This window comes from Helianthus annuus, chromosome 5, assembly GCF_002127325.2.
Source record: "Helianthus annuus cultivar XRQ/B chromosome 5, HanXRQr2.0-SUNRISE, whole genome shotgun sequence".
Taxonomy (NCBI): Eukaryota; Viridiplantae; Streptophyta; class Magnoliopsida; order Asterales; family Asteraceae; genus Helianthus; species Helianthus annuus.
The window spans coordinates 14226475-14297871 of record NC_035437.2 but is presented as its reverse complement, the minus strand read 5'-3'; the positions used below and the strand labels follow the sequence as shown (position 1 = coordinate 14297871).

General features: G+C 40.3%; 6 protein-coding genes across 7 annotated transcripts in view; 2 read left to right on the top strand and 4 right to left on the bottom strand.

The window, feature by feature from the left end:
- LOC110942724 (U-box domain-containing protein 9) overlaps positions 1-176 on the top strand; it is a gene marked incomplete at its 5' end in the record, with an annotated part of 633 nt that extends 457 nt beyond the window's left edge. Inside the window, one exon of the mRNA XM_022184490.2 lies at positions 1-176. This exon is cut by the window's left edge and continues 457 nt beyond it. Within this exon, the coding sequence (XP_022040182.2) occupies positions 1-176 (176 nt within the window).
- A 252-nt stretch (positions 177-428) lies between these two features.
- On the bottom strand, positions 429-1787 carry LOC110940040 (glutathione S-transferase T3-like). The gene is made up of 2 exons (XM_022181599.2): positions 1523-1787; positions 429-1177 (listed from the first exon to the last, which is right to left on the bottom strand). Exons 1-2 carry the CDS (start codon positions 1785-1787, stop codon positions 450-452), a joined length of 993 nt encoding a protein of 330 aa, XP_022037291.1. The 3' UTR covers positions 429-449.
- Positions 1788-30504: 28717 nt separating this feature from the next.
- LOC110940039 (probable GTP-binding protein OBGM, mitochondrial) lies at positions 30505-34859 on the bottom strand. Its single transcript, XM_022181598.2, has 6 exons — positions 34701-34859; positions 33654-33815; positions 33464-33572; positions 32809-32891; positions 32651-32713; positions 30505-31788 (listed from the first exon to the last, which is right to left on the bottom strand). The coding sequence occupies exons 2-6, from the start codon at positions 33783-33785 to the stop codon at positions 30676-30678; spliced, it is 1500 nt and encodes a 499-aa protein (XP_022037290.1). The 5' UTR covers positions 33786-33815; positions 34701-34859; the 3' UTR covers positions 30505-30675.
- Positions 34860-36168: 1309 nt separating this feature from the next.
- On the bottom strand, positions 36169-41759 carry LOC110940037 (factor of DNA methylation 4). Of its 2 annotated transcripts, none has more exons than XM_022181597.2 (7): positions 41509-41759; positions 39786-40673; positions 39534-39694; positions 38193-38261; positions 37822-38106; positions 37459-37671; positions 36169-36560 (listed from the first exon to the last, which is right to left on the bottom strand). In XM_022181597.2, exons 2-7 carry the CDS (start codon positions 40657-40659, stop codon positions 36327-36329), a joined length of 1836 nt encoding a protein of 611 aa, XP_022037289.1. In that variant the 5' UTR covers positions 40660-40673; positions 41509-41759; the 3' UTR covers positions 36169-36326. The 2 variants fall into 2 exon arrangements, with proteins under 2 accessions (XP_022037289.1, XP_022037288.1); XM_022181596.2 differs by having other exon boundaries at positions 39786-40676; positions 41509-41758.
- A 14309-nt stretch (positions 41760-56068) lies between these two features.
- Positions 56069-58960, bottom strand: LOC110942723. The gene is made up of 2 exons (XM_022184489.1): positions 56753-58960; positions 56069-56080 (listed from the first exon to the last, which is right to left on the bottom strand). The coding sequence occupies exons 1-2, from the start codon at positions 58958-58960 to the stop codon at positions 56069-56071; spliced, it is 2220 nt and encodes a 739-aa protein (XP_022040181.1).
- Positions 58961-69354: 10394 nt separating this feature from the next.
- LOC110940035 (fasciclin-like arabinogalactan protein 4) lies at positions 69355-70766 on the top strand. Its single transcript, XM_022181594.2, has one exon. It carries the CDS (start codon positions 69413-69415, stop codon positions 70667-70669), a length of 1257 nt encoding a protein of 418 aa, XP_022037286.1. The 5' UTR covers positions 69355-69412; the 3' UTR covers positions 70670-70766.
- The last annotated feature ends 631 nt before the right edge of the window (positions 70767-71397 follow it).

Sequence of the window (71397 nt, the reverse complement as noted above, 5' to 3'; positions counted from 1 at the left end):
AAGCTGTTGAGGAAATGGGAGATCTTGGGGTTGTTTCTTGTTTGCTGACTTTAATAAAAGAAACAAATTGTGCCCGAAATAAGAAGACTAGACTGAAAAAGAGGATGGAGAAGAATATGGTGGTGGAGGTAGTTGCAGGAGGTGATGCTGTTAGAGTCCTCTTAGGGCATGTGTAGTCATAAAGCCCTCAAAGGGGCGTTATGCGTCATTTGGCATGCCACATCATCCCGGGGCTTTATGGGGCTTTATGTAATTTGAGGCCGTAGTCATAAAGCCCCTGTGTAATCATTACTCTTTTTTCATTTTTTATTTTTTAATTCATTTTGTAAGTTTTTTAAAAATAAAATTCATTTCATTAAATAAAAAAAGTACAAAAAAATAAAAAAAAAAAACATGAAACTAGAAAAAAAACATTAAACGAGCATAAAAAAAAATTACACAATCAAAGATTATATTTTTTTTTCAATCCGCTCCTTTTGAGCCAACGCCATTTTCAAAGCTTTTCCCGTTAAGTGGTCATGCGGTTTGGAGTAGAAGTCAAAGTCGTGAGCCCATTGTCGATCCCGCATAATCTCCGTAACTTTTTCGTTCTCCTCCAAACGTTTGTTACCGAGTTCGTGTATGTCTTGAAGCCGCTTGTTTATCTCCGAAAATGCGTGACTCATATCCGTTCCCATAGACATCGACGAGGACTCGGGTTTTTTCGCCCGGCTTTTTCTTCCGGGCGGTCTTGGTAGCTCCTCCACCGGCTCGTCATCCGGAATATCCTCGTCCAAGCCGATGTTTCGAGCGTCGGAGGTTGGCGTTTCGGGTTCACCGGACTCGTTTGTTTTGGACCTCTTTGATGGCCGTGTATTTCCCGAACGACCACTAGGAGTAGTTACGACGGCCCATTTGGGGCTATGGCGAAGGATTTGCCAACACTTCATGTACGGGAAATGGCCATTAGCCTCCGTATACTCGACCAATGCCTCTTGCGTAATGTCTTCATCGCTACTTCCACTTTTCCATCCGGAATACAAGCGTTGGTACACGGTTTGAAAGTTTGTGCACCTCTTGTTTATATCGGTCCACTTCCCCGATATAGAGTCCGGTAGGCGGTATTCTCCCCTACCCATGAGCTCGAAAAAGAGTTCTCGTATTCGGTTCCAAAATACGGTTTTACTTTGATTGTTTGCTACACACAAAACAATATTAAATGTTAGCTCAAAATATAAAAAATAAAATCTGGAAATAATAAAAAACAGAAAAAAAATAAAAAACAGAAAGTAATTAAAAACAGAAAATAAAACTGGAAATAATAAAAAACAGAAAAAAAAACATAAAATAATAAACATAAAATAATAAAACAGAAAATAAATAACAGAAAATTATAAAACAGAAAATAAAAAAAAAACTGAAAATAAAAAAAACAGAAAAAAAATTTAAAAACAGAAAATAAATAACCGAAAATAAAAAAAAACAGAAAAAAAATATAAAAACAGAAAAAAAATATAAAAACAGAAAAAAAAAATAAACATACCTATGACCGGGTCCTCCGAAACATCGATGAAAGCGCGGGTTAACGCATACTCCTCTTCGGGCTCCCACGTTTGCACATTTTTTTTTCGTTCGGGTGTTGGTTTCAACTTTCTTTTTATGTGCCCGTTTTGCCTTTCCTTTTCCTTTTTGCGTCTCCGGTTGCGTATCCGGTACCTCGGGTTGCGTCTCCGGAACAACATCGGGTTCGTGTAGTGGGGAGCCGAACGCTTGAGCCGACCCAAACGCTTGAGACGACCCCATCCCATCCATGTTTTGACTTGGGTTCCACCCGTAGAGATTAGGGTCCCATGATAGCGGTTGGTTCAAAAGATTCATGAACCCGGGACTTTGTTGATTGTAGTCGAGAAAACCGGAGCCGAAAGGATTGGGTCTAGTGGGAACCGGTGCCACGGGACGAGTAGGATTGCCACTTTGGTTTGTGTCCGCACTAGATCGCGGAGGAATGAAGCCCCGGTTGAATGGATTCATTGTATAAAATATGAAGAATTGTAAAAAAATTTGGGAGAGATGAGAGTTTGAATGTGTGTGGTAAAAAAATAAAGAGATGAGATTGATTTTAAAGGAAAGTTGAAAAATAAATTGAATTTTTTTTTAATGAAATTGACCGTTACAAACGGTCAAAAAAATTCAAAACAATTTCCATAACGCCGCTAAGATCTTCGCGCTGGCCAAAAAAATTCGAACATGGCGCCGGGGGGGCGGTGTTCGCGGCGCTATACAGGCGCTATAGCCCCTTCTGGCGCCCCACTACGTATTGCCTTAGAGAGAGAGGTCGAAGAAGATGAGTAGTGGACCATTTTCTTTATATATATATGAGTAAATTGCTATTTTAGTCCCTGAGTTTTGTCCAAATTTGCTATTTTAGTCCAAATAGTTTTTTTTGCCTCTGCGTCCCTAACTTTTCCCTTTTGTTGCCATTTTGATCACATACACTAACTCCATCCAAAAACTCCATCTTTAACCAGGGGTATTTTGGGGATTTTCATTTTAAATGTTTTCAATTGCCATTTTGACCCAATTCCAAAAAATCAAAAAAATTCCAAAAAATTCTAAAAAATAATAAAAATTCTAAAAAATCATAAAAATTCAAAAAAATCATAAAAATTCTAAAAAATTCTAAAAAAATACAAAAAATCCATTTCGGCGCGAACCGTTTCGAACCTGAACCGTTTCGACCCGTACCGTTTCGACCCGAACCGTTTCGAGCCGAACCGTTTCAAGCTGAACCGTTTCGACGCGAACCGTTTCGACCCGTACCGTTTCGAGCTGAACCGTTTCACCGCGAACCGTTTCGAGCTGAACCGTTTCGAACTGAACCGTTTCGAGCCGAACCGTTTCGAGCCGAACCGTTTCGACGCGAACCGTTTCGACCCGTACCGGTTCAACTCGAAACGGTTCGGGTTCGAAATGGTTCGCGCCGAAAGGGTTCAGTTCGAAACGGTTCAGCTCGAAACGGTTCAGCTCGAAACGGTTCGCGTCGAAACGGTTCGGGTTCGAAACGGTTCGGCTCGAAACGGTTCAGTTCGAAACGGTTTGGCTCGAAACAGTTCAGTTCGAAATGATTCAGCTCGAAACGGTTCAGCTAGAAATGGTTCGGCTCGAAACGGTTCGGCTCGAAACGGTTCGGTTCGAAACGGTTCAGCTCGAAACGGTTCAGCTCGAAACGGTACGGGTCGAATCGGTTCGCGTCGAAACGGTACGGCTCGAAACGGTTCGGGTTCGAAACGGTTCGCGCCAAAACGGTTCAGTTCGAAACGGTTCAGCTCGAAACGGTTCAGTTCGAAACGGTTCAGCTCGAAACGGTACGGGTCGAAACGGTTCGCGTCGAAACGGTTCAGCTCGAAACGGTTCGGGTCGAAAAGGTACGAGTCGAAACGGTTCGCGTCGAAACGGCTCAGCTCGAAACGATTCGGGTCGAAACGGTACGCGTCGAAACGGTTTAGCTCGAAACGATTCGGATTCGAAACGGTTCGCGCCGAAACGGATTTTTTGTATTTTTTTAGAATTTTTTAGAATTTTTATGATTTTTTAGAATTTTTACTATTTTTTATAATTTTTTGAAATTTTTTGGAATTTTTTTGATTTTTTGGAATTGGATCAAAATGGCAATTGAAAACATTTAAAATGAAAATCCCTAAAATACCCCTGGTTAAAGATGGAGTTAGTGTATGTGATCAAAATGGCAACAAAAAGGAAAAGTCAGGGACCTAGAGGCAAAAAAAAACTATTTGAACTAAAATGGCAAATTTGGACAAAACTCAGGGACTAAAATGGCAATTTACTCTATATATATATATATATATATATATTTTTATTTTTTTAAATTGTTCAAGAGCAATATGGTCATTTTATACATAGTTAACTAAGAAATTTAACATAGGTTAGATCAGGGGACCAACCAAGTTCATTTTTGACAGCTTTTAGGACCACACGTGTAATTAGTAAACCACTACGACCAAGTATGAAATTTTTGCAAACCATATGGACCAACCAAGCATTTAACTCAATTCCAAATTACCAAACATTAACATTGAAGGTTGAAGATAAAAATTGCAAGCATGGTTGCAAAAGTCGTTAGGCGCTCCCTAGTCGGTCGACCGGGGAGCTGAGAGTACTCGGCTGTCACACCCCAACCGATGGCGGAATCATCGGGGTATGGCACTGAGCGAAACAGATTGTTCAGAAGTTTCCATAACAACTATTTATATAATCCAGTTAAAGATACGTCCTATACCGTATCCCGAATAAACAAACATGTCATTACAGATAATCATCCAAACAAGAAATTCCGTTCCGACAACTCAGATTCAAATATTATTACAGCAATTGTTTATCTGCTTCTAGACCCCTATTCTGTTGACTTTCTGGCTGTAATGCCAGAGGACAAGATCTACAGACAACTATGCCGCAGACACTTGTTCTTGGCAGACAACCATTTGTTGGGGGCTTCTAGAAACTTATTCTAGCCTCGCTTTCCTAGCAATTAAGCATCCTAAATACCTGTCACATACGTTAAAATATAGTCAATACATATAATGTAAAGGTGAGCATACAAGTTTGATATAGCATATAGAGTTTGAATAGTTTACGCATAACCAGCACGTACACAGAAGAAAACGAAGCATGTTAATTATCGACATGGACCTATTGATGTGTGTAAAATACAACATATAAATCACATCAATTAAGGCATAAAACTAACCCTTTTTAAGTACTAATGTTGGAAAAAGAGTGTTTTTGTCTTTCTTTTGTATTTTCAGGATGAAATGAGCTCAAATTCACAAAAGAAGCAAAAAGACAACTAATTCTAGCATAAATACAAGAAAAGGAATAAAAGTAGACTGCCCGGACCCTCAACGGCATCCTCCAAGGCAAAGAAGAGAAAGCAGAAGTCTGAACACGCCCCGTGCTCAGCCAGCACGGGGCCGTGCCCAGCCAGCACGGGGCCGTGCCCAAGAAGCAGCATAAAAGACAAACTTATAGAAGCTTCCATTGCCCACCACGGGGCCGTGTCCAGCGGGCACGGGGGCGTGGTGAAAGTACAGCAGGCGCATTAATTGTAATTGCGAATTACAATTAATGAGGAGAGAGAGTGTCAGACGGGCACGGGGGGGTGTCCAGCGGACACGGGGCCGTGCCCAGCCTTCTGTTCAGCCTATAAATAGGAGTGCTTGGTTTCATTCCATCTCATCCCTTGGCACACCACCTCTCTCACACTTCATCCACCACCCACCACCACCATAACACCATCATCCACCACCATCATCCATTGTCCATCGTAGAGTGTGTGAGTCGTCTCGGGATCCAAGATTGATCGTAAGAGTTCTTGACAATCAAGGCCATGTTTGCCTAAGTCTCTTACATCACTTGGTGAAGACAAGTGTTTAGTATAAAACTTTTTATTTTTAATCTTTTGCACTTTTTATTTGGTTTTGTATTAATGACTTTAATAACTAGTTGCTTATGTTGAAGGTGATCTTTCCTTATCGTTTGTCCGTGGTGTCTTGGCATTATTTTACTGTCTATATAAAATAAAAGATTTTCACCATTCATATCTCCACGGTCTATATGGAGGTATGTTGGCTACCTGGTCGGGGGTTAAGGGAACGGTTTGGTAAGGGTCTTGCCCTTGTTCAGCGTTTAGAGGTCCTGCTTGGGACCTGGGTCAAATTTAGTAGGATCTCCTTCAATGCCCATAGGTATTGGATGGCGGGGATCCAAACTCTTTGACCCCCTCATAAGTTAACTACTATTAATACTATAACCCGGCTATTTAGGACTGTATCCCTGCTGACTCAGACTACTTAGCCGAGGGTAACGTCACCGCCGAAAGCGGGGCCTACCACAATTTGCATTAATAACTTAATTCATTATCTTTCAATAATCCGACCCTTTAGGATTGTATCCTTGCTGACTCAAACTACTGGGTTGAGGGTAACGTCGCCTTCAAAAGAGGGGCCTACTACAATAACTAAGATAATCTCTTAAACAAGTGCAAAAGTGCGAAAATAATCAAAGGTTATACTAATACACGTGTCGGATCCAAGTGATTCATCTTGTCTATCTGTTTTTATTTTATTTTATTTTTCAGCATTTAGTTAGTTTTTATTTTCTTAGTTAAAAACATTTTTCTCACTTTTTGATTTGATTAGACGTTGAGGATAAACCAGTATTAAAAGCTCTTGTGTCCTTGGACGACCTCGGTATCTTACCAACACTATACTACGTCCACGATGGGTGCACTTGCCCATATGTGTGTTTAGTGTTAGTAAATATCGTGTTTTATAAATTTAAAACTTGGCTAAAAGTGTAAAAGGGGCTTAAATATACATCAAAAATATAACACACTTCACGCACATCAAGTTTTTGGCGCCGTTGCCGGGGACACAAGGATTTTAAGAAAGTTAGGAATCAACGGCCTAATCATATTTTTATTTTTCTTTTTAATTTTTAGGATTTTTCTTAGTTTTTCAGCTTCTGCAGAGCTCAGCACGGGGCCGTGCCTGCTGAACACGCCCCCGTGCTCAATCATTGGAACTGGCAATCCTGTTTTAAGTCAGACAGTAAGCTGAACACGGGGCCGTGTCCACTCAACACGCCCCCGTGCCCAAGATTCTCTTACTGAAAACAGAACCGTTAGATCCCGGCGGTTGGTAATTTCTGACACAAACATGGGTGATAGTAATTCTTTTTACTTTCGGCACTCTTATGGTATGTGGTGTCGATTATGTGGAGGCGAACATGAAGAATTAAAATGTTATTTTCTAAATTATAGGCCCCACTATATAGACCCACCGATTCCTTATAACCTTAAGAGGGGCGAAAGTAAAAATAAGCACTATCTCTCCCTCGAATGCGCCCAGCCAGATATTCTAGGGGAAATGCTCCTTGATGAGTTATTTCAACTAGAAGAACTAATTCTCAATTAGTCAAAAGAACTTAGGAAGGATTTTATTGATCCGCCCCAAGATGATGACCATGAGGAAATGTTGGAACCGCATTCCGACAACCTCGTTGCTCCCGAAAATACCTTCATACCTAGAAAAGACTTGGACGATAGTCGTCCCTGTGCCGATTGTGCCGTGAAGGACTCCCCATCGACTTCGTTCGATGCATACATAGACCTGAGCGATTCGGCATACACCTTCTTTAACGAGAGCCAGGAAAAGGGTTGGACTTGTCCATCTAGAATGAAAATAGGAATTACCCTCACCGATAACCTCTTGCGTTCTCGCCTTAGTATAGGACAATTAAGGTATCTTAGGCACTTTGGGGTTGTTCCAACAAATCAAGAACCACCCGATATAAATAAGCTCCTTAGGAGCAACAAACTCCATAAAACAGCCTCCCGACACGGGGCCGTGTCCGGTCAACACGACCCCGTGCTCACTCAGAAGATTCTCTGCTGATTTTGTCAGAATACGGACAAAATGTGTCAGGATTTTCTCTGCACACGGGGCCGTGCCCAGCGGACACGGGGCCGTGTCCAGTGTGCTGTCGTTTTCTTTAAATGCAGCCTGATTCCTGCTCATTTTTGACCAATTCACTAAACAGAGATTCCTGGGATCTTCACATATACCATCCTAGGTAAGTGCTAAAAGAAGGTTCCCAAGGACCATCTTGTCTTTTCCACTTTTGTTCATTTCTCCTTCTTTCAAAATTTTTCAAACATCTCCTCCATAGAAGCTTGGGAACCCCATGATTCCGATCTTCTATGTGAAGTTTGTAAGATTATTGGCTGTGGATTCTTGTTTAAAGTTAGTTCCATAACTTTGTTTTAAATTATCTAAGCTTAAACCACAGTTAAAAGATGTTAAAATAATTTAAAACCCAAGAATCGTTAGACAAAAATCCTGCAGACAACTGAACACGGGGCCGTGCTCAGTGAGCACGGGGCCGTGTTCGAGGTACTGTTCTGCAAAAGTTTAGTTATCTTCGGTTTCTTTCACAGAAAATGGCGAGCAGGAATAGCGGATCATCTTCACGAAATAACCGAAATGGAAGAAGGTCGTCCACAGCAGAAGATTCCCTAGTAAACTACGTTTACGCCTTGAGGGAAGCCATAAACGAAATGACGGGAGTAGAAGAAGCATTAGTGGACCGTATTAATCATCTGACGGTAGGATTGGAGGGCTGTCTTCGAGAAGTAAACCTCCTGCACCAGAGGTTAAACCTTCTCGCTTCCCCGCCTTTGGTTCCCGTGATAACCCAAAGAGCGTGGAATGTAGTGCCCGAGGTCATCATTCCGGCCGAATGGCACGCCATGCACCAAATGCCTCAACAAAGGGTGGTGCAAGGAGTCCCGGTGAGTGTTCCTCCTCAAGCTACTAAAGAGAATGAAGCTACCTTCTACCTCCCAAGGGAGATAGAAGAGTGGCTTTGAACAACAACCGAGGAGCCGTCGGCTAAAGGGTGTTACTACATCGGGAAGCTATTCCTGAAATTTTCCTAAATAAGTAGAACCTTTATGATAACCTCATGTATCCCCTAGTTATTTAGCTAACTATATGTAATTCTCTATGTTTGCAATGATATGATGGTTTCTAAGATTGATGGTTATTAATGAATAAAACACACTCATGGTGGTAATGGATGAAAAAGGGAACGAGAAAAATGGCCCCATGCACAAAGAACAGAGCAACCCGACACAAATCTCCATCACAGAAGGCTCAACACGGGCCGTGCCCAACCAACACGACCCCGTGCTGAACCACCTGCAGAAAAACGCCCAGTTCAGGTAACTGGACACGGGCCGTGTTCAGCGGACACGCCCCCGTGTCCAGGCTTCTGTCTTAGTTCTTTAATTTCTGTTACTGGCACCTGACCACGGGGCCGTGCCCGGTCACCACGGGGCCGTGTCCAGGATGCCAGTAACATAAATCTTTGCTTTTTAACCCACTTTTACACATTCTAATCAATCGAAAATCTTATTTTTGGGACACATTGAGGACAATGTGTAATTTAAGTGTGGGGGGGATGCTAAAACCTTGAATTTTGCAAATCCTAATTACAAGCCTTACACAAAACTCTATTGGAACCGCTAAACACCCCAAATTTTTTCAAAAACTTTTCGTTTTTTTTTACTTGTCTTGGTTTAACTTGGGAATAACAAGCTCTAAAAAGGTTATATTTTTATAAATTTACAACCGATAGCGTCGTGATAACAAAGAACCAACATAAGAAAATTACGAAACGGCATAACAAGTCTAGTTAAAAATTCGATTATATATACTTGATCGCATTAAAAACCCATTCCCACAAAAGTGAGTTTTGAGCCTTTATTGAGCATACAAATATACATCTTTAGACTAAATGCTCATTTTTCGTTTCTTGTGTGAATAGCCGCTTGGTTCTTACAATTCTAGAACTTGCCACGACGATACATTCCCGGTCCTTACCAACTTAAACCCAAGTAAGTAAGTGATGGAGGCATTAGGACTAACCATATTTTTCTTTCTACACCATTATTTTTCATTTTTTTTACCACCTACCCAAAATCCCCCTAGTTAGCCCCTTTGAGCCTAAACCTTTCATTTCATTACCCTAAAACCCTTTTTACCCACCAAAAACCCTTTTTTATTTTTCACCCTTTATTTTAGTAACAAGCTTGGTTTTTCGTAAGCTCGCTATTTTATGTGACTGATCAAAAAAAAATGATGAAGTCAAAAACAAACAAAAGCTATATAAAAGCTTTTTTGGAGAAATACTTCAAAATAAAAAGTCACTAAAAACAAGGTGTGTCACGAAAACCGACGCTTTTTACGATTTTCGCCCTTTTTCTAACCACTAACCCAACCACCCACCTTTAACCCAAGCCTAACCCTTCACCCAAAAAGTCCTCTTGATATTTACAAAGGTAAAAAGTTAAAAATGAGGAGGATTGATTGCTTGGCAAGCCTATGGAAGGCGTAAGTTCCATGCCGCTCTCGAGTGATTCACTAAAAAAATTACACCTTCGGCCGAGTGTTGAGTGATCTCCCGTGAGGTATGTGAACTTGTATATAAATAGAATTTTAATAAGGCATGCTATGCCCGAATAAGTAATTTATCTTGTGAAACGTTCTAAATAAATCATAACGAATAGGATTGTAAATAAATAAAAATAAAACTTACAAAGATCTTGGATTCCCGACACTCTATGACAAGCCAAAAACTTTCTCTTCTACCTATTCCATTTGGGAGTGTAAGCCACATTTAAAGAGTTTTGCTTGAGGACAAGCAAAAGTTCAAGTGTGGGGTATTTGATGTGTGTAAAATACAACATATAAATCACATCAATTAAGGCATAAAACTAACCCTTTTTAAGTACTAATGTTGGAAAAAGAGTGTTTTTGTCTTTCTTTTGTATTTTCAGGATGAAATGAGCTCAAATTCACAAAAGAAGCAAAAAGACAACTAATTCTAGCATAAATACAAGAAAAGGAATAAAAGTAGACTGCCCGGACCCTCAACGGCATCCTCCAAGGCAAAGAAGAGAAAGCAGAAGTCTGAACACGCCCCGTGCTCAGCCAGCACGGGGCCGTGCCCAAGAAGCAGCATAAAAGACAAACTTATAGAAGCTTCCATTGCCCACCACGGGGCCGTGTCCAGCGGGCACGGGGGCGTGGTGAAAGTACAGCAGGCGCATTAATTGTAATTGCGAATTACAATTAATGAGGAGAGAGAGTGTCAGACGGGCACGGGGGCGTGTCCAGCGGACACGGGGCCGTGCCCAGCCTTCTGTTCAGCCTATAAATAGGAGTGCTTGGTTTCATTCCATCTCATCCCTTGGCACACCACCTCTCTCACACTTCATCCACCACCCACCACCACCATAACACCATCATCCACCACCATCATCCATTGTCCATCGTAGAGTGTGTGAGTCGTCTCGGGATCCAAGATTGATCGTAAGAGTTCTTGACAATAAAGGCCATGTTTGCCTAAGTCTCTTACATCACTTGGTGAAGACAAGTGTTTAGTATAATACTTTTTATTTTTAATCTTTTGCACTTTTTATTTGGTTTTGTATTAATGACTTTAATAACTAGTTGCTTATGTTGAAGGTGATCTTTCCTTATCGTTTGTCCGTGGTGTCTTGGCATTATTTTACTGTCTATATAAAATAAAAGATTTTCACCATTCATATCTCCACGGTCTATATGGAGGTATGTTGGCTACCTGGTCGGGGGTTAAGGGAACGGTTTGGTAAGGGTCTTGCCCTTGTTCAACGTTTAGAGGTCCTGCTTAGGACCTGGGTCAAATTTAGTAGGATCTCCTTCAATGCCCATAGGTATTGGATGGCGGGGATCCAAACTCTTTGACCCCCTCATAAGTTAACTACTATTAATACTATAACCCGGCTATTTAGGACTGTATCCCTGCTGACTCAGACTACTTAGCCGAGGGTAACGTCACCGCCGAAAGCGGGGCCTACCACAATTTGCATTAATAACTTAATTCATTATCTTTCAATAATCCGACCCTTTAGGATTGTATCCTTGCTGACTCAAACTACTGGGTTGAGGGTAACGTCGCCTTCAAAAGAGGGGCCTACTACAATAACTAAGATAATCTCTTAAACAAGTGCAAAAGTGCGAAATTAATCAAAGGTTATACTAATACACGTGTCGGATCCAAGTGATTCATCTTGTCTATCTGTTTTTATTTTATTTTATTTTTCAGCATTTAGTTAGTTTTTATTTTCTTAGTTAAAAACATTTTTCTCACTTTTTGATTTGATTAGACGTTGAGGATAAACCGGTATTAAAAGCTCTTGTGTCCTTGGACGACCTCGGTATCTTACCAACACTATACTACGTCCTTGGACGACCTTGGGAAATTTTCTGGGCTAAATCCTTCCTCCTATTTTCTTCCCGTGTGCGTACCAATCCGTCAGTTAGAGTGTTAGCTAATTCTACCGCATCGTCAATTGTGCGGGGTCTCGCAGCTTTGACAATGTCACGAATCTCACTAATCAAACCCCAGATATAGCGAGAGATAAGTACCGGTTCTGGCGAGGCCAAAGTAGGTACAATTCTGGCATACTCAAAGAATTTTGAAGTATACCCTCGGCAATCTACGTCCACCATTCGGTGACTTAAAAACTTATTTGCCATTTGCTCTTTTTCATATTCGGGACAGAATTTCCTTTCTATTAATCGCTTAAATTCTTCCCACCCCATGGCATAGGCTACGTCACTTCCTTTGGCTTGTAACACTGTATTCCACCATTCTAATGCTTCTTCCTTGAAAAGGTGCGAAGCGTACATAACCTTATCTTCCTCAACACATTTACTTATTCTGATTACTGCCTCGGTTTTCTCTAACCAACGCAGTGCCGCAGTTGCCCCTTCATTGCCTGCGAACTCTACGGGTTTACAGGCAAGGAACTCCTTATAAGTGCAACCAGGCGTTGCAGTTTTCTTTTTCTTAGGGAGCGGAGCTTGTCCTAGTTCCTTATCATGATTAGCATGGTCATTGCCTCCATTTACGCTATTACTGAAGTTATCTTCAGAAATACGTTTGCTAGGAATGATTTGCTGTGGTTCTATTGGATTTTTAACAGCAGTAACGATTGCTGGAATAGCGTTGGCTATCCCTTGAGCTATCATTGTTGGAATAATGTTAGCTATCCCTTGAGCAACGATATTTTCTATATCCTGCCTAGTCGTATATTGACCCCCTGACTGTTGCTCAGATTGATTACCCTCGTTAACTGGTTCGTTATTAGCGTTTTCCATTGGATAACTAATTTATGAATCAATAATTAGTATATAAGAAATAATCCAATGTTACATTTAATTGCACATAATCACGTAAACAAACCCAACTCTGTAAATTTTCTAAGATTTCCTTTATATCATGCTTCTATATACAACCGTTTTATTTATTTATTTTACACATACTGATTTTACTTATTACTATTACATAATCGTAATTTCATAACCCCTTTATCCTTTCGTTAGATAATAGTCTAATAACGGTGTTTCCTTGGATTGTAATTCCAGGAGATTTGTTTCCCAATCTCTTGGATCCTATTTCCAACATTCATTAGTTCTTGACCCAAGTGGTGAAGTCTAGCTGTATTCTTGTTACTCTTTGGTAGATTCGGTAAAGGTTCTAGATTGAACTGAGGAAAAAAAAACTTATAGGGATTGTTCTGTAACTGTATTTCATGAGTCAACCATTCGTTTATGTCGAAAGGTCGCGAGTGTACTGAAAGGTTTGGAATAGCTGGTTCTAAGTTCATTGATAGTTGTGTTTCATTAATAGTCTTGATAATACTATAGTCTGTTATTGTAACCCCTTAATTTGCCTAAAACTTTCTTCAATTTCCGGTTTCTTAGGCTCGAGAGGTAAAACATTAAATTCTATAGGTTCCTCCATATCTGGTATATACCTATTAAAATCTCTGGAAACTTCTATTCTTACTGGATAGAGATTTAAATTCTGAAGGGTATCAGACAAATTACTCATGCTGTTTGAAAATACACACACAATTACTAGGTCAATATTTGTAATAATTTTGATAGAAATACGGGTGTAATTATCCGAACAACTAGAATTTTAAAGCATCCTAGGTTTTATTTAAAAATTTATTTATTTACTGAAATAAGGCTTCTAGACTTGTAAAGACACTAAAGTTTTAGTTTTCTATATAAAATTTGTTCCATGCTATATGCGATTGATCAGATAATGAAACACATAATCACAGAATAGTAATTAATAAAATTTAAGTATTTTCTAAATACTTAATAGGCTTAAATCAGTGGCTTGATCAGTGGCTCTGATACCACCTTTTTCTGTCACGGCCCCCGACCCGGTTTGACCCGTTTCGGGAGCCGCGGGACAGAAAATCCCGTGGTATTTATTTTTATAGCGGAAGTCTTAACAGGATCGTTTTAAATTTAGAAAATTTGCCCGAGTATTATTTATTTACATTTAGAATAAACCCCGTAAATATCATAATTTTATTATTTTACAAACATGTTTATTTATTTTATTTGAGCCACCACTTCAAGCTTGATAGTGCTCCATAGCACGTGTACTTAATTCAGTAGGTCACCTGAAACATGTTGTAAAAAGGTTTTGTCAGCGGGGAAATACTGAGTGAATCATTCATTTTGATAAAAATGACACATAGTTATAAATTACAGCATAAGAGCGATTACTATGGCAGTATCTTAATTAATATCTGGTCTTGCCACCCGTGTGACGATGGTCATACCACTATTGGGTCCAGTCACCCAATTAGTGACGTTTTGTCACTGTTAGGTCTTATTAGCCTAACCCATGTTAGGGCTTATTGCCTAACTGTGAGAAATTAGTAATGTGCACAATACCCCACTAACCAGCGGTTAAGATAACCACGACTTAATCCCTGTAATTATAATATTTTGAAAATAATTTGAGGTATTGTAATACTTACTCACAAACGGTGAGAAAAGAATTTAAAAAGAAGAATGACTCACAAACTGTGAGAAAAGAGTTTACAAAAGAGGAATGACTCACATTGCAGACTTAGCGGGCAAGGTATAAGCCTACTGATTTGCCTTGATTTAACCTAATTTAATAATAATGCACACACAATAGGTTAGTAACTAATTCAGCAGTTACGTCAATTCACGAGATCAAACCCTCACAATGATTAACAAGTGCAATACTTAATAATTCAATCGGATTCACAACGAATAACAGAGCATAGTCCGAATTCGAATAGCACTCTAATATTCAAGTCGAAATCACGACGAATAATCAAAGTACAAGCTCAATTTGAGCAGCACTCGGACAATCGTTGGATAGTTATAATCGATCGGACGTTGAATCGTAATAGCGATCGAGTTATTACCCTGATTGCGGCAGCACTTCGTGAATTGTGTGTGTTGTGAACGATATTCGCTATAACTCGATGGTTACAGAGAATTTGGACGTCGAATGAACACCAAAATTCAAGTGCCAACGTCCCCTATTTATAGCTGGAAAATGTCCTCCCTCGCGCCACGCGAAGAAGACATGTGTACCCGTCGCGTGGCGCGACGGGTCTATTTTCTAGCCTAGGTTGCTTCGTGTCCAAGTAACCTTGCTGAGTAAGTTAAACGAACAAATTTCGTTTCTACATCAAATTTAGAGGATAAACATCCACTAGGGTTTAACCCCCCTGAGTTTTAGGGGCCCTGATCCTGATTCCGATTGTTATGAAAATTTTAGGGTTAGTGCAGAATTACTTGGGTGTCTCAATTAGGGTTTTCTTGTTGACTAATTATCGTCCTAATTATGGATTTTAGTGGCAGTTGTTACATCCTCCCCACCTTAAGAAAAATCTCGTCCTCGAGATTTACTAAAATAGATGAAGGTATTTTCGCTTCATCTTTGATTCCAGTTCCCAAGTGTACTCTAGTCCTTTCCTGGATTCCTATTAGCACTAGTCGTTTGGGTTTTGAGAAACTTGATCTATCTATCTTCAATTTGTAGTGTTTTCTCTACAGATTCAGCTTTTTATTTACCTCTACATCTTGAAGAGGTACTACCAGGGATTTGTCAGATAAACATTTCTTGAGGTTGGATACATGAACATATCATGTACTCCAGCTAATTCTTCTGGTAGTTGTAAACGATAAGCTACTGGTCCTATCCGTTGGATCATTGGGAATGGCTTTACGTATAGCTTCTTTTCTTACCGAATTTATAAATTCCTTTCTAAGAAAATACTTTCAATAGCATTTTGTCTCCAACTCGAACTTCGACGGCTCTTGTTTATTATTTGTATAATTCTTCTAACCGTCTTCAGTCTTTTCTTCGTGATACTGAATATCACAGGTGTAGTTACTGAGGATTTCCTTATCCTCATGCTTAATCTTTGCTCCAATATATATCTTAAATTCTTATGACCCATATGGATAGTAAACTTACTTAGATAATGTTTCCTAATTTTAAGGGTAACTTGTGGTTTCTAAATTTTTAAGCTTACAAGGGGTAAGGCTTTCTTCGTGCTTTTGCAATTGCCTTGATGCATACACAATTACCTTTTTGTGTTGCATTACCATACACCCAATTTCTAGCTTTAAAGCATCACCGTATACCTTTAAAATCTTCTGTTCCTTCTGGTAAGGCTAGGATTGGAATGTTTGTTAATTTATGCTAGAGGCTTCTTTTTGTTTAAGTTTTTATTTAGGATTAACTGTTTTAGCTTAGTTAAGGATATATCTATCTAAGAGAATCCTTAATAAACTGCCTATAGTATCTGGCTAAATTTACAAGATTCCTAATTTCCATTTAAGAATTACGAAATCTTCCATTTTAGTGATTTGCTGCTATCTTAGCAGGATCTAAGTGAATATCTTCATGATTCATCATGTGACCTTACGTAGTTTATTTCCTGTAATCATAAATACTTCTCCGGCGGGTGCCTGGATTTTCTATAAAGTTCTTATTACGGAGAATTCGAGCAGGGTTGGTTACTACTTAATCTATTTCTAACACACATCAAACTCGGCTAATTTCATAGGAATTAGATTGGCGAAAAAAAATTCTATGACCTGAGAGTTCTATATTTTCCTTTTTGCCTATTTCGACTGTAAAGATTTGCCTAAGTTTGATTAATGATAGGTTAAGAGTTTGACAGAATGAAGTATTTATAAAACCTTGGTTTGTACCAGAGTCAAATAATACTCGTACCAACTATGATGTCAGGAATGAGTTCAGCTTCCTGAGTAGTTAATTGAAAAGCTCTTGCGTTTTTCTTGGTAGTCCCTTCTGCAGGTTTCGTCTTTTCGTTTGCTGGATTGCCTAATTTCGGGCAGCTTGTTCTGAAGTGTCCGGGTTCTCCACAATTGTAGCAAGTTATTGCCTTCTTTTTCCTGCAATCCTCTTCTCGATGTCCTGGAATTTTGCAAAAATTGCAGCATCCTTTGCATTTTCCAAAATGCTTTCCTTTGCAGATATCGCAAAATGGAATAGTGGAAAATCGCCCGTTTTCTCTTTTCTTAAAATTGTTACTATTACCTATATGAAATTCTTGGGAAATTTTCTGGGCTAAATCCTTCCTCCTATTTTCTTCCCGTGTGCGTACCAATCCGTCAGTTAGAGTGTTAGCTAATTCTACCGCATCGTCAATTGTGCGGGGTCTCGCAGCTTTGACAATGTCACGAATCTCACTAATCAAACCCCAGATATAGCGAGAGATAAGTACCGGTTCTGGCGAGGCCAGAGTAGGTACAATTCTGGCATACTCAAAGAATTTTGAAGTATACCCTCGGCAATCTACGTCCACCATTCGGTGACTTAATAACTTATTTGCCATTTGCTCTTTTTCATATTCAGGACAGAATTTCCTTTCTATTAATCGCTTAAATTCTTCCCACCCCATGGCATAGGCTACGTCACTTCCTTTGGCTTGTAACACTGTATTCCACCATTCTAATGCTTCTTCCTTGAAAAGGTGCGAAGCGTACATAACCTTATCTTCCTCAACACATTTACTTATTCTGATTACTGCCTCGGTTTTCTCTAACCAACGCAGTGCCGCAGTTGCCCCTTCATTGCCTGCGAACTCTACGGGTTTACAGGCAAGGAACTCCTTATAAGTGCAACCAGGCGTTGCAGTTTTCTTTTTCTTAGGGAGCGGAGCTTGTCCTAGTTCCTTATCATGATTAGCATGATCATTGCCTCCATTTACGCTATTACTGAAGTTATCTTCAGAAATACGTTTGATAGGAATGATTTGCTGTGGTTCTATTGGATTTTTAACAGCAGTAACGATTGCTGGAATAGCGTTGGCTATCCCTTGAGCTATCATTGTTGGAATAGTGTTAGCTATCCCTTGAGCAACGATATTTTCTATATCCTGCCTAGTCGTATATTGACCCCCTGACTGTTGCTCAGATTGATTACCCTCGTTAACTGGTTCGTTATTAGCGTTTTCCATTGGATAACTAATTTATGAATCAATAATTAGTATATAAGAAATAATCCAATGTTACATTTAATTGCACATAATCACGTAAACAAACCCAACTCTGTAAATTTTCTAAGATTTCCTTTATATCATGCTTCTATATACAACCGTTTTATTTATTTATTTTACACATACTGATTTTACTTATTACTATTACATAATCATAATTTCATAACCCCTTTATCCTTTCGTTAGATAATAGTCTAATAACGGTGTTTCCTTGGATTGTAATTCCAGGAGATTTGTTTCCCAATCTCTTGGATCCTATTTCCAACATTCATTAGTTCTTGACCCAAGTGGTGAAGTCTAGCTGTATTCTTGTTACTCTTTGGTAGATTCGGTAAAGGTTCTAGATTGAACTGAGGAAAAAAAACTTATAGGGATTGTTCTGTAACTGTATTTCATGAGTCAACCATTCGTTTATGTCGAAAGGTCGCAAGTGTACTGAAAGGTTTGGAATAGCTGGTTCTAAGTTCATTGATAGTTGTGTTTCATTAATAGTCTTGATAATACTATAGTCTGTTATTGTAACCCCTTAATTTGCCTAAAACTTTCTTCAATTTTCGGTTTCTTAGGCTCGAGAGGTAAAACATTAAATTCTATAGGTTCCTCCATATCTGGTATATACCTATTAAAATCTCTGGAAACTTCTATTCTTACTGGATAGAGATTTAAATTCTGAAGGGTATCAGACAAATTACTCATGCTGTTTGAAAATACACACACAATTACTAGGTCAATATTTGTAATAATTTTGATAGAAATACGGGTGTAATTATCCGAACAACTAGAATTTTAAAGCATCCTAGGTTTTATTTAAAAATTTATTTATTTACTGAAATAAGGCTTCTAGACTTGTAAAGACACTAAAGTTTTAGTTTTCTATATAAAATTTGTTCCATGCTATATGCGATTGATCAGATAATGAAACACATAATCACAGAATAGTAATTAATAAAATTTAAGTATTTTCTAAATACTTAATAGGCTTAAATCAGTGGCTTGATCAGTGGCTCTGATACCACCTTTTTCTGTCACGGCCCCCGACCCGGTTTGACCCGTTTCGGGAGCCGCGGGACAGAAAATCCCGTGGTATTTATTTTTATAGCGGAAGTCTTAACAGGATCGTTTTAAATTTAGAAAATTTGCCCGAGTATTATTTATTTACATTTAGAATAAACCCCGTAAATATCATAATTTTATTATTTTACAAACATGTTTATTTATTTTATTTGAGCCACCACTTCAAGCTTGATAGTGCTCCGTAGCACGTGTACTTAATTCAGTAGGTCACCTGAAACATGTTGTAAAAAGGTTTTGTCAGCGGGGAAATACTGAGTGAATCATTCATTTTGATAAAAATGACACATAGTTATAAATTACAGCATAAGAGCGATTACTATGGCAGTATCTTAATTAATATCTGGTCTTGCCACCCGTGTGACGATGGTCATACCACTATTGGGTCCAGTCACCCAATTAGTGACGTTTTGTCACTGTTAGGTCTTATTAGCCTAACCCATGTTAGGGCTTATTGCCTAACTGTGAGAAATTAGTAATGTGCACAATACCCCACTAACCAGCGGTTAAGATAACCACGACTTAATCCCTGTAATTATAATATTTTGAAAATAATTTGAGGTATTGTAACACTTACTCACAAACGGTGAGAAAAGAATTTAAAAAGAAGAATGACTCACAAACTGTGAGAAAAGAGTTTACAAAAGAGGAATGACTCACATTGCAGACTTAGCGGGCAAGGTATAAGCCTACTGATTTGCCTTGATTTAACCTAATTTAATAATAATGCACACACAATAGGTTAGTAACTAATTCAGCAGTTACGTCAATTCACGAGATCAAACCCTCACAATGATTAACAAGTGCAATACTTAATAATTCAATCGGATTCACAACGAATAACAGAGCATAGTCCGAATTCGAATAGCACTCTAATATTCAAGTCGAAATCACGACGAATAATCAAAGTACAAGCTCAATTTGAGCAGCACTCGGACAATCGTTGGATAGTTATAATCGATCGGACGTTGAATCGTAATAGCGATCGAGTTATTACCCTGATTGCGGCAGCACTTCGTGAATTGTGTGTGTTGTGAACGATATTCGCTATAACTCGATGGTTACAGAGAATTTGGACGTCGAATGAACACCAAAATTCAAGTGCCAACGTCCCCTATTTATAGCTGGAAAATGTCCTCCCTCGCGCCACGCGAAGAAGACATGTGTACCCGTCGCGTGGCGCGACGGGTCTATTTTCTAGCCTAGGTTGCTTCATGTCCAAGTAACCTTGCTGAGTAAGTTAAACGAACAAATTTCGTTTCTACATCAAATTTAGAGGATAAACATCCACTAGGGTTTAACCCCCCTGAGTTTTAGGGGCCCTGATCCTGATTCCGATTGTTATGAAAATTTTAGGGTTAGTGCAGAATTACTTGGGTGTCTCAATTAGGGTTTTCTTGTTGACTAATTATCGTCCTAATTATGGATTTTAGTGGCAGTTGTTACAGTAGTCGCCAACGTCAAATTCAAGGGGCTTGCGTCTCCTATCGGCGTAACTTTTCTGTCTGTTCCGAGCTTTCACCAAGTTGTCTCGAATCTGGTGGATTTTGTCAGTCGTTTCTTGTAGAATCTCGGGACCGGTTAGTTGCGAGTGACCGATCTCGTGCCACACAATAGGCGATCGACATCTTCTACCATACAAAGCCTCGAAGGGTGCCATTTGAATGCTGGCATGATAGCTGTTATTGTACGAGAATTCCACCAATGGCAGGTGTTTGTTCCAACTACCACCAAAATCTATGACATACGCTCGGAGCATGTCTTCAAGAGTACGGATCGTTCTTTCAGTCTGTCCGTCGGTTTGAGGATGGAATGCAGTACTTAGATTAAGCGACGTACCAAGGGCCGCTTGAAACGTTTCCCACAATCGCGAAGTGAACCGAGTGTCACGGTCTGAAATGATGTCACGAGGCGTACCATGATTACAAATGATCTCGTCGGTGTAGATTTGGGCTAGTCGCTCCACCTTGTAGTCTTCTCGTATCGGCAAAAAGTGGGCTGATTTCGTTAGACGATCGACTATAACCCAAATACTGTCGTGACCTGATGGCGTGGGCGGGAGTTTCGTTATGAAATGCATAGCTATACTCTCCCACTTCCATATAGGTATCGGCGGTTGTTCGAGTAAGCCAGAGGGTCTTTGATGTTCAGCCTTGACTCTTGCACAAGTTAAGCAACTTCCAACGTAGAGGGCGATATCCCGTTTCATGCCCGGCCACCAGTACTTATAGCGAAGGTCCTGGTACATCTTATCTGCACCGGGATGAATAGAATACCGGGATTTGTGGGCTTCATTCATGATAATCTTTCGCAATTCGGTCCGCCTAGGGATCCAAATTCGGTCCAGATAATAGAATATCCCATCGGATTTGCTTACTAATTGAGCTCCATCGTGATAGATCCTCTCTTTCTTCAACGTACGCTCGTTAAAGCAAGCATGTTGAGCTTCGCGGATAAGGGTTTCGAGATTGTGCTGGGCTTGGATGTTTCGGGTACTGAGCACGTAACTCTTTCTGCTGAGCGCCTCGGCAACCACATTCGCCTTGCCTGGGTGATAACGAATCTCACAGTCGTAATCGTTGAGAAGTTCTACCCATCGGCGTTGACGCATATTAAGCTCTCTCTGATTAAAGATGTGTTGTAAACTCCTGTGATCAGTATAGATTGTACACCTAGTGCCATACAGGTAGTGTCGCCAAATCTTCAATGCAAAGACAACCGCGCCTAGCTCGAGGTCATGGGTTGTATAGTTCTTCTCGTGGATCTTGAGCTGACGAGATGCGTAGGCTATAACCTTGTCTTGCTGCATGAGGACACAGCCGAGACCAAGGTTAGAAGCATCACAGTAGACAATGAAATTGTCGCTTCCGTCGGGCAGCGTAAGAATCGGAGCGTTGCATAGCATATGCTTGAGGGTCTGGAAGGCAGTCTCTTGTGCGTTTCCCCACACAAAAGGCTTGTCCTTATGAGTAAGAGCGGTAAGCGGCACAGCGATCTTGGAGAATCCTTCAATGAATCGTCGATAATAGCCCGCTAGTCCGAGAAAAGAACGAACTTCTGCCGGGTTCTTAGGTGTAATCCAGCTTTTGACGGCTTCAATCTTCGCGGGATCGACATGGATACCCTGACTATTCACGATGTGACCCAGAAACTGAACCTCCTCCAACCAGAATTCGCACTTGGAGAATTTGGCGTAGAGTCGGTTCCCCTGGAGTAACTCGAGAACCAAACGTAGATGTTGCGCGTGTTCGGCTTTCGTTTTGGAATAAATCAAGACATCGTCGATGAACACCATGACGAAACGGTCAAGATAAGGCTTACACACGCGATTCATCAGGTCCATAAAAACCGCGGGTGCGTTGGTTAGACCAAAGGGCATAACAACAAATTCGTAATGGCCATAACGGGTTCGAAAAGCGGTTTTGGGAATGTCTTCCTCTTGAATCCGTAGCTGATGATATCCTGAACGCAGATCGATCTTAGAGAAACATGATGCACCTTGTAGCTGATCAAATAGATCGTCGATTCGGGGCAAGGGGTATCGGTTCTTGATGGTTAGCTTATTCAATTCCCGATAGTTGATGCACATCCGGAACGATCCGTCCTTTTTAACGAAAAGGACTGGCGCGCCCCAAGGAGAGGTGCTTGGGCGAATAAAGCCTTTTTCGAGTAATTCCTGGAGTTGGTTCGAGAGTGTGACAATGACAGCCCTATTTATAGGCTCCAAAAGAGGAAAGTGGCAGCCGATCGGCCAGGAGCTCCGATCGAATGGGCTGCTCGATCGGCTAGGAAGATGCTAGCCGATCGGCTGGCCTGTTCGATCAGTATGCCTCCTGTTCGATCCGGGACCCACTTTGAGTATTTCGCGATGATTTTCGATGTTTCGATTTCGATGGACGATGATACGAATACGATAAAGTTCCTAGTCAAATTACTTTCAGTCCCAATCACTATATCTACATACAAGCATCTATATTTCACGTTTCGATGTTGGTTTCGATTGAGTTTAATTGCTTTTCGAGTTTCGATTCGATTTTCGATTGATTCACTTGAATACCACACCGAACATATAAGTAGACACGCACAAGTAACACATAAGGCACACACACACGTAATACAATACCAGAGTTCACATAATTCGAGTCTCGAGTTTGATTGATGAATCGATTAACTTTATTGTTGATTGATTAACTTTATCGCATTGTTACTTCCTACTATTCACAGTCGTAAATCGGTCGCATTGATTAAACATTCGATTACTTCATTTAGACAACACTTACTCCACATAATACAAAAAAAAAAGTAAAAAGGAACATTAACAGTCAAAGAAGTCAAAGTTGACTTGGACTTTGACTTTGACTTTGACATTCGAAAACACGGGGTGTTACATCGGCATAGGCAGAGAGTACTCGGGGAGTACTCGGACATGTTAAATTATAAAGAAATTAGTTGTCGGAAATTAAATATATGTCTAATAACATAAATTTACTAATATTAATAACAAAATACATGAAAATGGTATTCATCATTTAATACGATAGTCATAAAAAATATGTTTTATTGTTTTTAAAGTCAAAACTGGCCCGAATTGACCAATTAGATCCGATTTTGGGCGAGGTTGACTGCGTTTGATCGATTCCGAGTAATTAGGCGGAGTTAGAGAAAGTCGTCTCGACAACCTACTTTGTAGCGACTACTCGGCCTTGGAAACCTTGTTTTACAACCATGTTGAATAGAAGTAGAAATTGATGTAATCAGGAACACCGTACCGACGCAACTCGGCTCGCCGGACCATGTCGTTCCGGTATGCTTACGATTGGGTACACCACGATCCAATACATGGATCGTGGCTACCCTAGCAATTTAGGTAAATATGCTCCAGAACCAGACGGTCGAGGCCTCGGACTGTTGTTGACCCAGAACCAGATAGTCGAGGCCCCAGACTCTTTGACCTTGCCATTACTTTTCCCCTTCTAGATGAAGATGCTAGACTACAGATCCTTTTGGCCCTTACCCGCAATCTAAATCTTGCAGCTGATGTCAGTATTGCTTCAATTTCAACCTCAACACAGGGTTTCGTTGGAGCTGATCTAGCAGTTGTGGTTTACCTGGCTCGCCGCCTTGCTGACAAAAATACCGCCACATTGTCAACTTATGAGGTATTAAGATTGTTTACTTGGAGCTGATCTATTGGTAATACATTAGCCAGAGCAGTCTTAATACCTCATAAACGGACAATCTGACGGTATTTTTGTTAGTAAGGCGGCGAGCCAAGTAAACCACAGCTGCTAGATCATCTCCAACGAAACCCTGAGTTGAGGTTGAAATTGAAGCAAGATTGACATCAACTGCAAGATTTAGATTGCAGGTAAGAGCCAAAAGGATCTGCAGTCTAGCATCTTCATATGGAAGGGGAAAAGTAGTGGCAAGGTCAAAGAGTCTGGGGCCTCCTCGACAGTCTGATTCGGGGTCAACAACAGCAGTGGCACCGAGGACGAAAACAGACGGAGTTTGCCTTCTGGGGATGTTTGGAGAATATTGCATCCGGTTGGGGAAATGTTTCACGATCTGAGCCTCCCTTTCGGTTGAATCAATCATAGAAACGAAAATGACACATGGTGATTTGGATGCTTCGGAAAACAGGCCTTTGATGAGTTCGTCGTGTAATCCTTGTTCACCAAAACCGAACAAAGAGTTATTCATAAAGTGTTTTATGGAGAAATATTTATTGTAAACAATACACAACATGAAAAGAAGCATGACCAAACATATATAGTAATTAAATAATCAGTCATACACATTGGCGGATCTAGGGAGTTTTTGGGGGTTCCCGGGAACCCCCTTGGTTTGGAAAAAAATGAAAAAATTAGTGGAAACCTTATACAATTTGGAATAATATATGTGAGAATTAGTGAAAATCTACCAAAAGGAACCCGGTAGAAAAAATCCTGAATCCGCCACTGGTCATACAGCTAGTAATTACTCGATCTGATCGTTATATGCACGTACAGACCAACTATTAAAAGCTCACGCAGGACAAACAAAATATAAACTGAGGTAAAGCTAATGTGTAAGCATGATCAAACTTCTTGATCAGCAAGAGATTAGCAAGCATACCACAAAAGAGGGACTCACTGAAACCCTAGACCACCCATACATACAGTGCAAGTTTTGTGAACAAAATACAACATGAAAAACGTAACGTAAGCATGATCAAACATGTATATACACACAGTCACACACATATATACAGAGCAGAGGTATAGGTATACCTGAGGGCAGATCAAGGGCTGTAGCCGTATGAAACGGATATCCGGCCTCGTTAGCGACAACACGAGCTAACGAGGTCCATAAACGTTGTTTGTTTCTTCGACCATCGATCTCTGTTTCTTCCTCTCCGGCTCAGACAATTGATGATCCCGATCCTAAAGGTTTAGGTGTCCATAAACAAACAGACTAGGGTTTTAGCACTTTATATTTTCGCACACGATTTAGCCCCAACACTTTTTTTGTGTGAGTAAATTACTGTTTTGACCCTAGTGGTTTAGCCAGTTTAACCATTTCAGTCTAAAAAATAATCTTTTAGCATATCAGACTCTGAGATTGCATTTTATAATGGTTTTGACCCCTAACACTAACTTTGTTACTTATTTGCAGTTAAGTGTAAGGATAATTAGGTCATTATATATCTTAGGGGTTGTTTTTGATAATTACAAAGTTCTTGGAGCCTACGTGACTTGGGGTTTTCCTCTCAAATTCATTCTTGAGATTTGCAGCTTCTTCTTGAACAACTCAAAAACAACTTCTCTATTTTGGTTTCCATTCTTTTTATAAACAAAAAAAAGATACAAATCTTGATTATGGTTTTTTTTTTTGTTAAACTGATCTTTCCACGTTTTCAACTCAACTTCACTTCACTTCTTCAACCAAAATCAGAGAATGTGTTCTCTTGTGATTTGACCAGGTTGAAAAAGTCAGAATTCGGATTCAAACATAATAGTAACAAATACGTAAATTCAACTCATCTACTTCGCTCTTTCCTCCTTCCTGCTCAGATTTCATCTACAGATCCAACAATTAAAACCCCCAATTTAATTAATTTCCTCTTAAAAGGTTTGATTTTTATTTATCTTTACATCTGCCCTTCCAGTCATTGCATTCGGCGAGCAGCTAAATAAGGATACAGGTGCTAGCTGCAATCTTTTATTATTATTGAAAACCCCCAAATCACAATCCTCTGTTCACGTTCACTTCCGCCATTGCAGACAAACCCTAGCGATTCCAACTTAGGGTTTTTGTTTGTTTCTCAGTCTTACTTCAAGGTATACAACTCTAATCGTTGTTATGATGTGCCTTTTCTAGTTAATAGCAACATTTTTTCAGTTGAAGTTATAGATTTCTTTGACATTTCTGGTTAATAGCTACTGTTTGCAGTTGAAGTTATAATTTAGTTTTCCTTTTGGCCTCTGCCCACTCCCTTCGGCTAGCTTACTCTTTCGCATATCACTCCCTTTCGCACCTCTCCCTACCAACCATGGCTTAAAAGCGTGAGGTTCTAACCCCGTAAGGGGGGCGGGCAACTCGTGGTTGCTCCCCCTCATTCCTCCCTGGCAGGGAGTTTTAGTATTTGGCGCATCCCCCTACTTCACTCGAGTTGGGTTATTGTTCTTAGGTGTATGATGAAAGGTGTTGTGCAGGGGGGGGGCTGAGGGTATTAGGCCTTGCCCCTTCAGGAATTTCCACTCTTGCAAAGATGGTTTTGTAGGGTCCAAAGGATACGCGAGACTGCTCTCTCACTTCCAACGAGACCACCTCAAGTCAGATAACAGGAAAGATACGTTACGGGATGCGATTGCTAAGGATCCCGACTTATATGAGGACATAGGAGAAACTTTGAAAACGCTTAACAACTGGTTGTGCGGGGAGTGCATGGTTGTGCATGCTCTTAGCCGGGGGTGTCATCATGTTGATGACCTTGTCAAATTCGTCCCTAGCTCGAGGGGGACCGAGGACTTTATTGTGGGGATTCCCAAACCACAAGTTTCGGGAGGGGGGGCTTCAGGGGAAGGCATTGCCTCTGTCGGTGTGGATGGCTCCCTTTTGGAGCGGGTTTTTTCTCTTCCCGTCACGACAGTCAAGAGCATTCCTCCTAGTTGTCAAATGGCGTTCGCGTAAGCCTTAACATCGGCTATGCATAAGGTGATTGCTACCCCTGGGTCGGTTGAATATTGGGTTAAGCTACTCTTGTTGCCTCACTGTACTTTAAAAGTTGTGCGCCCTACCAATAGGCAGGAACGTCGGTCCGGGAACAGGAAAATGTTACAGTGCTCTAGCATCTAACGGGCTCTTTCTGTCTGGAAAGACGGGGAAGGGATTAGCGAGCTAGTTGCTTCCCTCTTTCAGGATGTAAAGGAGAAAGGGGTGGTTAATGGGTCCGACCTGTTTCCTGAAGGTCGGGAGGGCCGAACCAATGTTAAGCAGTGCCTTCGTAAAGTGGCAGATGGTCATTTCACAGCTGCGGTCAAGGTGTTGTCCTCTTCTGGCGTTGCCCCCTTTGGGCCCTCCACTATGGAGGCCCTCGCGGATAAACACCCGGTTACGCCCCCTCCGGCTGTGCCGGCTGACACAATCCCTCAGGCACCCTTAACTGTTGATGCGGAGTGCGTTTTGGAGTGCATTAAATCATTCCCCAAAGGAACTTCGTGCGGGAAAGATGGGCTCAGGGCGCAACACTTACTGGATAGTTTTTGTGGAGAGGGGTCCTCAACTTCCTCGGGTTTAGTTTTAGCCATCACCGGGGTAGTCAATGTCTTCTTGGGGGGGGGTTATGCCCCAGGTCTCTTGCTAAGTTCGTTGCCTCCGCTCCTCTGACCCCCTTGCTGAAACCTGATGGGGGAATCCGTCCTATTGCGGTCGGGGCCATTTGGCGTAGGCTGGTTTCCAAGATAGCGATGAAAAAGGTAGGGAAAGAGATGGTCAGGTACCTGGGGGATCATCAATTTGGGCTTGGGACACCAGATGGGGCTGAAGCTATCCTCCATAGCGCGAACAGGTTCCTTAACGCCTTTCACGATGATGGGGCCTTTGCAATGCTTACCGTTGACTTCTCCAATGCCTTCAACCTAGTGGATCGCACAGCTCTTCTGCGGGAGGTTTGGATTCGATGCCCATCTATATTTCCTTGGATACATTTTCTTTATGGGCAAACCGCTAGGCTTTATGTGGGTAATGACTGTATTGGGTCGTCCACGGGGGTCCAGCAGGGGGATCCTGTGGGACCTCTATTGTTCGCCCTTGTCTTGCACCCCCTCACACAACGTATACGAGACAGTTGCACCCTCCCCTTCCACGCATGGTATTTGGATGATGGTACTATTATGGGGAAAACATCTGAGGTAGCAAAGGCCCTGGCTATCATTCAATCTGAGGGGCCACCTTTGGGGCTCCGGCTTAATATAAAAAAACAGAGGTATACTGGCCGTCTTGCAATGGAGATAAATTGGAGGCTAGTTTATTCCCGAAGGAGATTGGAAGACCAACGGGGGGCGTGAGACTCCTTGGGGGAGCTGTTAGCCGGGACCCCAGTTTCATTAGTGCTTTGGCTGCGCAGCGAGCTTCCCGGGCAGTGGGCCTTATGAGTAGCCTTTCGCAACTCCGAGACCCGCAAAGTGAGCTTCTCCTGCTGCGCTCTTGCATGGGTGTCGCCAAGCTCCTTTTTGGACTCCGAACTTGTCAACCTGTGTTTGTAAAGGAGGCGGTATCCTTATTCGATAAAGGGCTACGGGGGGCTATAGAGGACATTATGGTGTGTGGGGGCCCGTTTTTTGGGGATTTTCAGTGGCGGGTTGCTTCTCTGCCCTGTAAGATGGGGGGGCTAGGGCTTATATCGGCCACGGATGTCTCCATTTACGGTTTTGTTGCCTCGCGAGCTCAATCGTGGGGGCTGCAAGATCACCTCTTGCGCGAGAGTAGGGTTGTTGGGATGGATGGGGATTATGACATGGCTCTGGGGGAGTTGCATAGACACCTCCCGGATTTGGATATTGGCGGTTTCGCTAACAGAGACACCGCCCCACCGAAGACCCAGAAGACTTTGGCGAGTGCTCTGTTTTGTCGTATCGCTCAGAATATTGGATCAGATTTCTGTACGACCCCTCGTCAGAACGCCGTCCTAGAATGTTTGCGGGGCCCCCACGCCCAAGATTTTCTATCGGTCATCCCCATCGAGGGCTTAGGCCAAAAGATGTCAGTCGTTGAATACCGTGCTATCTTAAAATATCGGCTCATGATTCCTATGTTCCTTGATGATGTGCAATGCCCGATTTGCCGGAAAGCTTGCTTAGACCAATTTGGGGAGCATGCTCTGCACTGTAAAGAACTGCCAGGTTTTAAGTATAGGCACGACTGGGTGTGGGATGTCTTGGGGGACATCCTCAAACGGGCGGGGATCTCGGTGAAGAAAGAAGCCCCCGTAAACTTTTTGACAGACCCGAGGGAAGGAAGATCCACATTGTGCCCCGCGGACGTTTTAGTTTTCGGGTGGGATGCAAGTAAACACGCGTGTGTCGATCTTACCGGGGTTTCCCCCCTTGTAGGCTTACGGGATACAAGTTTTGTCCCTGGTTAGGCAATTGCAAAGGCGGCAGCGAAGAAAATGGACAAACATGCAAAAGCCTGCGAGGAAAATCAACATTCCTTTATCCCTTTGCCTTTGATACCTTTGGCTCGCTAGCCCCAGAAGCCATCAGATTTCTTGAACGGGTCCAACGGGTTGTTCACAGCAACATTTCGTCTCCTAGAGATCGGGGTTTCGTTTTTACTAGGTTAGGTTTCGCTATTCAAAAGGGGGTAGCGGCGCAGCTTGTTACCCGCTTACCAGCTATCTTGGTGTAATTGTCCTTAAAGTCTTAAAAAAATATTGTGTTGGAATTAAAAAAAAAAAGTTCTTTTAAATCATCGGTGGCCTACTAACGTGCTCCTCCACTTAGTCGGATGTTGTGGACTTTCCTTCGAATAGATCATCACCACATGGTTTTTCGATACCGCAAAGATGATGATTAAAGATGAAGTATGAAAAATAATGAATAAAAACCACGTGATAAAGATGCTTTAAAAATGTAAATGATAAACATATGGACCCAGTAAAAATGTTGCGCACTATCTTAAGATTAACTGTCTAATAACGCTGTCCTTGCAGATTACTTATAGATCATCAAATATTCCAATGTTGAGAAACGAGTGGACGGTTGACAAACATGGAACCATCAGTCTATGAAATACTTGAACAACTTAGCTTAGATTATAATTATTTTACATTTACAATTTACTATAACTTTGAGATTACAAATTGTTATTGTTATTTGACTATAAATGCTACAGCAAAACTGATTGCAAAAGGCGGTATACCATAGTAAACAACGTAATTTTTACACAACCATAAGTATAACTGATTCGTACACAACAAAAATTCCTTACTTTTATAACTTTGACCCCAGAAGAAGTCACAGCACCTTCAACGTAAGACAGTTGTAAACAAAATGATAATGTTACATCAAAAAGTCAGATTTATTTGACACTAAACCAATGTCACTAATTTTGTAATAAACACAAAACTCATCCTAATCAACATCAATGCCATCCAATGTTAATCTATTGGAGTCCTCACCATTTACCAGCATCCTAAGACCATCTTTTAGCTCGGCCACGCCTTCTTCCAAAACCGCGCAAACCGGGAATATGTTTACACCACACACCCTTCTTCTTAACTCATCATACACCTCTTCGGCCCCCGCCTCATCGATTTTATTAGCCACAATCAACGCGGGTCGATCCGACAAACCCTCATTGTAAAACTCGAGCTCCAGAATCAGATCTCTTAATTGTTCCCATGGCGGGACCCCTTTTCTACCGTCTAATGCAGCAGCCAAGTCGAGAACATAAGCGAGAACTCTAGTCCGTTCTATATGGCGGAGAAACGCATGCCCGAGCCCACGGTTTTCGTGGGCCCCTTTTATAAGTCCGGGAATATCAGCAACAGTGACTGATACATCATCGTAAGTTAAGTTTCCTAAATTGGGCCTTAATGTTGTAAAGGCGTAATGGCCTATTCTTGGTTGTGCTTTAGATAATGCTCCTAGAAGTGTGCTTTTACCCGCGTTTGGCATTCCCACTAGACCGACGTCGGCTATGCTTTTGAGTTCTAATATGAGAACCGACTCTGAACCGGGAGATCCGGTTGTGAGTGATGAAGTATCGTCGTTTTCGTCTTCTAGTACTTCAATGTCGTCAGCCTTTTCTAACCCGTCGTGCTTTTTATGACTATATTTTTTATAAGATTTTGAGAGAGAGACGTTACCTAAACCACCTTCACCCCCATGAGCTACAATTATCCTTTGACCTGGTTCGGTCAACTCCGCAACATTATAGTCAATTTGTTCTTCTTCTTGTTCGGATTCTTCCGTTTCATCTGATTCAGATACACCATTGCAAGTCACTTGACAGGAACTTACTTTTTCTTCATTTGAAAAGTCAAAGTGTTTCAAACCAACATGAGACTTGATTTTGCTACTCGTATTTGAAGGAACTTTAGGTACGCTCGTTTCATTGTCATTACTCTCGAGAGTTGTAGGAACATCCCACGGGTTCAAAGGCGCCGAGGATCCCTTTGCAACCATAGAGGGCGTCTCACCCTCAACGAGATGAAGTACGGTGCCAACAGGTACTAGAACAACCTATTAGAAAAATATTGGTGATTAGTAATATTAATACTATTTATGTTGAACATATCATAATGGGATCGGATCCAAATAGATATTTTTCAGTACCGACCAAGGTTGACTCAAGCAGTTTTTTGTATCTTCTTTAAAGACTTTTGCTTTAAATAGCTTATGCGGTAAAATATGACTACAAAACTATAGTCTATATAAGAATTTTTAGAAGATAGTGATTTAATAGGGTGGTATCTTAAAAATATAGAGTAAAATGCCATGTTCGTCCCTGAGGTTTGGCCAATTTTGCAACTTTCAACCAAAGCTTTGTTTTTCCGCATCTGGATCCAAAAGGTTTGAAATCTAGCCATTTTCATCCGGCTCGTTAACTCCATCCATTTTTCTCCGCTACGTCACGGTATTTCCGTCTTTTTGTTAACATAAAGGGCAATTCGGTCCTTTTCACTTTATGTACAAGCATTTAGAATAATGTACAAGTATTCAAAATACCCATGATACAAGAAAACACGTAGGTAAAAAGACAAAAATACCCCCGACTTAACGGAGTAAAATTGATGGAGTTAAAGAGTTGGATGAAAATTGCAAGATTTCAAACCTTTTGGATCCAAATGCGGAAAAACAAACCTTTGAACGAAAGTCGCAAAACTGGCCAAACCTCAGGGACGGAAATGGCATTTTACTCAAAAATCTAATTTGAGCGACTTTCAACTCATTTGACATTCTTCCTTTTTATCTAACTTTTTGATCTTACACGTCAAATATGTTAGAAATCATAAACATATCCCGAATCGACCCACTAGCGTGTAAATGGGTTGAAATCGCCGCTTCTAGAAAATGACAAAGAAAACAATGTAACGGAAAATACCTTGTCATCTCCTCGGCTTCCTATCTTATTTTTTGAAGCCCCATGCCCCCCTCTCTTTGCGTTCTGTAAAATACCATATTCATTACTCCTAACTACAGATCATGTGTGAGATCATGTTTTAACTGTAGAATATATAAAAGGGAAGGAAAATAACATACAATATGATGTTGTAAGCTACTCAAATCCCAAATTGTTGGGGAACATTCTAGAATCACATCACCGCCTCTTCCTCCATTGCCGCCTGAATTCCCCAGATTAAGAAAAGGTTTAATTTCATAATTAGTATTAATTATAGAGTGAGTTTCAAGAATTGTGAATTGTCCTTTATCTTTATACCCATTTACAGGCGCTGTCCTTTATGTTTAAAATTGACCAGTTTTGTCCTTTATGTTTTCATATCATACATGTTTTGTCCTTTAGGCCTAACCCAGTTAGTTTTTTCAGTTAAATTTGGTCATGTGCTTTGCACATGAGGGCATTTTTGTCAATTCAAAGGTTGCAGAAGCTTTGAGCTGTAAATTTGCCGTTGAACTTACCTTTGAATTGACAAAAATGCCCTCATGTGCAAAGCATATGACCAAATTTAACTGAAAAAACTAACTGGGTTAGGCCTAAAGGACAAAACGTGTATGATATGAAAACATAAAGGACAAAACTCGTCAATTTTAAACATAAAGGACAGCGCCTGAAAATGGGTATAAAGATAAAGGACAATCCTTGAAATTCACTCTTAATTATATAAACATAAGTACAGTAGTTTGGTCTTGATATAAAAAGGGTTAATAAAATAATTATGTATACATAATTGCTCACCATCAGCTTTCCCATGACGCACGTGTCGACTGCGGTGGAAGCTAACGCAACCATTACCACCGTCTCCACCTTTAGCACACAGCCTACGGCGGTCTATCATTCTACGTTCCTTTAATAATAGAAAAAAAAAGTGAACAGATAACGTAAAATGGCAGAAAGCTTATTTGAATACAACAAAATAGAGACGAACCTGTAAGGGTGCAAGCTTTGGTTTTTTGAAAGGGGTATCTGAAAATCCAGAAGTTTGGAGAATCCATGGTGTTTTTTTGTACTTTTGGAAGGCCTCCAGATAATTAAGAGGGTTCCTACAACGTACCCACATCTTTAACGTACTAGCTTACTCGCTTGATTTCTGAAAAAGAAAAACATAAGAGGAGTTGAAATGAGTGTTTGATGTCACAATAATCATGTTTGTTGTCAAATTTAGTTAAAAGGTAGTTTCATATATATAACAGTTTGTTTCCTGTCAGTAATGATTAGAAAATTCGACACAAATCCATGAAATACAAACTAACAAAAATAAAAACCGTAGCTGATTTGATCATTTTGACAAGGATATCGATAAACAAGACATGACAAGTTATATGTGACCTGTATATCAGCATTATATGGTCTTTGGCTTGCTGCTCTTAGACACGGGACATTTTAAAAACTTATCTGAAAACCTAACTTTTAGACACCCGTCTATTAATTTCTCGTGATACTTATGTCTGTATTCTTCAAACTCAGGATCAACATTATTTTCATCTCTAACTCGCTGACTCATCGTACACACGTATCTTGCAATATGTCAAACACAACAACTGAGCAGCATGAAATCACTTGTATTACAAAAATATCACCAGCAATTTTATATCGAAATTAACGAGTATGTGAACCGTTTGGGTGAAATGAACTTCCAAGTAAAGGTATATGAATAGTTAATCAAATTAGAGTTGCAATTTCCTATCTAACAAAGTATATGTGTCAAGAGAACACAAAAATAAAATAAGAACAAGAACAAGAACCGAAATCGCGTTGAAGATTACTCATATTATAAAGACAATTCCACTCAGACAAATCATCGAACAGCTGGTGGGCATACACTTTTCTTTTCCAAAACATTTTCATAGGCAGATAGATAATCTCAGTAATAACTTTGTACAAAACTAGTCGTCAAGAAACAAAAGTTTTCAACCAAATAAATATTCAATAAAACTTTCTACGTAAAAGAAAAAAAAGTTACAAGAGTAGTTACCCGTGAGCTTAAAGGGCCGGTGGACAACTGAACGGCGGTGATGCGGATGGAAACTGCAGCAGTGCATCGGAGTTTCGGTTATGATGTGGTGGCGGCAGCAGTTTGCAGCGACGGCCGACGGCGTGCTTCTGGTTCAGGAGCTATTTGCAGACTGGATTAAAAATAATATAATGAGTTAAATCTCATTTTAGTCCCTTTGATTTGGGTCATTTTGTCAGTTTAGTCTAAAGGTTTCATTTTTCGTCTATGGGTTCAAAAAGATTTCACCGTTGTCATTTTAGTCCACTTGGTTAAGTTCATCCATTTTTTCTGTTAACGAGGAGGGATATTAGGTCATTTTATATGACTGAATTGCCCTTCTAGTTCACCGTATAAAATAACCAAATTACCCTTCTCGTTAACAGAAAAAATGGATGAAGTTAACCCAGTGGACTAAAATGACAACGATGAAATCTTTTTGGAGTCACAGACGAAAAATGAAACTTTTCGACTAAACTGGTAAAATGACCCAAACCACAGGGACTAAAATGACATTTAACTCCAATATAATTTAGAAATTATTTTGTGCTGCCAACGTAGGGAGGCCCGTATCCTCTTCTTGGGCCTGTATCAAAACCCGTGAATTACATAAGTTAAATAAATGAAATACTAAGTTGTTGATAATGAAAATTTGTGAATTATAAAACAATATTTTGAGATAATATATATTTACAAAAATAAAAGATATAATACGAAGGGGTGATGTAACAACTGAAGCAGGAAAACAAATCTTGGACTTGTGGATTTGTGACTTGTGGCACAACTAGTTACTTATTTAGGTATAGATATATTAAAAATAAGAGACGGCCAAAACACGACCAAGACACAATACACATTATCTATGAAGGAGACTTCAATTCAATATAACAACCTTGTACCATATCAGTATCATTGTTTAAGAAAATGAGTTGTTTAGTTAAACATGTCTTGTACGGGTGCACTACTGGCACTAAAGGGGTCGTGTTAAACACATCCCCTTGTATTAGATCCATGTAGAGATAAGAAAAATAATAACAATCCCTTAAAATAAGGTATCTGTCTTCTCTTTCTATCTAAAAGAGAAAAGGATATAAGTCACTCGGGCTAAAAGTGAAACGACGAAGGTAAACACTTTTGGCTATACATTAGACATGTTAAGGTTTACCTGATGAGTTCGTAAGTTGACATGTTTAAATTTTAGACTAACTTTATAATGACAACATAACTGATTCCATACTTTATAAACACAACTCATTTTACATTACCAATAGGCATGTAATTAAATATTATTTCTCTTTGTATTAAAAGTAATCAAATAGTTTTTAGAATTATTTGCTTCAATGTCGAAAAAGTGTTCAGCGCCAAAAGAATTACACTTCACAAACACAAAAAGAAGTTGGTGAAATATGCATTGCCAAATGCTTTTCACAAACCACCAAAGGATACGAGGTTTAGAACTACCATTGCACATATATTTTAGATTCACCAAATGATGAAAACTACATTCCAAAAGTACAAAAACCAGAGTTATGCCTTAAAACAACACTTGCAGATGAAGTGTTTGTTAATACTACAATTTCAAGTTTAAACTACCCACCAAAGTTATATCTAGTTTAACCTCTTGTGTTTATAGATTTTCCATTGATTGAGAACAGCTTCAACACCTTCTTTCAAGGTTGCCGGTCTTTCCAACTTCTTGTTCCAAAGTACTGCCACTGGATATCTGCCAATCGGGTTGTACTCGTTTAATTCATTTAGAGCTGTCACGACAGCATCATATACGTCTTTGTCATATTCATTTTTCAAGCTTACAATCTTCTCATCTTCTTCATCCAGAATCTCCTGCATATACATGTTTCACTTTCATAATTTCACACACCAAAAGATCACAAACATAAAACTTTTTAGCTTACTCGTCAAACTATGACTGAAATTACATCCATGTTTTAGAAGGGAAAAAAATTACTACTTAAATTTCCCTACTGATCATTCCAAGATTAATCTTGATTCATTTGAGTTCACAAGATATGCCTAAATTTACCTAAACATCTTTTTGAATGGCTAAACTTGCACACCATGGGGATTGAACCCTTGACCTCTTACTATCCTAAACCCTATCTAACTCACCAACACCATTGGGCTCATAGTTGTCGATAGCGAATAGTGACAAGGCACCTATAGGCTACGTAGCGAATAGCGACAAATAGCGACGGCTATTTAATAAATAACGATTACACTAGAAAAAGAATTTTGAAAATTTTTATATGTATATTACATCAAAATACCCTTGTATATATGCTATTTTACATGTATATTTAACAAGAACCTATAAATCCAGCTGTTTTATAGCTATATCTAATTGATATTAACATCAAATATAAATCCAGCTATTTTATAGCTATATCTAATTGATATTAACATCAAAGAAAAACCTAACTGTCGCTAAGTTAGCCATTGATCGCTAAGACCCATATAGCGACACTTGGTCGCATGGCTACATAGCGCGTTATAGCGGTCGCTAAAGCCGCTGTTAACAACTATGATTGGGCTATTCCCAAGTGGATTAGCCAAACATTTGATCATTTTAAAAGTAGAGATGAATTTTCATAAATGATGTATAAACGGAAATAAAAGCTAAGATTTTCAATAAATGCCAATCGTACAAAGATCACTGTAGCACAAATATACATATAGCCTACTTAAGACAAATCCAACTGGAGGAAAGAAGGATATATAATACCTTTCTAATCCCTTCAACGGTTATGACTTTAAAGGGATGCCAGCTAGTGTCCCGGAGATGATTCTCCCACACAGATGCCACTCTTTCGCCATACTTTAACCCCTCCCTTTTGTTAGAACAATGTCTCTTAGCAGCAGCAATAAAAGGCTTTTCATCAAGCTCTCCCATTCTCTTCACAAAAACACGAGCATGACTAGTATTTCCACTCAGACCCTATTGTTCAAACAAACAGGAGTAAACGGTAGTTTCAATAACAGTAACTAACATACATTTATCTCAACGACTTAACTCTGGTAGGCATTGATAAACATACAACTAAACTAATTATATAAATAAATATAGTAATTAAGGAAACAAACTCACATAAATTAGCTCTTTACGACTTTCCACCAATTCATCATTGCTTATACGTTCTTTAACTTTTAGCGATTGATTAAGAAATTCCAAATCCTCAAGTTCCTCTTCTTTTACTCTAAGATCATTTTGAATTGATTCCAATTTGTTCTTTGCTTTATGATGTTCATCAGTCATGTGTTTAATCACTTCTAAGGCTTCCTTCATTTGCTTGATCCTTAGCTCCAAACATTGCTTTTCGTCAAGCTTCTTTTGAAGCTCAATAATTTTCTGGTGAATTTTTTCTTTTTCTCTCTGTCATGGTTTTTATTATATGAAATAGAATTGCACGAAAATAATAAAAGAACACATGATTAAATCTGAAAAGTTTGTTAACCAACCTTTAGATCCACTGCTAGCTTCAACCCTCTTTCATTTGTCTTATTCTGTTCCAAAACTTCCAATTCAATCTGCCAAAAAAACATTTTATCACATAATTTAATTAATATTTTCGTCCCTGTGGTTTGTTAAAAATCACTATTTCAGTCCATTAGTTTAAAAATTGCGATTTCAATCCCTGTGGTTTTACTTTTGTAACCATTTCAGTCCACCTCCGTTAACCCCATCCATTTATTCTGTTAAGTACACGTGAATTGACCATAGTGCCCTTATATATAAAAACAGAAAGATATCTAAATGAGGTAATTACTGTTTTCGTCCCTGTGGTTTGTCAAAAATCACTATTTCAGTCCCTGTGGTTTCACTTTCGTAACAATTTCAGTCCAGTCTCCTAACACCGTCTATTTTAACGTTAATTTTTTAATGAAATACCTAAATTACCCTTGTGTTAATTAAATAAAAAACCATGGAAATTTAAAAGAGTGTATTCTAGGACCCACTTGTTAAAACACAACCCCACGCTACCCTACCCCACCCCATCCCTGCTCTCATTTCCGGCAAAAGTTTCCGGTCATCTTCTCCGGCATCACAACCCCACCCTCTTAATGTCCGGCAACGCATTACCCCACCTAAATTAATATCTTCCTAGCAGCATCAATTAACATACTAACTTTGAATTATAATGCTTGCCTGGACATTTTCTCATTCTAAAATCCAAAATTAAAATTCTGGAACCATATATGTAAAAATAGTGCCAGACTTCTACTTATATTGAAGCAACGGTGGGTCGAACCCTACAATCCAATTTAAGTCCATATGTCATATAACAATAAAATCATATAAATCCAATAATAAAATCATATAATTCCAATAATAAAATCATATAAGTCCATATTTAATTAACACAAGGGTAATTTAGGTATTTCATTAAAAACTTAACGATAAAATAGATGGTGTTAGGAGACTGGACTGAAATGGTTACGAAAGTGAAACCACAGAGACTGAAATCGCAATTTTTAAACTAATGGACTGAAATAGTGATTTTTGACAAACCACAGGGACGAAAACAATAATTAACTTATTTAGATATCTTTTTGTTTTTTATTAATAAGGGCATTATGGTCAATTCACGTGTACTTAACGGAATAAATGGATGGGGTTAACGGAGGTGGACTGAAATGGTTACAAAAGTGAAACCATAGGGACTGAAATCGCAATTTTTAAACTAATGGACTGAAATAGTGATTTTTGACAAACCACAGGGACGAAAACAGTAATTAACTCTTTAAACTATAATCTAGTATATTCAGAAAAAATACATATGTAAAACAAAATCTGAGTACCATTCTCTTCTCATCATCAAGCTTCCGTTGCTCAATTTCATTTATAGCTTCACGTGCTTTTAATCCCTTTTCACGTTCTTCCAACCGCCGTTTGGTCCTTTCATGCTCATCAGTAATCATTTTAAGCAGCTCCTCCGTCGCCTTTTGCATTATTTCCTTATCTAATCCAACAACCATAACAAATAAAATCAAACTAAGATCCAACGATTACATATATAACTAAACTTTGACAAACAATCTTGAAAATAATACCTCTATTAAAGTTCTCGGTCATCACCTCTTTCTGTTTCATAGCCGTTTCCAGTTGAACATCTATTTTGCTTATTTTATCATTCATTTCTTCGGTCCTTTTGTCCCTTTCGTGTATCATAGCTTTCAACCCACAAATCACTGATTCATCTTCTTTTTGAACATCTGCGACAGTCTTCAAATCACCATTTTTTCTAAGATAATCACCAATAACACCATCACGGTTATAATCTTCAGCGGTTGCAATCCACGCATACAACTTATCATCTTTGCACTTTTCCCTATCAAACCAGTCTTTCCTACCATGCTTGTTCACCTCAAACGCCTTAATAAACTTCATGACATGGTAAAATCCATCCCAGGTTTTCCCAAATTCAACAACAGCAAGCCCTGAGAAACCGTGCCATTTCAAGAGAAGATGATCTTCGACTGGGCTGTAACCTTCTGTAATCCAATCGGCTGTTAGTTTTTTACCACAATCGTTCTTATATTCAACAGGAATGTTAGAAACCACAGCCATCCAAGGCCAAACAATTAGCTCTTCATTAGCATTTCGGTTTGGAGTTAGATTTACACTTGTGGAATCAAAGCACTTGATTTTAGCATGAAAGTCCCTCTCTAAGTACTCAATCAATCCCGTATGTTTAGCTTTTTCTTTATAACTAGTAGTTTTTGATTTACTCGCAATCCGATCCGCATGCCTGAGGAGGTCATTGTAACTGTAGTCTTTACTTTCATGACAAAAGGGACATTTTAAAAACTTATCGGAAAACCTAACTTTTAGACACCCGTCTTTTAGTTTCTCATAATACTTATGTCTCACGTTTTCTTCAAACTCAGGATCAACTTTATTTTCATATCTAACTCGCTGACTCATCGTACACACGTATCCTCCTGCAATATATCAAACACAACAATTGATCGGTATGAAATCACTTGTAACAATAAAACTTGTTTGACTTGTATTACAAAAATATCACCAGCAATTTTATATCGAAATTAACGGGTATGTGAACCTTTTGGGTGAAATAAACTTCCAAGTAAAGGTATATGAAATTTATATGTGTCAAGACAAGACAACAAATGAAATATGAACAACAACCGGAATCGCTTTGAAGATTACTCATATGCAAGCATAAAGACACTGGCTGTTTGACAACATCTGAATGGTTAAGTGTTGAATCAGTAAGAGGTCTGAACCATTTAGAGCCTTTATAATGCTTAACCGAGGCAAATGTCTGACCCATTCAGATTAGAGGTCTTAACCATTCAGACTCTGTATAATGCTTAACCATTCAGATGTAAATGTCTGAACCATTTAGACATCTGCTCGTGAAACAAACAGCGTGAACCATTAAGTGTTGAACCAGTAAGAGGTCTGAACCATTAAGGGCCTTAAGAGGTAAACAAACAGCCCTAAGCTACATTCTCATAAACAAACAGGTTCTTCTTCGCAAAATTTGGGGGAAAATAAGCAATAAATCCAATAAAAGCATACTTGAACACAATAAAAATCAAACGTAAAATCGTAATAACTAAATCTGAAACTAATTTATAATTTGAACTGCAAATAGTAGCTATTAACGAAAACTGTTAACTAGAGTAGTAGACATGTTACAAGAAAACTAGAACTTAAAAGTATTAACTAAATCTCAAAGGAATCTATAACTTCAACTGTTGCTATTAACTAGAAATGTGACAATATAACAACGATTAGAGTTGATACCTTGAAGTAAGACTGAGAAACAAACAAAAACCCTAAGTTGGAATCGCTAGGGTTTGTCTGCAATGGCGGAAGTGAACGTGAACAGAGGATTGTGATTTGGGGGTTTTTAAGTTCAAGGGTTGTGATCAAAATTCAGATGGTTTCTTTCTTTCATGCAGCAGCTGTATGGCTATTTCCCGTACTGCTGACGTGGATTTGACATTTTATAATTGAAATAACCATGTACCGTATTGTGGTAAAATGGAGCTAATATTCATAGAAACCTTTTCTCTATCTCATAGTCTCCATCCACATGGCGGATTTATGTTCAAACATCGGATTCCTAGAAACCCATTTGATTTGTAATTTATAGTCAAAACGTATATAGAAAATTGAAAAGAAACCCATAAATAAATTTTGGGTGAACCCATTGCCATAAATGGGTCAAGGCACTGTTTCAAACTATGACATCTCAAGTTCGAATCCTGATTCTCTGTTTCCACCCTCTCCACACTGGCATTCCCTACCAAGCACCTCCTTTTCCCGTAATTGGAATTTTGTAATATGGTGTTGTTGCTTGAATGGGTTGTGTACGCTACGCTTAAATGTGTGGTATATCTAATTTAATCTTCTTGGATTTGTTTTGTTGTTTTTGGACCAAGTCTAGCCATTTGGTGGATTTTTGGATTTTGGATGGGTGTGTAGTCGAGAGTGTAATGTAATGCAACGTTTTCAAAGGATAAAAAACTCGTAAGGCACAACTCTAGGTAGTTTTTTACTTGTAAAGATATTCGTATTTTAGATTATGTGCTTTTAAATTTCTAATAACGATGTTCTTTTTATTATGTATCGAACTTTTATTACGTGAACCTTACTTAATTCGTACCGTTGAACCGACCCGGATTTTTTATGTTCAGACATATGAAATTAGAGTATCTAAAAAGTGAACCCAGTAAAAAAAATTTCTGGATCCTACACTGTCCATCCATACATATATATAGAGAGAGAGAGAGATAAAAAGGTGTAAAAACAGTGGAAGCCGATAAAAACCTAACAAAATATTCTTAAGCTTCACAAAATTAAAATCCCAAACGTGCCAAACCAATGATCTCTGATAAATATAGCCTTTAATACTTTCCAGCACTTAGGCCATATGTATTGGAAGTGTAAACCATATGCATTTTTAGCGATATGGTTGTCACATCACATTACCCAAACCACATGCAAAAATCATGTAGTTCACCCTTGTGGATATTATATGCATTCATAATTGTTTTTTTTTTTTCTATTTTTTTAAAATTTAGACAAAAGTTACAAAAGTAAGATGAAACATAAAGAAAAAAACATTTTATAAAATTAAAATGCGGAATTTAAAAACAAAACAAAAACAACAAAATACCGAAGCGGTCGTTGTAGATATCTTCTAGCCTATCATTCATCTCTAGAAAGCGCTCGTTGTAGATATCTTGTGACCCGGAAGCAGTTTTCTTTTGTGAACCACTTCTCCTACCGACCAAACGTGGGAGTTTGACAAATTCAGGGAATTCGTCTTCATTGTCCGACTCGTTTAAATCAATGTTCACCCGACCGTCCGACGATTGGCTCGCATTTTGGGTAGACGAAGAAGACATCGACTTCTTGGACGACCTATTTTTCATTAACAGGACCATGTGCCATTTAGAACTCTTCCTTAAAAGATCCCACGGTTTAAGATATGGGAAGGGTCTTTTCCTTCTTTGGTATTTAACCAACGCATTTTGTTGTACCATAGCATCGTCTTGGCCGCTATCTCTAGCGGCCCACATTCTATAGTAGATTACGTTGTAGTCGGAGACTTTCGTCCTTATGTCCCGCCATTTACTTGTAATTTAGTCTTTCGAACGATAGTCGTCTTCCATTTTTATTTAGGTAAAAAAAATTCATAATCTGCGCCCAAAATCTATTTTCCTTTTGATAGTTCGCTACACATTACCAAGTATAAACATATACATACATACATATATATATAGGGTCAGGATTTAGAGAAAACGATGAAAAGTGTGAGAACAATGAGAATGGTAATGGATCGTCCGATCAAAACAATCTATGGACTAGACTGGTGTGGTGGCGTTTTCGTAAATAACACCAAACACCAATTCTATTAAGTGGACGCGCTTTATTAAGAGTAAAATGGGTAAAACATCCTTTCCTACATAAAACGCCATTGAAATATAAAACGCCAAGTAAATACAAAACGCAAATTTTATCATTGCGTAACTTTTTTTCTTTGTTTTAGTTAAGGTCTTAGCCTACAAAAACGCCATAAAATGTAAAACGCCATAATATATAAACGCCAAGCCTTACATCCGGATAATTTTTAATTGCATTTATTGTTACTAGTACGGTGCCCGCGCGATGTGGCGGGAACGACACTTTGCACTGCGATACTCATTAAACGTCTCATGATATATTGTATAACACATAGGTTAGTTTTCTTATTCGTAGAATTTTGTACTCCCTCCGTCCCATTTTAGATGTCATGGGGCCCACATTCACACAATTTAAGAAATATTTGAGTATTTTATTTTTTGGGTTGTAAAATGACAATAATGTCCTTAGAAATGACAATTAAATTGGGACAACAAAAAATAGAAGTTTGTAGTGGTAAGGGCAAAACTGGAAATTATATTTACATTTTTGGAAATGACAATTAAATTGGGACAACCAAAAGTGGAAATTTGGACATTTAAAATGGGACGGAGGGATAAGGGGATTCTTTCCACTCAATAGCCTTTTGGATGTTCCTTAATGAGACTAAAAAGCACAAGATGTGTAAATATGAGTTGTGAAGAGTTGAGACATAGAATAATGTCCTGTAACTTCATTGTTACAAACTAATTACCTTGAACCAATATTATTGCATTGGTTACTTTAATGAGGTTTAGACAAAAGCATATGGTATTAAATATATAATATCTCTAATTTTATTTATATATTTATTATGGTTATTTGATCAAGCATACTAAAATAAATAAAGTCAACCAGACATGAGCTAATAAAATAACAATCAAAAGGAATTTCGCTAGAACCAACCTCTACTTAAATTTAACATCACTAAATAAATTTACAAATAAAAAGCATAAACCCTAGACCTACTTTACAGAAATTCAAGAGAAAGCACCTTTGGCACTTCCATCGAGTGGGTAGAACATAAATAAGTTCGCAATCAGGTAAACATAGTTAGCTATTTACATGGGTTAGAACCGATTAGGGCTAAAAATGCCTATCAAAACCCATCTTTTGCCATTTTCAGATATTGACAAAGAGTGATAGTTGGGAGCTCATTACCATCCGTTTTTTCTTCTAGATTTTGGTCATCTTCAACACTATTGTACCTTTCCTTTCTGATTCAGTTGTTGAGACCAATTTGTAGAACTGTTAAGGACAACATAAAGAATATTTTAACATTTTATAGATAATTGGTGTGTTGAATATGATTAATGATTTTGAAGGTTTAATACATTTAAGATACACCTAAGGTGTCTTATAATTTGTCTGACCCGCATTAGATGTTTCCTTTATAGATAACCTTCTTTTTTTACCTCATCTAAACCATGACCATGAGAGATAAAAAATTCATGTCGATATAGAATGATTGCAGATGACAAAGCATATTTGACAAGAAAAATTATTCTTTGAAGAGACATTTTTTTTTTTGTATAAATACCTGGAAGAAAGCTTCTATGAAATGCTATCTGCAAGCACAATGTGAACCATTACCAAATGCAAATTTCAATATGATTTGCCTTATCCGCTAGAGGGAGTATATGCAAACCTTTTGCATTTGTTCCTTTGTATCTATTAACAAATTAAAAAAAAAAGTTAAATTAGTATCAATTTTAATGTTTTGATTAAAAAACGTTCTCGTCTCAAAAAGAGTTGGTTGTTATCAATAGTTTTCACCAGATCCCCTTCCTTTTCGGGTCAAAGATTATGCGATTACAATTGTAGCAAAGTACATGAGGGCCAAAATTGGTCACGTTACAATGGTCAAATTATTATATATATCAAATCTTATCGTTGGTTTGCGCCAGTGCTGAATTCATTGCTTTACTTTGGCCACAGGCTTTTCAATGTTCCTAATTTGACCCCTATTTAGTTTTCTCTTTCATTCACATGTTTCTTTACACGTGGTTATTTTTGCATGAGTAGAGAGAGAAACGGACCAACAATAGAAAGGAAAGTTGGTGTATAGGACTATACGTGAAAGAGAGATGGAAACTCCGAAGACCGGCTATGCCGTAATCTGGTGCTTGTACTATAGGTTGGGTGACGGTGATGGTTTTTGTGGTTTAAATAGTCATGATGGATAGGGTTTTCACCGTCATCCCTCATGCGCATCTTGGAAACGAGAGTTGATTTTTGGTTCTAGAGTTAGATCGAACAGAGTACGGAGAAGTCAATTTGTTACCTTATTATCCCCGGTCGGAGAAGACAAATGGAGACATCGGCGATAGATGGGGGCTGTGGTGGTGCCAGCTAGGTGATGAACCGGGAGAGACATCAAGGTTTATGCAATCGATAGATAGAATGTCACGAGCCCAAGAAATGTTGCCGACGGGAAGCACAGTGGTGACGCGGAAGAGAACAAGAGTTGTGTGATTTTACTGCTTTTGCCTTTGCTCTATACAAATTCTGTGGGTACAGGTAGGAATGCAAAATCATTTGCATTTGAATATTATTTTTTTAAGTCGTGTTAAAAAAAATCAAACCAACAAAGCAAATGAGTCATTGATTCGATCGTTTGCAAATGGTCCGACCGGTTCAACCGGGAATCGGTAAGGATGGCGGTCCGGTTGCATTGATTCGATCGTGTCTAAAAAATTCGGCCGGTTTGTAACGGTTGGCTGGTCGGGCGTTGGACCGATTCGGCGGGCGAACCTGTATTTGTGAATTGCTGCAAGATAGCTACATCCACAAAGTTGAAGGGGATCTGTGAAAAATAGTGGATCTGGGGTATGTGGAAGGCAGATGTGGAGTCATAGTGGTGGATTTGGAGTTCCGATGGGGATGAAGACTTCAACTTTCGATGCAGAAGATATGGTCCACATGTTTATATTTTTTCTCAAATTTCAATGCCTAGATATTTAGAAAAGCGTATATACACTTTCGTTTCATAAATTTAGTTTATAATTTTTATATTTTATTAATTGTAAATATCCGATTCTTAAATCCGGTTCAACCGGTCTAACCATTCCAACCGGTGAACCAGTAAGCTAGCCGGTACGATGTCCGATCCGGATTTAGGGAAAAATTAACATATATAAAGAAATAATTATATTAGACTCTTTAATAGTTAAATATACATTTAAGGAAAAATTAACATTAAAAAATAATAACTAAAGAAATCACTATATTAGAATCTTTAATAGTTAAATATACATGAGTTACATTTTTTATGCTACTTATTATATAAAATATTGAAAGAAAATAAATATTAATTAACTAAGAAACAAATCAAATAAACTATAATTTACATCGTATGACTACGTTCCTGTGAATAACAAACCATATTTTTGTCTTCCTCATCTGTTATCCAAGTTTTAGCGGTTTTGGTTTTTTTGTTGTTTGGCTAACTTTGATGAGATGAACTAAGCAATATCGGCTGAACAACATCGGTATAGGTATTTGTTTGTATCGGTTTTGTATGACGTAAAACATTTATTGATATGTTGTAAAGAAATGAACCGGTACTGAAAGCCCGTCATAACGAATCAAACCGATAATAACCGTTTCTAATCCCGATACATGTCGAACCGATACCGATCAAGTTCCCACGCCAACACCACTTTGCTACAGTGGTGTTGTCATTTTTTTTTTCTTTTTCTTTTCTTTTTCTTTCTTTCTTTTTATTTTGTAGGTTTTTTTCTTTTTTTACTTTTACCCTTCAATTTTCAGTATTGACTCTTACAACCCTTAACTTTCGAAGTACTTTTTAATCGAGTTTTACGTCTTTATTTTTATTTACGTGTCGATATAAACTTAAGTTGATTTACATTTCGAAATGATTTTTTTTGTGTTTATTTACGATTTTGCCCCAGTACAAAATTCGTTTTAATATTTTTTTTAGAAGACTATGGTAGCGTTTTGTTTTAATTGGTTGGCTCGATTTAATTTTATTCGTCATGCCAAGCGGTAGTTTTTCCATCGTCTTAGTTATTTTTAGCAAAAGCATGGTAGTATTTTGTTTCACTTCGTTTACTCAATGTTTTTTTTTTTTTTTTGAGATCGTGTTATGAGTAGTATGTACAACTAACTAAAACACACACGTACATACTATGAGAAAGAAATATTCGGTTTAATACCCCGCAACGCGGGCGGGCAAAACCTAGTTCACAACAAATCACAACAAACGGGCCGGATCAAATAAAAATAGTGAATTATAGCAAAAAAGATTCAAACAGGTCGTAGACTTATCAGGTTCGAGTAAATACTGAGCCCTTAAGCATGTGATGCGACAACGCCACTTCTAAGCGACGCCATTGTTAATTACAATTTTAAATTCTCTTGAAAGCAAAAAATAAATTAACATCACACTTTTAAGTGATATAAACCGTAAACAAATATATCTTACCCATACATGATAGTGACCAAAAAAGCAAGTCAAAATTGGTGTAAACAAATATATCTGAGTCAAAATTGGGGTTAAACCGGTCATTTTTGAATCTTTTGACTTCTGAAATTGGTTACATATACAAGGCAACTTTTATTGGTGTATCTGTTTATAAGATCAAAGGCATACATCTATTAATCCATTCCATTGTTTTGACACTCACAATATTTTAAATTTAGGAATAATGGAATTTAATAATCCCAACTTTCACCAGTTGGCCGGCAACGGACCCAACTTCAAGAATAGCCACTGGCGGTCCCAACTTTTGACATTTTGTAAAACATTGAACCTTTTCTAACACCGGCCAAGGGATGTTAGTGGTGACCGCTAGTGGTCCAATGTTTGAAGTTGGGAGCACCCTTTCCTACTCTCCTAGCAAGGGTCCAATGTTTTACAAAATGTCAAAAGTTGGGACCGCTAGTGGTTATTTTTGAAGTTTGGTCCGTTGTCGGCCAACTGGTGAAAGTTGGGATTATTAAATTCCATTATTCCTTAAATTTATAAAATCTTAAGTTTATAGTATGCTTGCTAACCTTGTTTGTGTTTCAACACTGGTGCAACCGCCTCTATGTACTCTTCCCAATCTATCCCCCATTGTTAAAATTGTGAACCCTAATAAACAATAGCTGCAAAAGCAAATAAACAAACCTTGTGAATGTCATGTTAAAATCAAATGAATTCGGAAAGAAAATGATCAATACCCTAAACCTTTTCGCAATAACTATTTACAAAATAGATCCTTCAAATGTATGGCATGGGTCTGTGCTCCTTTTAGCGGATGACAACAATGAGGTTCAAGCATAAAGTTATTTAGATGTTAGAAGTGGCTAATCAAAAGAATATATGTCATACTATTGAGTTACGTAACAAGGAATAACTTTGGAATAGAAAAAATTAACAATACCTTTTGTTGAACTAATGAATCAAACAATCGTGGTGGCGATGTTGGCAATCGGTTGCATTTTAGAGCAGACGAATAGGTTGGCTCATAGGCTTGAACGAAGATGATCTATTATTTTGAGACCTACCAGCGGAAATCCCAAATGTTATTTCCGGGTCACTCGGTTGCAGGTATTCGTATCAAATGGAAATAGAGAAGCTTACCATTACGTATGAGACAAAATGAAAGCCGATCGCCGTGATGCAATGTCGCAGGGTTCATTTATGGTGATCCGTCGGTGGCTATTTTGAGTAGAACATACGATTAAAGAACCACATGTGCGAGCTGGTTTTTTAAGGTTTTTGTGAGGTTTTGAAAATAGTCTCAGTTACGTTTAATAGGTTATCCTTTTTCTTGAAGGTTATCCTTAAAATCCGATCAGTTTGTTGGTTGTTACGATAGATAAGGAGGAGTTTGTTTAAGGTTTTGACTTTTGAGTTTCAAGGATAAACTTGGAACACATTCAATAGAGATGAACAGAGGGATGTAAAACCATTTTATTTACCATATCAACGTAATAGGAGGGATATACTACCAATATTTACCCCATTTTGTTTTGTATATCAACTTAATAAAACGATTATTGAAGAAATAATTTTGTTGCATTTGTTCAATTTGGTATTTAATATATTTATTATTAGTATTATTATTGTGTTATTATATCTTTGTATTTTTTGTTATTTGAGTTTAATAATAATGATAACAATATAGAAAGTCTTGAGCATGTATATGTGATAGGATACATTACTTTAATCACTTGTACGTTAATGCATTATCTACTTGTACATTTTAATTCGCACGTCAATACTGACCAAGACAACTATTGAAACGTCGACAAAAATGAGTAGGTCGTCACGGTACCTTTAGATTTTTATGAAACATTATAGTTTATAAAATATGCTATAAATTTGTTGTGGAGGGGGGAAAATGTAACTACTTATCTATAATTTTGTTAAACTCGGGGATTAAAGTGTAATAAGTTTAGGGGCTAAAAAATAAATAGTTTTTAAAAGACCAAATTACCCTCATTTTAGGGGTCTATCTATAAATAAAGGGGAAAAAAATTCTTATTTTTTGGGTATCTTAAAATACCCCTCACTCATGCATTATAATATAGTATAGATAAATAATATACCGCCTAAACTACGCGCCAAAATAGATCCTATAAATAGAAACGTCTCACCACCTTCGTTGATCACACCAAAAAACACACACAAAAACACAAATGGTTCCTAAAAACCACTCACTCTAAAACGTAAAAAGTTGAGAAAACATTTTTCCTTTGATACTCAGTAATGTTCTGCATGAAGTTTCGCTGAATGGTTTGTTAGGTGAGGGGAGTAAGATTTTGCTGCATGGTTTGCAGGTAATTAGGTACAGTTGCACAGAGGCTTGCAATTTGAGGAGTGTTGTGGGTCATCAACTTTACATTTTACTTATGCTATGAACTTGTGGTATTTGATTAGTGTCTGAATTTTTAAACTTTGCTTCCGCTTTTAACTTAAACTTTGTTTTGGACTTTTGAACTTTGATCACTAAGCGTTTTGATTGTGATGATGTTATAACTTTAATAATTGGTTCAACATGATTAATGGCTGGATCTTGGTCAGTCGCATGCCTGGCGGTAAAACCCCGTATGTGGAATTTGGAGGTGTGATAATTAAGAGTTGTTAGAGAAAATGGAATAATTATGAAGCCGATTTTAATGAGCAGAGATTTGTAACAGAGGATTGTGATTTGGGGTTTTGAAAAAGTAGAAGAAGATCAAGGGCTCTGAAAATACATTAGAAAAGAAGAATGATCAAAATGGTGTCCGTTGGTTTCTTTCATGTAGCACCTGAATGGCTATTTCTAGTATTGCTAACGTGGATCTGAAATTTCATAGTTTGAAATAAACATTGTTGAAACAATGGTTAACACCAAGGATAACCAAGAGGGACGTTTCACTTGTGGGGTTCAACCTCTTTTCCTGCTCGCAACTAAGGCCAGAGATCTGCAAAACAGTAACACCGTTAGTCTCGTTAAGAGGGGAAAGGGAGGTTTTCCCTCTTAACCAGGCTCCGGCGTGAGAATAAGTATTGTTCCGAGAAGAAAGAAATAGTGCGTGTGTGAAGTGAGTATATAGAGTCGAAGATCCTCAACCTGAATGATGAAGGGTCTTATTTATAGCCGGAGGGTGAAGAAGGAGGAAGCAGCTGTGCCAGCTGTAGGTGCGCGCCAGCTGTTCGACCAAGGGGAATATCCTCTTGGTCTGCTCTGTCGCGAATGGTGTAGTGGTACACGTGGCGTCCTCGCATTCGACGGTGCTGGATACCTCGTATTGGTCATGTCAGTCCTGCTCCCTGGATTGTCGCGGGCTTATGTGGCTTTCTGTGAATGGTGCCACGTATTGTCCTTTATGTTGGGCAAAGCATCTTTGATGCCAGCTGAGCCTTGTCCGGATATCTTCTGGAAGCTTCTAGAACATCCAGGTGACGTGGATGCCTTGTGTGTATAAAAGTGGTGTGGTCCCTGCCATGTAGGCAGGGAATTGGGACCATACCTCTTCAAGTCCCCCCAGTCCAGTGTGCCTTCTAGTTGAGTTTATCGTCTAGGAGGGATTCTGGACTTATGAGAGTTGTTGTTTTATATGCGTCGCGTTAAAGGGAGCCAAAATGGACGCATGCCGCATGGGTTTTGGCCCTCTGAAAAAAGTGAGCCAAATGGACGCATGCCGCATGGGTTTTGGCCCTTTGAAAAAAGTGAGCCAAATGGACGCATGCCGCATGGGTTTTGGCCCTCTGAAAAAAGTGAGCCAAATGGCCGCATGGGTTTTGGCCCTTTGAAAAAAGTGAGCCAAATGGACGCATGCCGCATGGGTTTTGGCCCTCTGAAAAAAGTGAGCCAAATGGCCGCATGCCGCATTGGTTTTGGCCCTTTGAAAAAAGTGAGCCAAATGGCCGCATGCCGCATGGGTTTTGGCCCTTTGAAAAAAGTGAGCCAAATGGACGCATGCCGCATGGGTTTTGGCCCTCTGAAAAAAGTGAGCTAAATGGACGCATGCCGCATGGGTTTTGGCCCTCTGAAAAAAGTGAGCCAAATGGCCGCATGCCGCATGGGTTTTGGCCCCTTGGAGGTTTCTTCTGTTGGAAGTTTGGTGGTTATGGGGGCGTGTTTGGTGTGACCGTCTGACGTCCCTGTCTTGTCGGAGGTGAACAGTTGCTTTTGCAGTTGCTTTCTGTCACATCAGCAAACTCTGCCGCCCCTGTTTCCCGAAAAACGAGCCAACGTCTTCTCTTTCCTCTGACGTGTCGGACATCTATTGGTTGCTTTTCCTGCTTCCTGACGACCCACTATCCTTCGCATTAAATGCGATGAGTATAAATAGGGGAACGGTTACTCCTTTCTCCCTAATCTTTGAATTTCTAAGTGCAATTTTCTCCCTTTCTTCCTCTTTTGTTCTTCTTACCCTTCATATTTTCTAGAATTCTAAGCGTCGTTCTCTTGATATTTGCTATGGCGGAGAAGAATATAACCCAGAAGAAAAGGAAACAGAGGGGTAGAGGTCCTCCTGGTCCAGACCAGGCTATCATTAACTGGAAAGAGGAGGAGTTTCATAACCTTGTTAGGGGACATAGGTTCCGTCCTGAGTGGGGTGCTCGATATCCTCCTTCCGGATCTACTGCATTAGATGCTCCTCCAGGTTTTATCACGCTGTACGCTGCCTTTTTCAGGGAGGGTAACTTTAGATTGCCGATTACAAAGTTCACCGCTGCTGTTCTGAGGGGTTATGGGCTTCATATTTCCCAGATAAACGCTATTGGGCTCCCTCGGATTACCCATTTTGAGTTTGTCTGTCGATCTTATCGAGTTGAACCTACGTTTGAAATGTTCAACACTTTCTACACCGTTACGTATTCTAGCGGGTTTTATTCCTTCCAAGCTAGGACGCATGTTGTGCCGGTGTGTTCTGTTCCGATAAAGGGTATTCATGATTGGAAACAGAAGTTTTTCTACATCCGCCGCGGTGTGATTCCGTCAGAGATGTCATATAGGCAGGTGGCCCAAGGGATTCCTAAGGTGGATCCGTTGCCGGATTTTGCTGCCCAAGAGTGGTATGGGAAGATAACCGCCAAGGCGACCGCCATTTCTCAGCTGGATGAAATGGCCTTGGTTGGTGCTGGGATGAGCATGTTGTGGGTGCCTAAGCATCCGTTGGGTCAGCCTGTGTACAGCCATAAGGGCAAATGTATGATTCTCACTCATCTTGTCATTTGTTTATTTCCTTTTAGGTTTGTAATGTATCCTGATTTTTGTTGTCTTTCTGCAGTTGGTTACAGCTTGTTGAATGCTTTGGACCCCAAGGCGGCGGGTGCTATGGTTGAGGCCATCCAGGCTGATGGTAACCCGACGTGGTTGGACCAGATACAGGGTCGTTTCTTACACCCATCTTATGAAAGTTTGAGCAGATATGCTGATGAAGTTCTTGGTGAGGATATCTGGGATGACTTTGTGCACTCTGATCGAGAGGAAGTCATCATCCTTTCTAGTGGGAGTTCTGGTCGGGATGTTGAAGATCTAACGTCTCGTTCCGCGCGTGCAGGTACCGTGTCTGGTGGCATTGCTGAACCGGTACATGAGGTTGTTGGAGATGATGATGATGATGCGGAAGCATCTGTTGATCCGTCTGCCCAGTTGGAGACGAGGAAAAAAGCTCGGACTGATAGGTCTGGAAGGAGGGGAGAAAGAACTGAGGGTGGAACTGCTGGATCTTCTCGTAAGCGACCCTCCATTCTTTCTTATCTAGATTATGTAGTAGTTTCTGACACGTTGTCTGGCTTAGGCCCTGGTGAGGTGCGTCAAGGGTCGGATCCTGATGATAGGGCTACTTTAACCGAGCATATGAAAAAGAAAGCTTTGGATGATCATAAGCGTCATCTTGATGAACAAGCTGCTGCCCTTCTCGCGGCCAAGAGAGCTAAGCTTCAGAAGGAAGCCCCCCAGCACCTTCAGAGTCTGAAGTCGATTTGGGTGTATTCAGTGGTGGCCGAGGAAACTTGTTGGAGGAGATATATGCTGCCTCTGCTCCTCGCCCTGGTAAGTTACTGTCAACAATATGTTTATGTTGTCTTTTCTTTGGGTGTTTGTTTATTGTTGCTTTGTTGCAGTGCTTAAAACAAGTAAGAAACCGCGGCCGGTGGATATTTCTCAGATTACTCCGCCCGCTTCTCCTCCGTCAAGGATTATTGGTTTGACCCCTCCACGGGACGATGTTGAGGTGAATGTGGAGGGTGGTGAAGGGTTTGTTGGAGGTGATGCTGGAGGTGGTGCGGCTGGAGGTGGAGGTGATGCTGGAGGTGGTGAGGCTGCGGGTAATGTTGCCGCAGGTGACAAGGGTAAGGGTATTGAACTGGATGTGGAGTCTAGTGAGACTACTCTGCAACAAACCATCTATACAAAACGTCCTCCTGGTGGTGGTGGGGCCACGTCTGGCACTGTGCGAGCTTCGCACTTTGAACGTGTGCCGGAGGATTCATGGGATAACCCGGCATGTGATGATATGCCTCATGTTCCTCGTTGGAACCTTATGCAAGGTTCCCGCATGGATGATTTGGACAATTGTCACCAGTTTTTCTCCTTGTCTCTTCCGCCCGCTGAGAGGATGTTTCAGAAAACCCGCAATCGTTTTGCTCTCATGGATGACCATGTTAGGGCTGGGGTTAACTTCTTTGCCACTTCCCAAGAGATTCTTCGCGAATGGCGATCAATGGGGAAGAGACTCTTGAGTTTGAGGATTCTAAAAAGGCGTTTTCTGAGGAGAGGGAGAAGTTTAATGCGGAGAAGAAAGGTTTGCAGTGGCGGGTTGCTGAGGCGGAGAGGAAGTTTGAAGAACAGAAGCAGTTGAACGAGCAGAAGCAGAAGGATTGGGAATCTGCGTGTGCTCGTACAAACTTAGAGATGCAATCGCAGCGCGACGCTATTGTGCGGTTGTCTGGAGAGAAGACGGCCTTGGCTGATGAGGCGAATCAGGTGCGGCTTGCTGCAGAGAAGAAAGAGAAGGAGTACATCGCGCGGATTGACAAGCTAGAGCTTCTTGCTCAAGAGAAAGCAGCAGAATGTGAGACTGCTCAGCGCCTTCTTGATGAGAAGACGGCAGAGTGTCGTGCATCCGAGCTTCTTGCTGAGGAAGCTTCGTCTGATAGTAGGTGGTTGTTATCCCGCGGTGTTCCATTGGTAATGTTCCTTCCTTTTTGCTTTTGTTTTTGTATATTCGTTCTTGCTATCTTACTTCTGTTTGTTTGTTTTCTCTCTTTTTTTTTTTTGTGTGTGTAGCTTGCTGATCGTATCGTTCATTCGCCTGAACTTGCCCGCTACATGTTTGAATTGGGTAGGGCAGGGTATAACAGTGGGCGCAAGTTTGGATATGCTGAGGGTAAGCTTGCTGCTGCCAACAACGAGAAGGATTACAAATTTGAGTTGTACAAGGATGATTGCGATGGTGCGTATGCGGAGAAACGACGAGACTTTGCAATGCTTGAATTTGCCGTTGTTAAGGCTGCTGGGAAGTTAGCTCAAAAAGCCGATGGGGTGGCCTTGTTGAAGAAGGCGTTGGAAGACGGTGGTGCTGGTGGTGCGGGAGGTGCTGGTTCCAGCCATTCTTGAGTGGGAATTTCCGGCCTGTGTGCCGTGTATAGCCTTGAATGGGCTTGTAATGGTGGTTTTTAAGACAGTTTTACATTTCTTACCGGTGGTGTTGTGTATTTGACAATTATGCTGTTACTTTTATCATAGTTATGTAATATTTTGGTATCGTCATAATATGTGCATGTTTAATTACTTTGATTAGGTGTCACGAATGAATGATGGCGCTGACAGGTGGTGTTGTGTTATTACAACGTTTGTTTTCTGTCATTTAGGTATGTGCGCTTTTCATGTGACATACGAAGTGATCGAAACTGCAAGTTATCGTGTGAGCTCAGCCGTGTTCAGCCTTAGGAGCGTTACGATGTTTATTTGCCTTGCTATTGACATTTTCGCGTTTATGTGGGCACGAAGTTATGTTTTGGCATTTTGTAGGCTTTAGTTGTGTTTCTGACCCGGCTGTTCACTCGTTTGTGACGTGCCTTGGAGGTCTACAACGTTTCCTATGGTCGAGCCAGTGATGTTTTCGTGTACGCCTAAAGTAATAAATGCAGTTGTGACAAGAAATATGCATAACATAAAGATAGCCGAACACTTCTTGTATTAGGTAAATGTGTTGGCGAATTGCCTTGTACGATTACATGTTTGTATTATATGTAGCATTTTCGTAATTGTTGGGCATTCCAGGTTCGTGGGATCTCTTTGTTGTTTATGGTGCGTAGCTTGTATGCTCCCTTGCCGAGTACCTCGTCGATGATGTATGGGCCTTCCCACTTAGGAGCCAGTTTTCCCGGTTTTTCTGCGTTTGATGCTTCATTGTCTCTTAGGACATAGTCCCCCGGGTTGAAGGTGCAGATTCGGACTCGGGAGTTGTAATACTTTTCCAGCTTTGATTTGTATTTGGCTTCGTTGATTGCTGCCATCTCCCTCCGTTCTTCTAGGAGGTCTAGGTCGATCCTCCTTTCTTCTTCGTTGTTTATTAGGTTCATGGAGAGCATTCTCGGAGATGGAAGCCCAATCTCTGCTGGGATCACGGCTTCGGACCCATAAACCAAGCTAAAGGGTGTTTCTCCGTTGCTTGTTTTTGGCATTGTTCTATGAGCCCACAGTATGCTGGGTAATTCATCGACCCATCCACGTCTTTTTTCACCGAGCCTTGCCTTGATGCCATCGACGATGCTCTTGTTGACTGCTTCAACTTGGCCATTCCCTTGTGGATGTGCAACTGACGAGAAGGTATGTTCGATGTTCAGTTCCTTGAACCATCGCTCGAGATCATCTGCGGCGAAGTTTGTCCCGTTGTCGGTGATGATGCGGAGTGGTAGGCCGAATCGGCATATGATTTGTTCCCAGATAAATCGTTTAACAACTGCCGACGTGGTTGATGCAAGTGCCTTGGCTTCTACCCACTTGGTAAAGTAGTCTACCGCGACTATGATGAATTTGACTGCCCCCGGAGCTTCTAGGAAGGGGCCCACCATGTCTATGCCCCATTGTTGAAAGGGCCATGCGGTTGTTACCGGTACTAGTTCGTTTTTTGGCCGCATGGTTTTTGGTGCATGCCTCTGGCAGCCGCTGCACTTTCTTAATTCTTTCACCGCGTCGAGATGCATTCCCGGCCAGTAGTAGCCGGCGTTCATTACCTTTGCCACTACCATGCGGGGTCCGGCGTGGATTCCACAAATGCCTTCGTGTATTTCGCGGATTAGATAATTTGCATCATCGGCATCGACACATCTTAGCAGCGGTCCGAGGTATGATTTTCGGTACAGTATTCCGTCAGCCATCTGATAATGTTCTGACTTGTATTGTATCTTCCGCGCTTCGGCTTTGTTTTCCGGGAGTATTCCGGATTGTAGGTACATGATTATGGGTGTCATCCAGGACGAGGTTCCTGTCTGGATGACATTTACTTCTCTGAGTGGTACAGACGGATTGCTTAAAACTTCTATGCGCACGTCCTTGGCCAGATGTTGGAAACTTGTTGACGCAAGCTTGCTTAACGCGTCTGCTGGCTTGTTTTCGCTGCGGTTTATGTGGTGTACTTTGTAAGAGTAGAAGGTTTGTAGCAATGTCTTTGCTTGATGGAGATAAAGTGCCATTATGTCGCCTTTGGCTTCATATTGGCCGTTGATTTGGCCTGCCACCAACATGGAATCCACATGTGCTTCAATGTGTCGGACCCCCATTTTTATTACCAAACGCAAACCGGCCAGAAAAGCTTCATACTCTGCTTCGTTGTTGGTGCTCTTGAAATCTAGACGTGTGGCGTAAGTAAACTCGTGTTTGTCAGGGCTTACTAGCCGTAGCCCCGCGCCTGCCCCGTCTTCGTTGGAAGCACCATCCGTGTACAGAAGCCACGGTTCTTCGGTTTGTTTTTTCTCGGCTTTCTCCATCGCCTTGCATTCTCTGTCTTTGTCGTCTGGGACCTCCGTCATGAAGTCTGCCAGAACTTGGCCTTTGATTGACGGACGTGGTCTGAAGACTACGTTGTGTCCCCCTAACTCTATTGCCCATTTGGCCAGTCTCCCGGATACTTCTGGCCTTGCTATGATATTCCCAATGTTGTAATTTGTTAGCACGTGGATGACGTGATTGGCGAAATATCTGCGCAGCCTTCTTGACGCGTGGATTAGTGCAAGGACGAGTTTTTCCATGATTGCGTATCTGGTTTCTGGGTCGGTCAAGGTTCGAGATACATAATACACAGGTGTCTGGATACCTTGACGATCAACAAGCAGAACGGCTCCGACTGCTTTGTCGGAAGCTGAAAGGTATAAGATCAAAGGTTCTCCTTTGTTTGGTGCGGTTAAAGTTGGTAGCTTGATGAGGCAGTCTTTCATCTCACGGAACGCATTTTCTGCTTCCGGAGTCCATTGAAACTGGTTGGCTAAAAAACGGTTGAGTGCTGCGAGTCGTCCTGCGAGCTTTTGCATATCTTTGACATTTGTTGGCGAAGGCATCCTTTCTATGGCTTGGACCTTTTCTGGGTTCACCTTAAAGCCGTCTTTGGTGACTATGAAGCCCAAAAATTTTCCTTCTTCCATTCCGAAGGAACACTTAGCTGGGTTCAGCTTGATGCTTACGCTTCGCAGCGTGTTGAAAGTCTTCATAATATTTGCCAGCATTGTGCTCTCCTCCTTGCTCATGATGACCAGATCATCCATGTACACTTCTACGTATTTCCCGATGGCGTCACTGAACATTTCGTTCATCAACCTTTGATACGTTGCACCTGCATTCTTTAAGCCGAACGGCATTTTGGTATAACAATATAGCCCCGTTGGCGTGCGGAATGCGGTTTTATCTTCGTCTTGGACGGCCATTTAGACTTGATGATATCCTTTGTAACAATCCAGAAAACATTTCCACTGGAAAGTCGCTAGAGAATCAATCTTTTCATCTATATCTGGTAAAGCGTAACAGTCGCGCGGACATGCTTTGTTCTGATCCTTGTAATCGACACACATTCGCCAACTGCCATTCGGTTTCTTCACCATTACTGGGCTTGCTACCCATGTTTGATACCGGACTTCTCTGATGATACCTGCATTCAGTAGTTCCAGCACCTGTTCTTTCATTGCATCATGCTTGATATCCCCCAGATGTCGTTTAGCATGCACTACTGGTTTTGCATCTTCCGAGACATTCAGCCGGTGTTCTGCGATGTGTCTTGGAACACCGACCATATCAGCCGGAGTCCAGGCGAACACATCCATGTTTTCGTGTAATAATTTTTTCATCGCCGCGCGGGTTAAGTCAGACATGGCTGGGCCTAGGGTGACTGTTTGTTCGGGGTACGCGCTGTTCAGTACCCATTTCTCTGCTTCGGGGCGCGGCGTTTGTTTGCTTGCCTTTGCCGGTCTGATGTCGTCTGTTGCTAGCACTTCTTTACTTGCATATATCAATGCAATGCCCGTTTCGGTTGGAAAACCTATAGCGGAATGTGGTGCGGAACAGATCATGCTGAAGTCTCCTTGAGATTCTCTTCCTAGGAGGATGTCGTGTCGTGAGTGTGCTGGTAATACCATGAACGTGACCTCTTCAGTTCTTGAATTTCTCCCGTCAGAAAGCAGCACTGGGAATGATATTTGTCCCAGAGGAAAGACGGCCTCGTTGCAGAAACCAGTTAATGGGTAGTCGACTGGTTCTAGGCGCGCCTTATCCTCTTGGTCAAATTGATTGAAACACTGTTCGTATATGATGTCCGCGGTGCTCTCGGGGTCGATGAAGATGTAATCTGTTTGGTAGTGGCCAATCACTCCTGGGATGACTATTGGTCGCTTTTCTCTTGGGCCCCCCTGACAACTGGGAAGACCACTTGTTTCTCGCGCCAAGAGTCATCTTGCGTGCGTTTGTTGTAGTTCTTCCGTGGTCGCCGCGGTCCTCCTTGTACCATGTGAGTTTCTAGTTTTCTGAGTTTTTTGTTGTCTGGACCTTCATCTCTTCTTTGTATCTGTCGGTAATCGCGCTTTCCGCCTTTGACTAAGTGACTGAGTTTTCCGTCTCTTAGGGCCCTTTCGATTTCTTGCTTTAGGCTAAAGCAGTCGTCGGTCAAGTGGCCTGTATCTTTATGGAATTCACAGAAGAGATTTGGGTCTTGCCCCCTTTTGTTGCGCATCTGCAAGGGTGGTTTAAACTGGTGATTTTCTGTGGCCAGAACTTCGGATGGTGTTTTAGTCAGTGGTGTCCACTGTTTTTCTCTGTTTTCTCGTTTAACTTCTTTCCGGTGGGCTATTTGGTTGATCGTATGGCGTGCGTCCTCCCGTGGAGGGCTCCTTTCTCGGTGTGCGGATGCCTTCCAGGGTTGGTTTCTGCCCCTTCTGTTGTTTCGGTCGTTGTGATTGTGCGTGCGTTGACGGTGATCATCACCGGTCAGTTGTCTGTCTGTCTGCGCAATGGTTTTGGCTGCTTCAATGAATGTTTCCCAATCCTTGGGACCTCCGTCTCGTCCTTTGATTCTTTTTACTAAGTCATCGCACTTTACCGCGCGCATGAAGTGCGCGCGCATCATCTTTTCGGGTATGTCTCCGATTTCCAAACATTCTTTATTGTACCTCGTAATGAAATCTTCTACGCTTTCGTGGTCTCTTCTCCATATGTTCAAACAATCGCCTGGGTCTCTGGCTTGTCTTCGCTGCTGAGAGAAGTGTGCCAAGAATTTCTCTCGGAAGTCGACCCATGATTTGATTTTGCCAGCTGGTAAGTTGTCGAACCAGATGCGTGCCGCACCAACGAAAGTTTGAGCGAACAGGTGACACCATGTTGGTAGGTTCCAACCACCTGTTGCTCCTGCGCCTTTGAACACCTGGAGGTGATCGTCTGGGTCTGTCAGCCCATTGTATTTACCCACGTTGTGCGGAAGCTTTGTTTTATCGATGGCCGCGCATGCGATTTCTCGGATAAATTTTGAATTTTCGGCCATGTCTTCAGGACGACAGCTTAGGGTGTAATCATGCTCTGCTTTTGGGTCGTACCCCGCACGCTTGATTGGTTTGTACGCTTCGTGCTCCGGATGAAGCCTGCTGAATACTGTGGATTCCCCGTTGTATGTTGGATCGTCTTCATCTTCGTCCCATTCCGTGTTCATGTTGCGTGCGCCCAGACGGGTCTGGATTGGTTTTCGGTGCAGGGTGGAGTTTTGTACGAAATTACTCTCCGTTTCAGCATAAGTGTCGCGTGTGTCTTGCACACTGGGTCTTCTTACATTCTGCACTGGTCCTCTTTCTGGACGTAAGTTCCACGCGTTGGTCTGCTGAGCCGTGTGTGTGCTCAGAGACCTTGGCTGCGGAGTCACGAATGTTGTTTGGTTAGCCTGTGCTTGGAGCAAGGCTTGTTGTGCGCTGAGTTGCGTATAAACTAAGTTTATGGACGCCATTTGTTCGTCGTACCAGGAGGCCAGAGTTTTTCCTTCTGGTAGCCCTAAGAGTGCGGAATAGTTGAGTTGTGCCTGTTCCGATGGAGCAGAGGGGCCTGCTCCATGGCTTAGGGTTGGCATCGGTGGAGGCATGTGTTGCAAGGTCCCCGTTGGAGTTTGGAAAACAGCTCCGTTTGTGTTTTGTGTGATGGTTCTTGCTGGTGTTTGGAAGGCGGGTCCAGTTGTTGTATGGCTAACGGCCCTGGATGCACTTCCAAATATGGATGGAAAATCGTTGTTCAGTTGGCCTTCTTGGATGGTCTCGTTCCTTTGGCTCCTTTGGACGTGTGCCGTGTCCGAAGCGAGTTCAAAGGAAGAAACTTCTCCATCAACTGGGTGTGATTGATTTTGTTCTGCCATGTTTACGAGTGTTTTTTAGGAACGAAAAGAGGTGAGAGTGGTCTTGCAAAAAAGCGGATGGCGCCAATGTTGAAACAATGGTTAACACCAAGGATAACCAAGAGGGACGTTTCACTTGTGGGGTTCAACCTCTTTTCCTGCTCGCAACTAAGGCCAGAGATCTGCAAAACAGTAACACCGTTAGTCTCGTTAAGAGGGGAAAGGGAGGTTTTCCCTCTTAACCAGGCTCCGGCGTGAGAATAAGTACTGTTCCGAGAAGAAAGAAATAGTGCGTGTGTGAAGTGAGTATATAGAGTCGAAGATCCTCAACCTGAATGATGAAGGGTCTTATTTATAGCCGGAGGGTGAAGAAGGAGGAAGCAGCTGTGCCAGCTGTAGGTGCGCGCCAGCTGTCCGACCAAGGGGAATATCCTCTTGGTCTGCTCTGTCGCGAACGGTGTAGTGGTACACGTGGCGTCCTCGCATTCGACGGTGCTGGATACCTCGTACTGGTCATGTCAGTCCTGCTCCCTGGATTGTCGCGGGCTTATGTGGCTTTCTGTGAATGGTGCCACGTATTGTCCTTTATGTTGGGCAAAGCATCTTTGATGCCAGCTGAGCCTTGTCCGGATATCTTCTGGAAGCTTCTAGAACATCCAGGTGACGTGGATGCCTTGTGTGTATAAAAGTGGTGTGGTCCCTGCCATGTAGGCAGGGAATTGGGACCATACCTCTTCAAACATGTACGGCAACTATTCGTAAAAACTTGATGAAAATTTTTCAATAGTAAATTAAGTGTGGCATTTCAAAATTTCAGTTTTAGTGGACCGAGCTCCACAATTTTGATTAATGAAAAGTTTAAGTTAAATTGCGATACAAAGTCTTTATTTGTACATTTGATTTAAAAAAATTAAAATCCCAACCCGGTTACAATATGTTAGGAATCAAGTGGCGCATCATACACAAATAACAAAAAATAAAAGCAAGAACATGACAAATTTACGTGGTTTGGATTCGATGTGGATCTTACATCTACGAGCTGCAATTAGGGTTTCTTTATTATGCTCAATACAGGAAGATTACAACATAGGGTATTTATAAGATCTAGACTAGGTGTTAGAATGTTCCAATTTTTTACATCTTTATTTTTTATAATTTAATAATCCAAGATATATGATATATTTTAATTGGTTTATTCTTTTTGCATATTTGGGTTGTGGAGAGCTGGAAAACTAGCAAATCGATCTTAAAGTTTGGGTTGTAGTTGGGCTTTTGTGGTTGATGGTTCACGTCTAGGCCTGCTTGTTCACGCTTGGGCTTTGTAGCCCACGCACCTGGGTTATTGACTGGATACTACTATATAAGCAGCTTGGAAGGTTCAGGAAGTCATTCAGGCAGATATAATTCTTTCTGAAGAGCATATTGTTCACACCATAGATCTAGGGTTTTCTATCTCGAAATAATCCATTAGTTATGATGTATATTGTTCAGATCATGTTGATGATGTGATTCATAAGTTGTATTTGTTTTGAGAGTTTGTGTTACGAGTGTATTGTGATTTTGAAGTTCTATGTGTATACAAGATCTGATTCATCATTGTTAACTCCAGGGTTTATAACTTAGGGACTAGAGATGGGCAGAATCGGTTATTTTTAAAACTCGGAACCGGTTCCAACCCGGAACCGGGTATGGATACAAGTGAATGGAACCGGGTTGTCAGTGGAACCGGGTCCGGGTATAACCCGGGTACACATCATTTATTTTATAACCGGTGGAACCGGTTTCGGGTACACATCATTTATTTTATAACCGGTGGAACCGGTTTCGGGTACACATCATTTATTTTATAACCGGTGGAACCGGTTTCGGGTACAAGAGAACCGGGTCCGGGTACTGTTTCGAACCGGGTCCGGGTACTGTTTGGAACCGGTTCCACTGCGTATTTCGGAAAAAGGCTGACGACTACTGTTTGAAATCGGTTCCGCTCAGAAAAGCTGTTTTTTTTTTTAATCCGTACCGTTAGAACCGGTTCCGCTGCGAAAAAGCTGTTTTTTTTTTAAAATTCGTACCGTTAGAACCGGTTTTCAATTATAAAAATCGATTTTTTTCCTCAATGTCTCAAACATTTCCAATTTGCATCATCCACACTCTTCTTTCTCTGTAAAAAACATTCAAGCTCGCAACCGGAAGAACAAATATGGCGTCGGAAGAAGGAGTTGTTTTGATTTTAGAAACCAAGCGTAACCCCGCAATTTGGAAAAATTTTGATTTGTGTTTGATGTCGGATAACCATGAGATGGCTCGTTGCAAGAATTGTGGGAAGTTCATGAAGGTAGCGGCAAACTCCACCCTCAAGAAGCATACCGACAAACATTGCCCGGTGACAAAGGCAAAAAAGGAAGAAAAGGGTGAAGGATATGGTTCTTCTAATGTGTAGTTTGGTGGTTGCGTTTGTTTACTTATGTTTGATGTCTTATGTTTTATGTGTGATGTTTTAAGTGTTATGTTTGTGAAATAATAGTTCGTTTGTGGAATAATAGTTCGTATGTGAAATAATAGTTCGTTTGTGGAAAAAAAATTCGCATATATAATCGTTTAAGTAGTACAAAAAGTCGGTTCCTTCGGTAATCAAAATCGGTTCGCATTTGAGACGTAACCGAATCGGTTCCACGGGACTGATCAGAATCGGTTCCTTCGGGACTGATCAGAATCGGTTCCTATAATTTATTTTTTTGCTCGTTTGCTTGATGACGGTGCGACACTTTCACTTCCGCTACGCTTTGGTGCGGGCACTTCGGTACAATCGTCTTCGGAATCATTGGTCTCTACCTCGTCTTCCTCTTCATCCTCTTCTTCAATAATCTTGTGCTCCAACTCCACCTCGTCTTCGAGACTCGACTTATGTTGAACACGATCAACGCCGTCCAAATGATCTTTTAGGCAAATTGCCATCTCTAGCGACTCTGGGGTTAATCTTGTTCTTCTAATCGACAATACCCTACCACTAAGAGAAAAAACACTTTCCGAAGCTACCGTGGAAGCTTGGACCGTTAGTAAATCACGAGCCATGGTGGCTAGAATCGGGAATTCCGATTCTTTAGACTTCCACCATGCCAAAATGTCAAAATTATTATACTCCTCGGCCGTCATAGTAAGTGCATCATCCCTTAGTTTATATCGGCCGAGTTCACTAGATGGTTCGTTACCCCTTTGTTGTTTCGCCGTTTCGTCTCTAACGACGTTCAACATGGTTATGATGGGGTCGGCAATTGTTTGATCTTTAGAGGCCGATGATGAAGCTCCATTAAAAATGGTATGATTTTTTCCCCATATTTTTTTAAATAATGATCATAAAGTTTATTCAAAGATTCCTCGAAAAGTTTTTTAGTTTTGGCTTTCAATGTTGGATCCTCCTCGTGCATATCCAACTTGTCGTAAATTTCATCAACTAACGCGTTAACACCCGCTACGTTTAAAATTGGGTTTAAAGCGGCGGCACATAAAAATACGGGTGGTAAGTCCAAAAAGTATTTTTTAAATTTATTGATCATTGGTGTCAACATGTTCCTCAACATGTCACTTGAGTTTTCAAACTTTTTAAAATTAGTTGTTATCAAATATAATTCGGAAATAACTCGAGAACTAGTGGGATAATAAACACCGGAAATTAAAGTTGTTGATTTTTTGAAAACTTTTAAAAAATCACTTAGTGTTTGAATGTTATTCCAAGCCGTGTCGGGAAAAGGATCGACTTGGTAGTCATCACTTAAAGTTGTATGAAATGCTTTTAAAGTGCCCATTTGTTTTAAAGCCATTTCAAACATATGACAAGTTGAATTCCAACGAGTTGGAATATCCCAATTAGGACCAATTAATTTTTGGTTAACTTCTTTATAAAGGTTTTTATAATCTTGATATCTTTCTTTACCACTTTTAAGAACATCTTGAAGCATAGTTCTAAAAGCTATAATAAAATCCGCTACAAATTTATTTTTTAAACCGTCTTGCACAACTAAATTAATAATATGAGCAACACATCTTGTGTGAAAAAAAGCACCATCACAAATTGGTTTGTACTTCAACTTTAGTTTTTGGATCGCATTTGAGTTGTTTGAGGCGTTATCGAAAGATATTGAAAATATTTTATCCTTTAAACAATATTTTATAATTGTGGCATTCATAATTTTATAAATATTTTCTCCCGTATGAGGAGAAGGAAACTCTTCAAATGCGATCGTACGTTTCATCATTTGCCATGCATTGGGATCAACCCAATGAGCGGTGACACAAATGTATGATTCGGGTAAACCGTGTGGAGCCGACCACACATCACTAGTTAAATTTACACAAGTCTTTAAATTTTGAAAAAATGCAATTAAATCTTTTCTTGCATTTTCCCATATATTTAAACAATGACGTTTTAAAGTTCGACGACTTACATGTTTGTAGCTAGGTTGAAGAGTCTCCCTAATTAGCTTAGTGAGATCGGGGTCGTCAAAGTGTTCAAAAGGCAACGCTTTTTTTATGACCAACTTCGCCATCCTATCACGAGTTATCTTTTTTTCGTAGCGGAAAATCTTACCATCTTTTGAAAGTTGAACTTGACTGGGTGTCAAATCTTTTAGAGCTTTGCAATACCTTTTCGCATGCTTCGTTAAAGTAGAATTAGAATCCTTGCTTAACAAGGAGCCACAATGCTTGCATTGAGCCTTTTGCGAACCATCGCTCATCTCGACTAAATCTCAATTGCACCAAACATCCATATTGCGGCTATGCGATAATGTTCCCACCACAAATTGAGCATTTGAACCTTTTGGAACATTATTGACGGATGGGGAGTTTGTGCTTTTAGAGTTCTTGGAAGCCATTAGAAATATGTAAAGAAGGTGAAGAAATAGATACAAGAAGAAGATGAGTTGTGAAAAAAAAATAAAAAAAATTGTCATATTTATAGTATAACCGGTTCCAACGGTCATAAAGGAACCGGTTCCAACGATCAGATTTTGCATTTAATGAGTTACCATATATCAAGATTCGGTTCCAACGGTCAGATCCATATAAGAATCGGTTCCAACGGTAACATACCGGGTACAGATAGGAACCGGGTACAGATAGGAACCGGTTACGGGTAGAAACCGGGTACGGATAGGAACCGGGTACGGTTGACTTTTTTTAGAAAAAATGGGAACCGGGTAATACCCGTCGGGTTTTTTAAACCTGGGACCGGTTCCTCTGAGCATCGGGTAGGAACCGGAACCGGGTCCGGGTCCAGGTCGGGTCCACTAGAATCGGGTAGGAACCGGTTTTTATGCCCATCTCTATTAGGGACTAACAAACAAATTAGTGGGCCCAATTATTAAAACATAAAAAAGTCAACCCTCCTTTAGTCTTCTTAATGGGTCCAACAAGTTCCTTGTCGCCAAAATAAACCAAGCCCAAAACCAAATGGCCCAAACCAGTCCAAAGACTTCAAACCAAACACAACAAACCCTAACTAATATATTGTCTTTATTTTAATACTTCCTAGCAGTCTGAGCGTAAGGGGACCGAATTCTCAAACCAGAGCGAAAAACAATAAATACGTTGGCATAACAAGAACATACAATCTTTGAAAAAAAATTGTGACGGAAAACAACAAAGACAAATCTAAGGTCATAATGGTGCCTGCAACGACATTCAAGGTATGGGGATAAAAGCTACGACTATGGTGGCAGAAGCTACAACGGTGACGACACAACGCCAAAGTTTGTAGCTTTTAACGAAACTAACTAGCATTATTAGTAGATTTTGAAACAAATAACTTTAATCTCATTAGATCATTATTGACATGTAACTACAAAGTAGTAACAATATATTTTACATAGCTTTCCATAATCAATCACATGTTTATAAAAAAGCCACACCATATGAAATGTGTCCATACAAATTTAATCAACTAATGCAAACGGCCAATATTAGACACATTCATGCTTCACTGTGTAAACATTTGATTCTGGTGTTGGTAACTACAATTGTTTGTTTTGGTTATCGTACATTTCATTTGAAGGTTGAAGATTTTATGGATTTGGTTGTTTTTTGTTTTTGCGTTTGCTTGGTTGTTGGTTTACTTTCATGGGGCATGTCCCATGACTGAACTAGTGGGGGTATTTCCTCACTACTTGTTTCTTTGGCGTTGTGCATATATAGAATCACCGGGGTAACCCTTTACCCAAAAAATAGATATTACATGTTTGTCAACTCGCCTAAACTTGCTTTGTTATTATTATTGTTCATATTGAGAACTTTTCAATTGATGTTTATATTTGATTATTCATCCTTTTATATCCATTCTAGAATAATGTCTTTTGAGATCAAAAGTTATGAATCTAGTTATTTCCAAACTTAAAAAAAATTAAACTTAAAGGGACAAATTTTATAGTTCTCTTAGGCCGGTGGGTGTAGCTTAACGTCACCCCACCACATCATCGTCCATAGCGTCCCGGGGGCGCCATCAGCCACGGTGGCAATGAAAAGGGTGGGGTGGGGGGGGGGGGTGGGGATCCTATGCTCGCCATTGTGTTAACGGAAGAAAAAGGGGAGGGGGTGTAGGTGGGGCCCACCTCTTTTCAACCAACCAATGAAATCTTCTTTTTTAATTTTATTTAATAGGAGGGCTTTATACCACACCCTACAAATTAAAGAAATAGACTTTAAAGCCCCCTATGTGACGTACGTGGCGTGATAAAACCCCTAGGGGCTTTATACCACACCCTCCAGCCTTATTACCTCTAAAAGGTTTAAATTGGTCATGCCATGAGGTCACTAATTAAACACCGATAAACATTTTTTTTTTGACAGGTAACCATCCATAAACATGTTTGTCTTCCTTGTTTATTGCTAGCATTAAATGTATTACCAACAATCATTTTTAGTAATTTGCAGGAGAGCACCCGAAATTACATAAACATTTGGTATTTACAACACCAATTGTGTTCTTGTTATCATGAAGAGTAGTGAGAAAAGACTCCATACCCATAACATGTTATGCGGTTAATTAAATAAATTTTAATAAGAGACGAGACTGGTACAATTGTACAAACAACTTTTTACGTGAAAAGCATACGAATAAGATAACAGTAATTACTATATTTCGAAACACAACTACTTTAATTATTCGTATGATCGATGGTAACATATTTGTACTTCATAATCTTTGCAAAAAAAACGCATGACTTATGATGTTAGAAAACTTTCTATGATTACATTTGTTTTTTATGAATGGATTTTCTTTCCACCTTTATACTTTCCAGAACGTACATGACACAAAGACAAAGGACCAAAAGAGAACAATCATAAAGCAAAAGGACCAAACTAACCAACACATACAAGATACAACCCATTCTTGATGTCTGATTTCATTTCTTCCACTTCCGAATCATCATCACCATCATCACCACTTCACTTAGAACAAATAAAAATGGCTGTCTCTATTTCTGCTTCTATATCTATACCTGTTCACATTTCCAATATTACCCCTCTAATCACCCTCTATTTACTCCTCCACACCACCCTCATCTCCGCCGTCAACATCACCCACCTCCTCTCCCCATTCCCAGATCTCTCCGACTTCTCCGACCTCCTCACCACCACCACCGTCGCCACCGACCTCTCCGCCCGTACTTCCCTCACCCTCCTCGCCGTCCCCAACCCCATCCTCCGCTCATCCGACCTCCTCCGCCGTAACCCACCCTCCTCCTCCATCGCTGACGTCATCCGCTACCACATCCTCTTACAATACCTCTCCCCTTCCGACCTCCACCGCTTCCCCGCCTCCGGCAAACTCATCACCACCCTCTTCCAAACCACCGGCCGCGCCACCAACGATTTCGGCTACGTCAACGTCACATTCAACAGTCAAACAAACACCACCGTTGTCAGATCTCCGGCGGCCTACTCCCAACAACCCAACTCCGCCACCGTCATTTCCAACATCAAAACCCTACCGTACAACGTCAGCATCTACACCGTCAATTCGTTAATCGTACCCTACGGTTTCGATCTGTTAGCATCGGAGACACGCCCGCCGTTAGGGTTAAACATAAGTAAAGCGTTAATCGACGGTCATAACTTCAATGTGGTTGCATCGATTCTAGCTGCATCTGGTGTTGTTCAAGAATTCGAATCTGACGAAGGTGGTGCCGGAATTACGTTGTTTGTTCCGACGGATGACGCGTTTGCCGATCTGCCGGTGACGGCGAACTTTCAGTCGTTACCGGCGGATAAAAAAGCTGACGTGTTACGGTTTCATGTCTTGCATTCTTATTACCCGCTCGGGTCGCTCCAGTCGATTGTCAACCCGGTTCAACCGACACTAGCGACCGAGGATAAAGGGGCCGGGAGTTTTACATTAAACATATCTCGGGTTAACGGGTCGGTTGCTATAAACACCGGCATTGTCCAAGCATCCGTTACACAAACTGTTTTCGATCAGAATCCGGTTGCCATATTCGGGATTTCGAGGGTTTTGTTGCCCAAGGAGATATTCGGGAAGAATGCGATTGTTGAAGACGCGCCTCCGGTTGATAGGGCGCCTTCGCCGGTAGATTTCGGGCCCGGGTTGTTCGGGCCGTCATCGCCGCCTGGGTCGAGGGAGGAATTGAGCTCGAATGGGATGGTATGGAGTGTTGAGTTGGGTGTTTTGTGTATAGGATTGTTGTTGTATGTATTTGTATGAGTTTAAGGGATTTTGTTTTGTGTTATAGACTAATTGCTATATAAATTCTTGATGGAAAAAAAGGTTTGCAGGAACATAAGTATTACTATTTACCCTCTTTTTGTTGTGCCTTTAGTTTTTGTTTGTTTTGACGTTGAGATTGTTGTTGTTGTTGTAAAGAGTTGTTCCATTGTTCTGCAAGTTAAATAAAACTGGAATGTACTTGATTGGAACATGTTCCTGGGTTCTGTTTGAATGTTTGAAATCGCGCAAGGAGAAGTTATGTCCTGCTGATCTTGAAACTCTAGGCAGTGTTTGAACTGAACTAAGCTTTATTAGGCTTCCGTTATTAGGTTATTGTTCGGACATTAGCGTTGTTGTACACTGTTTTAGCCAAACTATGCTTAGGATAGCAGACGAACTCAAACCTGACGGGTAAACTTGAAAGCCGAAACATTCGCGGAGTGGTATTCACGTAAGAATTTGGTTTAAAATTTATTTGTGGGTATAAGACGTGTATGGTGTTAGGTGATAGCTGACCTGATTACCGTAGCATACATGCCCGAACCATATTTGTAAACATTAGTTTTTTTTTTCTTTTGTTAATAATCTATCAATTTTTATTTTTTCAAGCTAATGGGTATATCCGATATCCGTGGGTATACTCGATATCGAGTGCAATTAGCCTAGAGATGAGATTACTAAGTTTGTGGAGATTTGGGGAAGTTGGGTAGAACGGGAAATACGGG

Bases quoted from the DNA above. Each gene is read 5' to 3' on its own strand.
- LOC110942723 (XM_022184489.1), bottom strand. From the start codon at position 58,960: ATGCCGTTCGGCTTAAAGAATGCAGGTGCAACGTATCAAAGGTTGATG.
- LOC110940037 (XM_022181597.2), bottom strand. From the start codon at position 40,659: ATGAGTCAGCGAGTTAGATATGAAAATAAAGTTGATCCTGAGTTTGAA. The intron at 38,107-38,192 runs GTTGGTTAACAA...AAACCATGACAG, and splicing joins AGCTAGCAGTGGATCTAAAG to AGAGAAAAAGAAAAAATTCA. The intron at 36,561-37,458 runs GTATTATATATC...ATGTATATGCAG, and splicing joins CCGTTGAAGGGATTAGAAAG to GAGATTCTGGATGAAGAAGA.
- LOC110940035 (XM_022181594.2), top strand. From the start codon at position 69,413: ATGGCTGTCTCTATTTCTGCTTCTATATCTATACCTGTTCACATTTCC.
- LOC110940040 (XM_022181599.2), bottom strand. From the start codon at position 1,787: ATGGGATGGGGTCGTCTCAAGCGTTTGGGTCGGCTCAAGCGTTCGGCT. The intron at 1,178-1,522 runs GTATGTTTATTT...TTTTGTGTGTAG, and splicing joins TTCGGAGGACCCGGTCATAG to CAAACAATCAAAGTAAAACC.
- LOC110940039 (XM_022181598.2), bottom strand. From the start codon at position 33,785: ATGTGGGTACGTTGTAGGAACCCTCTTAATTATCTGGAGGCCTTCCAA. The intron at 32,714-32,808 runs GTATGTTATTTT...GGTATTTTACAG, and splicing joins GTAGCTTACAACATCATATT to AACGCAAAGAGAGGGGGGCA. The intron at 31,789-32,650 runs GTATTTTCCGTT...TTTTTCTAATAG, and splicing joins GAAGCCGAGGAGATGACAAG to GTTGTTCTAGTACCTGTTGG.